Here is a 72,089-nt window from a genome sequence, read left to right on the forward strand (position 1 = left end):
GCTCGCAGTCTTAATTCCCATTTTTTGCAATGAGGTAACTGAGGCACAGAGAAATGAAGTGACTTGCCCAAGGTCACACAGCAGATAAGTGGTGGAGCTGGGATTAGAACCCATACCCTTCTGATTTCCAGGCCCAGCCTCCATCCACTAGGCAATACTGCTTCTCCACTTCTCTGGGCTTCAGTTTCCTCCCCTGTAAAATACGTATTTTCTCTCTCCACCACCTTAGACTGTGAGCCCCATGTTGGACAGGGACTGGTTCTGACCTAATTATCTTGTATCTACCCCAGTGCTAGCAAGCACCTAACAAATACAATTACCACTGCTATCATTATTATGGAAGGCATGTAATAAAGACCATCGTTGAGGTTGGGGTTGAAGCAGTTGTGAGTCCTCCCGAGGCAGCATATCTTTATGTTGGGTAGTGAGGTGATTAAGAGGAAAAAGAGAAAGTTGGGAGGCCTGGAGGAGAGGAATCTGGATTTTAGTAGTCTCACATTTAAAATAATAATAACGATGGCATTTATTAAGCACTTATTATGTGATGAGCACTGAGGTAGAGATAAGGGTATCAGATCAGAGTTCCAGACTCAAACATTTCTTATCATTTCTTATCCCCATTTTACAATCAATCCACAGTATTTATTGAGTGCTTACTCTGTGCAGAGCAGTGTAATAATAATCATAATGTTGGTATTTGTTAAGCACCTACTATGTGCAAAGCACTGTTCTAAGTGCTGGGGGGACACCGGGTGATCAGGTTGTCCCACGTGGGGCTCACAGTCTTAATCCCCATTTTACAGATGAGGGAACTGAGGCGCAGAGAAGTGAAGTGACTTGCCCAAAGTCACACAGCTGACAATTGGCGGAGCTGGGATTTGAACCCACGAAAAGCCCAGGCTCTTTCAACTTGTACTTCCCAAGCGCTTAGTACAGTGCTCTGCACACAGTAAGCGCTCAATAAATACGATTGATTGATTGATTGATTTCCACTGAGCCACGCTGCTTCGCATTCAATCGTATTCATTGAGCGTTTACTGTGTGCAGAGCACTGTACTAAGCGCTTAGCAGGGTTATAGAGTTGCTGGACCTGTTCCCTGCCTAAAAGGAGTCTACAGGTGAGAAATCTGAGGCCCAGGGTGGATGGAGTGATTTGTCTAAGGCAACAGAGCAGGCCAGTGACAAAGCCGGGACCAGAACTCAGGTCGCCCGATTTCTGGTCCTGTGTTCTTTCCACCAGGCCCTCCCGCCTCCAGTGAATAGTACAGTGCTCTGCACACAGTAAGCGCTCCATAAATACGATTGATGATGATGATGATGATGATGATGATGAAGAGAGAGGGAGGAAAGAATTGCAGTCACCTGAATGGAAGTGCGTCAGCACGGTTCAATATGGGCTGAAATGGTGAGTATCTGAGGAATCCTGAAGGATTGACTCCAGGCCGAATGGAAGGGGAAGTCACTGGCTACCTCACTCCGCTGGGTAGCTGCCGGGTTGGTCCCGTCCAAATGGACGGGGAAGTCATTGGCTTACTATGAGAAGCAGCGTGGCTCGGCGGAAAGAGCCCGGGCTTTGGAGTCAGAGGTCATGGGTTCAAATCCCGGCTCTGCCAATTGTCAGCTGTGTGACTTTGGGCAAGTCACTTAACTTCTCTGGGCCTCAGCCACCTCATCTGTAAAATGGGGATTAAGACTGTGAGCCCTCTGTGGGACAACCTAATCACCTTGTAACCTCCCCAGCTCTTAGAACAGTGCTTTGCACATAGTAAGAGCTTAATAAATGCCATCATCATTATTATTATTACTAGATAGAATGTGGGTCTTGGAGTCTGAAGGTCATGGATTCTAATCCAGACTCCTCCACTCGTCTGCTGTGAGACCTTGGGCAAGTCCCTTCACTTCTCTGGGCCTCAGTTACCTCATCTGTACAATGGGGATTAATAATAACGATAATAATGGTATTTGTTAAGCGCTTACGATGTGCCAAGCACTGTTCTAAGCGCTGGGGTAGATGCAAGGTAATCAGATTGTCCCACGTGGGACTCACAGTCTTCATCCCCATTTTACAGATGAGGGAACTGAGTCTAAGACAAGTTAAGAGGCTTGCCCAAGGTGACACAGCAGACAAGTGGCAGAGCCGGGATTAGAACCCATGCCCTCCCCCTTTTAGACTGTGAGCCCACTGTTGGGTAGGGACTGTCTCTATATGTTGCCAATTTGTACTTCCCAAGCGCTTAGTACAGTGCTCTGCACATAGTAAGCACTCAATAAATACGATTGATGATGATGATGATGATGCCCTCTGACTCCAAACCCCTGCTCTTTCCACTAAACCATGCTGCTTGTCTTGAGACCCTGAGCCCTAAATGGGACATGGATTATGTCCAACCCGATTTGCTTTGTATCCACCCCAGCGCCTAGCACAGTGCCTGGCACATAGTTAAGCACTTAACATACCACAGTTATAATAATAACAATTATTATAATTAATAATAATCCTCCAGGAGGCCTTCTCAGACTGAGCCCCCTCCTTCCTCTCCCCCTCCTCTCCCTCTCCATCCCCCCGCCTTACCTCCTTCCCTTTCCCACAGCACCTGCGTATATGTATACATGTTTGTATGTATTTATTACTCTATTTATTTATTTTACTTGTACATATCTATTCTATTAATTTTATCTTGTTAATATGTTTTGTTTTGTTCTCTATCTCCTCCCTGTAGACTGTGAGCCCACTGTTGGGTAGGGACCAAGGCCCTACTGAGAGCTCACCTCCTCCAGGAGGCCTTCCCAGCCTGAGCCCCTTCCTTCCTCTCCCCCTCGCCCCCCTCTCCATCCCCCCCATCTTACCTCCTTCCCTACCCCACGGCACCTGTATATATGTATATATGCTTGTACATATTTATCACTCTATTTATTTTACTTGTACATATCTATTCTATTTATTTTATTTCGTTAGCATGTTTGGTTTTGTTCTCCGCCTCCCCCTTTTAGACTGTGAGCCCACTGTTGGGTAGGGACTGTCTCTATATGGTGCCAACTTGTACTTCCCAAGCGCTTAGTACAGTGCTCTGCACACAGTAAGCGCTCAATAAATACGATTGATTGATTGATTGATTGACCATCTCTATATGTTGCCAACTTGTACTTCCCAAGTGCTTACTTAGTACAGTGCTCTGCACACAGTAAGCGCTCAATAAATACGATTGATGATGATGATGATGATGATTTCTCCTCATCATCCCCCTGGAGTACTCCGGTTTGGTCTGATCCAAATGGATGGGAAAACCATTGGCTACACCCCTCTCCCCGCCCCCTGGCAGCGATCGGGTCAGTGGGATCTGAAAGGATGGGGAAACCATTGCTGCCTCTGATGTCCCGGTCCAGGCAGCTGCCGGATTGGTGCGGACCCAAACGCTTCCCTGGACAGACGGAGGAGCGGGACTCGCCGCGGTGTGTCAGGCCTGCCAGCTCACACACTGACTCATTAGCTGACACGGCCAAGAGACTCCGACCGGCAGCACTTGGAACACATGTTGTTTCCTTTTAAACACTCTTGAGGGGGATTGGGTTAAGTTGCTTTTTCTGTTTGAGGGCCGGGGAAAGGGGAGGCTCCTGGTTAAAAACAGACAAAAAACACAGATTGGGAAACGAGGGAGGAGGAGAAGGAGGAGAGTAATAATAATGACATTTGTTAAGTGCTTACTATGTGCAAAGCGCTGTTCTAAGTGCTGGGGAGCATACCAGGTGATCAGGCTGTCCCACGTGGGGCTCACAGTTTTCATCTCCTTTTTACAGGTGAGGTAACTGAGGCACGGAGAAGTTAAGTGACTTGCCCAAAGTCACACAGCTGACAGTCGGCAGAGCCGGGATTTGAACCCATGACCTCTGACTCCCAAGCCCGGGCTCTTTCCATTGAGCCAAGCTGCTTCTCAAGAAGGAGCTTGAGAATCAATCCATCAATCAGTCGTATTTATTGAGCGCTTACTGTGTGCAGAGCACTGTACTAAGCGCTTGGGAAGTACAAGCTGGCAACATATAGAGACAGTCCCTACCCAACAGTGGGCTCACAGTTAGAAGGGGAAGACAGAGAACAAAACCAAACTTACTAACAAAATAAAATAAATGGAATAGATAGGTACAAGTAAAATAAATAAATAGAGTAATAAATATGTACAGACATATATACATATATACAGGTGCTGTGGGGAAGGGAAGGAGGTAAGATGCGGGGGATGGAGAGGGGGACGAGAGGGAGAGGAAGGAAGGGGCTCAGTGTGGGAAGGCCTCCTGGAGGAGGTGAGCTCTCAGTAGGGCCTTGAAGGGAGGAAGAGAGCTAGCTTTTCGGATGGGCAGAGGGAGGGCATTCCGGTTTTCACATTGCATTATTCTCCAAGCCTGCGCCAGGCAGTGATGGTGGCCAGACAGCCTCCCCCTTTCCCACAGGAGCCTCTTCCACACCAAACTTGGTGAAACGACCAGACCGTCCCCGTGGCCCTCTGCCCCGCAGCCTGGTCCCCAGGCTCCGGACATCACGACCTTCTCAGGGACCGGCTGTCTCTTTGGACTCACAGGAGAAGCCCCTTTCAGGATGGAAGTAAGCACGTTTCCCTTAGTTTATCCCCGGAAGTCTCTGTCTCTGTCTCATGGATCTTTCCTTTTTTTCCAGGCAGAGCTTGGATGCTTTTAGCAGTGTAAAAGCAGCGTGCTTTTAGAGAAGGAGCGTGGCTTAGTGGAAAGAGCCCGGGCTTGGGAGTCAGAGGTTGTGGGTTATAATCCCACACAATTCTCATCCCATTCTAATTCTAATTAATTAATTCTAAATAATTCTAATCCCACAATTCTAATCAGCTGTGTGACTTTGGGCAAGTCCCTTCACTTCTCTGAGCCTCAGTTGCCTCATCTGTAAAATGGGGATTAAGACTGTGAGCCCCATGTGGGACAACCTAATTGCCTTGTATGTACCCCAGCATTTGGAACAGTGCTTGGCACATAGTAAGCACTTAACAAATACCAGCATTATTATTTAGCAGAGCCTCATGTTTGTGAGCATGCATGCACGCGCACAAACAGACACACACATGGCCCCTCGCCCCCCAACCTCCCTCCACCAGATGAATGGGAAGTGCAGCCAGGGGTTCTGGGACCATTTTCCATTTCTCAGTATTGCTGTTCCTCTCCCTTATCAATCAGTGGTATTTACTAAGCACTTACTACGTTCAGAGCAGTGTACTAAATGTTTGAGAGAGCACAATGCAACAGAATTAATAGATACATTCCCTTCCCTCCCTTTCTTCCTCTTACCTTCTTTCTCTCCCTCTTTATCTCTGCTTTCATCTTGGTTAATATTATTGTTATATTGTACTCTCCCAAGTGCTCAGTACAGTGTTCTGCGCACAGTAAGTGATCAATATAATTATTGATAATAGTAATAATAATTGTGGTATTTAAGTGATTATGATGTGCCTAGCCATGTAGTAGATGGAAGATAATCAGGTTGGACCTGGTCCCTATCCCACATGGGGTCTGTGGTATTATTTAGCTATTTGCTAGACCGACAACCTCTTGGACTTTAGCTTCTCCATCTTAGAAAGGAAATGGCAGCAGCTGCTACTTCCCAACCTTTCTGGATGCTGGAAAGCATAATGGGCTAAAGTTTATAAGATGTTTTCCATGTCTCAGAGAATCAGGTGCAAATTTCACAGATCCTCCTTTTTTATTTTTTTTACTGGTATTAGGTAAGTGCTTCCTAGGGGCCAAGCACTGTACTAAGCACTGGAATGGACACAAGCCAATCAGGTTGGACACAGTCCATGTCCCACAAGGGGCTCACAATCTTAATCTCCATTTTACAGATGAGATAACCGAGAGACAGAGAAGTGATGTGAGTTGCCCAGGGTCACACAGCAGACAAGCGGCCGTTGTTGGGTAGGGACCGTCTCTATATGTTGCCGACTTGTACTTCCCAAGCGCTTAGTACGGTGCTCTGCACACAGTAAGCGCTCAATAAATACGATTGAATGAAAGTGGCACAGCCAAATTAGAACCTAGGTCCTTCCGACCTCCTGGCTCATGCTTTATGCTGCTTCTGTTTTTCTCCCTCTTTTTCTCCTTCTCCCCACTTCTCCCTTCCTTTCTCTTTCTCCGTCCCTATCTCCTTTCCACTTTTTCTCTCTCCATTCCATGCTCTTTTTTGCCGTCTCGTTAATTTTGAATCCCTAAAGTCCTCCATTCAGATCTCCAAGGAGCCCTAGCTGCTGAGGTTGTCTGACACCCTTGTGGGTGGCCAGACCTAAAACCTCAGCAGCGACTAAACCTAAAAATGGGAGATTTGGCATCTGGAGGCCATCTGGGTCTCAGGTTTGGGCTTTAGCGAGGCCATTTCAGATCCTGTATAATAGGTTTTCCGGGTTGCCCGGCTTGTACCTGAACCAATGGACAATGGACCCGTTGCAGCTGCTAGGGTTTCGAAGGGTGGGGCTCTGCACACAGTAAGCGCTCAATAAATACGACTGAATGAATGGTGACAGTCCAGCATCTCCTGAGCATCTGTGGAGGCCCATGGGTTGACAGCAACAAGAAGAACATGGTGCAGCTTTCTAGAGGAGAGATTCTGTATCCCTCCTTGGGCTTCGTCGCGCAAGCATTGAAGAGAGAATTGAGAGTGAAGAGCCAGTGGAAAAGGATTGAGTCAGTGCGGGAGCCAAAGGAGGGGGACTGAGAGAGTGCGGCCAATGGAAGAGGACTCAGGGAGTGAGACTGAAGAGATGGTGGCCAGTGGAGGGGGGCTGAAAGAGAGTGCAGCCAGCGGAAGGGAACTGTGAGAGAGAGTGCCATCAGTGGAGGGGGACTAGAAGCCCCCCGCCCCCCTGTCTTTTCCCACTCTCTCTCTCTCTGATCCTGACTCAAGGCTAATAAGCCTCTAAAATGCTAGTGGCAAACAAGTGGAGGTGTTCCTGCATAAATTAGCAGCTCTAAATAAAGACAAGGCACCCTCCAAGGAGGAGGCAGTTTGCAGCCTGAAGAAGCCAAACTGAACATGTGCTTCTGATGGAGGGCCCCTGGGTGCCAGAGGAATTAGCCTGAAAGTGAATAATTCTCTGTAGCGTGTGTAACAGGCTATTTTCTCCTCTGCACATGTGTTTTGTTGGGTTGGCAGCCCTCCGCCCCAAGTCATAAAAATGTTAAAGAAAATCTCTGGCCTGGAATTTTTGAGACAGCGCTTGCAGAAAAGCGCCTTCGTCCTTCCTTTCCGTCCCCGCGTTTTTGTGGAGTTAGGGAAGGGAATTGCGAGTGGAGAGGAGATGCCACAGCAGAGGATACACAGGAGGCAATTTTTCATCTAGATCGTGGTGGGCCAAGGAGGGGGCAGGGAATCTTAGGGGTATGAGGAGGGAGAAGGGATGGGAATCCTTTGGGAGGGGTGGATCAGGAGGGGATTGGGTGACCTTTGTGAAGTTACTTAACTTCTCCGAGACTGTTTTCTCTCATGGGTTCTTGTGTGTCTCATTAGCGGGCAGTATCCCAGTCTCCATGTGAATCTCCATGTGTTCAGAGCTCATGAATGAATCTCCTGGCAAGTTTTGCTGCTCATGTGCGTCGGTATGGTTGAGAAGATTGTAGCAAGCTCCTAGGAGGCAGGTAACGGCATCTTAATAATAATAATGATAATAATAATGTTGATGGTATTTGTTAAATGCCTACTTTGTGCCAAGCACTTTTTTAAACGCTAGGGTAGATACAAGGTAATCAGGTTGTCCCATGTGGGACTCTCAGTCTTCACCCCCATTTTGCAGATGAGGCTGAGGCACAGAAAGGTTAAGTGGCTTGCCCGAGGTCACACAGCAGACAAGTGGCAGAGCCGGAATTAGAACCCACGTCCTCCGACTCTAAGCCTGTGCTCTTTCCACTAAGTCACACTGCACCAGATGCTTAATGCAGTGCTCTACTCTGTCTGGGCTCAGAAGCAGTGTGCTTAGTGGAAAGAACATGGTTTTAGGAGTCAGAGGTCATGGATTTGAATCCTGGTTCTGCCACCTGTCAGCTTTGTGACTATGGGCAAGTCAACTTAACTTCTCTGTGCCTCAGTTACCTCATCTGTAAAATGGGGATTAAGACTGTGAGCCCCACGTGGGACAACCTGATAACCTTGTATCTACTCTACTGCTTAGAACAGTGCTTGGCACATAGTAAGCGCTTAAGAAATATCATCATCATCATTATACCACTGACCAATTGGCTGGGTGGATTATTTATATTAATGTCTGTCTCCCCCGCTAGACTGTAGCTTGTTGTGGGCAGGGACTGTGTCTGTTGATTGTTGTATTATATTCTCCCAAGTGTTTAGTACAGTGCTCCTCACACAGTTAAGTGCTCAGTAAATACGATTGAATGAATTAATGAAACTCCAGCCATCCCTCTCCACCCAGGGCAGACAGTCCTACGATTTGGGGGTCGAAGCCTATGCCCTGCGGGGCTCATTGCCAGGGGCAATCCTTCCCCTGGTCCTCACAGGCTGCCCCGGGTGTCTTCCACTTCTGACTATGGCCCATCTGGGAGGTCCACCTGCCATTTCCCTGAATCCCTGGGTCCCGAAGCCCATTCCGACGCAGTGGCTGCAGGGGCTGGCGTCAGGGAGGTGAATTTTCCACGATGAAAATCGCATCATTAAAAATTACCCCCAGGGAGGTCAGTTGGTATCTCAGAAAACTAAGTGAAATTCAGCCATTGTAGGTGAAACTCTGACTGAGAGTAGGGTGGATGTGGGCAAGGGTGTGTTCGTTGCGTACATTCATTCATTCATTCGTATTTATTGAGTGATTACTGTGTGCAGAGCACTGTACTAAGTGCTTGGGAAGTACAAGTTGGCAACGTATAGAGACGGTCCCTACCCAACAGCGGGCTCACAGTCTAGAAGGGGGAGACAGACAACAAAACAAAACATATCAACAAAATAAAATAAATAGAATAGTAAATATGTACAAGTAAAATAAGTAGAGTAATAAATATGTACAAACATATATACAGGTACTGTGGGGAGGGGAAGGAGGTAAGGCGGAGGGATGGGAAGGGGGAGGAGGGACATAGAACCTGTCTACCAGCTGTGTTATATTGTACTATCTCAAGTGCTTAGTGCAGTGCTCTGCCCACAGTAAGCATTCAATAAATACGATTAATTGATTGGATTTTGCCTTTTGATGTTGGCTGTGGAGGGAGGGAGGAGGGGGTCATCGACACCGCACACTCCTCCAAGGACTCTGAGTCTTAGCTCTAAACTTGGGAGGGATCCACACACAGAGCAGGGGTTCCCTTGGCCTCTCTTTGCAGGCCTCCTCTCCCCTGACCCCCGTCCACTCCCTCACTTAGAAGGAATGATGATTCCCCAGTTGTCGTCTCCCTCCCCACCAACACCCACTACTTCCTCTCATCACCACTCGCTTTCTGTCCCGGTTTCTCCCACCTTGATACTGCTCCTTGAAGCCTCAGCTCTTCACCCTCCACCTGACCCCACTTGACTCACCCCCTCTGCCTGTCCTCTTCTTGCCTTTATTCAGCAGTGACCACCATCCTGGTCTCTTCCATCCACCTCCTCCAACTGCTGCTGTTGCTCCTGTTCTCTTCCTCTTCCTGCAGCTCCTCCTCCTTCTCCATTCTTCCTCTTCCTCCTGCTGCTTTTCCTCCTCCTCTTTCCGTCCTCCTGATGCTTCTCCTTCTCCTCCCTCCCTCCTTCTCCTCTCTCCCTCCTCTCCCTGCTGCTGCTCCTGAGACTCTGCCCTTCCGAGCTGGTTTCATGGCCAGTGACAATAGGGAGCTCTGAGTCGGCTGGAGGAGAACTGTCCTTCCCTTCGTCCCTTTTCGGCGACCGAGGGCCGCCGTCAGCTGCGATCCAGGGAGGCAGGAGCACTGATGTTTCTGAATAGCTGGACAGCTCCAGCTGCGGCCACTGGGATCGTGGGGAAAAGCCAGGGCTCTTTGGCCAAGGGGACGGTTCTTCAGCCCCTCAGTTAGTCCTCCATTGAGTTCTAGCCCCAACTGGGACAGTCCTTCAGTCTGCCATTGAGTCCCCTGAGACGGGGCATGCAAGACCAACCTCCAGCTTTGGAGCCAGCTCAGAAGTGTCCGAGGAGAAGAGAGAGGGAAAGGGGAAATGGCCCAGGGGTCTCTAAGGTGAGTTACAGCAGGAGGAAGGGAGGGGTAGAGGTGGGCAGTGAGAGGTGAGGACTCAAGGGAGAGGTAGGGACTTAGTTTGTGAGCCCCTGATGGGAAAAGGACCTACCACAGGGCTATCAAGCAGCATGGCCTAGGCCTGGGACTCAGAGCCCCTGGGTTCTAATCCCAGCTCTGTCACTTGACTGCTGTGTGACCTTGGGCAAAACACGTAACTTCTCTGTGCTTCAGTTTCCTTATCTGTAAAAAAGAGACGAGACCTGTACTCCTTCCAACTCAGATTGTGAGCCCGATAATGGACGAGGTCTGATTACTTTGTTTCTTCTTCAGCCCTTAGAACAGTGCCTGACCCACAGTGTGGCTCGGTGGAAAGAGCCAGGGCTTTGGAGTCAGAGGTCATGGGTTCAAATCCCGGCTCTACCACTTGTCAGCTGTGTGACTTTGGGCAAGTCACTTCACTTCTCTGGGCCTCAGTTCCCTCGTCTGTAAAATGGGGATTAAGACTGTGAGCCCCCTGTGGGATAACCTGATCACCTTGTAACCTCCCCAGCGCTTAGAACAGTGCTTTGCACATAGTAAGCACTTAATAAATGCCATTATTATTATTATTATTATTAACAGATACCTTAAGTATTATTGACACTAGTGTTTTCCACAGAGCAAGCCCACAGCAAATACTACAATTATTATTATTAGGGAAACCCACAGGGGATTGGAGCTAGCAACATTACAAACGTTCAAACATCTGCCAGTGACTGAACATGAGCGAGGTTCTAGCATTATTGTTAGGATTATTATTATTACCATGACCATCATTCCAAGTAAATGATTATGCAGATGTATTATAAAATCATATAAATAGATCATAATAAGCTCTTACTACATAGCAAGCACTCTGCAAAGTATTGGCCCCACTCCTACCACCAGCGCCACAGGCATGAAGATGGCCCCCATCCTTCTGCCTGCAGTGGTGGCAGGGGCCACTGTTAGCCCAGGGCTCCTTGCCGGTGGCCCCGCAGCCCCTAAGGACCGTCGCCTCCCAAGGACTCCCCTAGGTTGGTCAGTCATATTTATTGAGCACTTACTTTGTATATTGAGCACTGTACTAAGTGCATGGGAGAGTACAATTTAACAGTAGACATATTATCTGCCCACAATGAGCTAACAGCCTATAGGGGATTGCTTTCTTTTTTTGGATTGTTTAATCTTTCCTTCGTTCTTACCAGGAAGTCTTCCCTGACTAAGCCCTCCTCTCTTTCCTCTCCCTTCTGTGTGGCCCTTGCACTTGGATTTCCACTCTTCATTCACCCCGCAGCACGTACATACAAATCCATGATATATTTATATTATTATCTTTCTTCCCATCTAGACTGCATACTCTCTGTGGGTGGGGAACGTGTCTACCAACTCCGTTATATTGTACTTTCCCAAGTGCTTAGGATAGTGCTCGCACATAGTAAACACTCATAAATACCATTGATTGTGCTCTCCCAAGTACTTAGTACAGTGTTCTATATGTAGTAGCGATTAATTGATTAATTCATTGGGTTTCACCAAGTAGTCCCATTTTCTATGTGTTTGTCTTCCGGCACCTAGGTTGTGAGCCCACCTCCGCTGAGTCCTAAAAATCTGTGTTGTGCACCCAGGCCACAGGGCAGAGCCTGCAACAAAGTGAGTACCTAATGATTCCAATGGAATCTTTTCCCTGCCAGGTGGACACAGTCCATCTCCCTGCCGGTCTGTTTCGTCTCCTAAATGGGTTGGTGTGCCAGCATTTTTGATAGGGGATTTCCGGATTCAAGATCCATTTCCAGTATCCCATCTTAATCCATCGATCAGTACAGAAACTGTACCCTTGAGAAGTCTGGGCCAAGGGAACAAGGTGAGATTGGCTTCTTAAGGCAGATGTGCATTCCGTGTTGTTCAGATTTTCCAGGTGGTAAGAAGCCATCCTTCAATCGGGCGCTCGTTGGAGTCACCAGCCGGTTTGGACCGTTGAATGATCCAATCAACTGCTCGGTACCCCTTCTAGACTGACAGCTCGCTGGGGGCTCCTTAGTACAGTGCTTACTGTGTGCGGAGCACCATACTAAGCAGTAGGTGCCCAGTACATAACATTGTTACTACTACTATTGGCTTTATAGAGTTGGCCTTTGTATTCAGAAAAGGTGCCACTAACGGTGATGTTCTACTCTGGTGGCTGAAGGGGACAACGTGGACCTGCAGTCCCAGCCGTTGTTTTGCTTGTTATTTGTAGCACCTGGCGTTGTTTTCTCTTCTGCCTCCTTGTCTCTCTTTCCATTTGAAACTTTCAGCTGGGATCCAGCAATGTCCGAAGCTCTTGTTTTACCATGCCCTCAAACTGCTTCCTCTGCCTTCCTTGCTTTCGGTTTCCCAGTTTCAGTTCTTCCTACCAAAGTGACAACTGGTTCATATGTAAGTGAATGGGGAGATGGGTAGAAGGTACCCCACTTGAGGAGTAGCCCTATTTAATGCAGAGTGATTTGAACGGGCTCATAAATAGGCCACTTTCTGGCTTTCCGGATTTGTCTCTCTTTGTGCTGATTCCTGTCCCGGCATGAACCCAGATGGAATTTCTATTTCCAGGGAGCATTGTGGATGGGGCTCTTTCCCTGTTTTCTGGTTTTGAAGAAAGGGAGATTCTGCTCCTGTTTTGGCCTATTGGAGGGGGAGAAAGGGTGGGGAGGGATGGCTGCTTTATCTCCTCCAGTGAGTCAGCCCGCTGCCCTGACATGGAGCTGAGGAATAACTCAAGCCTCTATGTCAGAAATGAGGTTAATTTGGCTTGGGCAATTTCATTGAAGCCCCTTTTCCTGGCTGCTCAGGGCTCTTACTCAGAGCAAGTGAATTATCCTGCACATGGGGCCTTGAGTTGTGCAGCCTCCCGTAAGTTGGTGCCTGATAGAGATTCTTATCTGGTGGGGTAAAATTATCCAGAGAGGGATGACATTTCTTATCACAGGCCCCGCTGAATCAGAGATAGCCTTGGCCCGAAGCAGCTCCAGGCTCTCGTCCACGAGATGGGGGCGGCCTCTCTAGCCGGGGCTTGTGGCCGACGCCACCCCCCCGCCACCTCCCGGGCCGGCCGCTCCCGCTGGCAGATCTGGTGTTCGGAAGTTCACCATTTTGAGATTTTGAGTCTTTTGGAGCAGCTGGGAAAGGTGGGGCATTTGCGGAGGGCGTTGCGAAGGGAAGTGAAAATGAGGAAGGACAGTGGGAAGCGGCTAAGCGATACTGGCTCAGCACTTGCTGAAGGAGATTAGCCAAGCCGCCGTGGGTGTCAGCGGATCCAGGAGCAGAGGGGCTTGGGGGAAAGTGCATGGGGCAGACCTCCCTTCAACTCGCCGTTCCAGTTCTGGGAGTCGGTTCCCCCTACCCCCATCTTTGAGGACTCTTTCTCTCCCGATAAGTCCCGGTATTGAGCCTTGGGGTTCTAGCATATATGGTACCCTCCTGGGTAGTGGGAGGAGCCCAGCACTGGGGGAAGTGGCTGAGTTGGAGGACAGCACAGGATGTGGACTCTCCTCCCCAGGATGTGGATTCTGCTCTCTCCTCCCCAGGTCGAGCACCCTGTGGTTAGGGGAGAGCCAGCTCACTGGGCTCAGCAGATAGGTAGCCGGCCCTCCCTGCCCTCCTCCATCCTGCTCCCTGGGGCCCCACCCTGTCCGACCACCAGCTTGCCTAGAGGGCCAGTGGTTATGGCAAGCGGAAGAAGGCCCCAGCTCCACCCCAGCACTTAGAACAGTATTCGACACAGAGTAAGCAGCGTGGCCTAGTGGATAGAGTAGGGGCCCAGGAGTCAGAAGGACAATGGGTCCTAATCTCGGCTCAGCCACTTGACTGCTGTGTGACCTTGGGTAAGTCACTTCACTTCTCTGGGCCTCAGTTACCTCATCTGTGAAATGGGGACTAAGACTGTGAGCCCCGTGTGGGACACATCTGGGTCCAAACCCCTACCCCAATGCTTAGTACAGTGCTTGGCACATAGTGCTTCACAAATATCACAATGCCATAACTAGTACCGTAATAATAACAACTACAGCCTCACCTTCATCCCCCGTCCCATAAAATGGTGTTAAGGCTTTATGCTTTTTTGCAGCGTTCCCATAAACTGGTGTCGAGGCTTTTTGCTTTTTGCAGCGTCTTGGGCCTCAGTGTGGGACCGTGGGCCAAGGGCAGGGGAGTCTGGGCCATTTGTCGACCGAATCAGTCACGTTGGCTACCTGCTGTCAGATGGGGCGTCGATGGCAGCACCCTGCCTGGCTGCAGGGAAAAGCAGAAAGGCTTTCCCCTCCGCCCCCGCAATGACCTCATCATTTAATGGACTTGTAATTGTCCTTAGAAAAGTCGTGATAATAACGCTCGCACCTGTCCATGTTCCCCGGCAGCAGATAAGAGTTCCCTCCGCACAGGAGATGCTCGGGGGGTTATCGGCTGTTTAGTGCCAGAGCTGGGGTGTCCGGGGGGCTCTTCGCTGGTCTTCAGTGATTTTTCTATCGTCTTGTTTCCCAAGAGTTTAAAGCGGGCAGGGGAAGGCAGGAGGACATGCCGCATCGTGGCAGACTGACAGAGACTCAGAGGAGGTGCCTCATCTGTCCTGGAGGGAGGGAAGGGCTTCGAGAGAAATCAAGGCACTCCTGTAAATCCCGGCCAGCTGCTGGGGAGAGAGTGCGGGTCAGAGGCAGAGCTTGGAGGACATCCAAATGAGGCAATGGGAAGTGGCGAGGTCAGATTACTACTGTCCCCAGTGTGGGTCTGGACACAGCCAAGCCTGCTGAATTGCCTTGTGACACTGGAGGAGGGCCCCACCCTCTCTGGGCCGAGCTTCTCTCTCCCCCACTCTGCTCTTCTTCTCTCATTCTCCTCTTCCTCGGCCCGCCCCAGGAAAAAACGGAACTGCCGAACGAGGCCTGGGTTTGTCCGTGGTTCCTCTGTGAAGGAGATCCAAGTCCCCGAGATGAATCCCAGGGGGTGGGGCTTGGCGCCCTGGGCCTGGGCACGTGAAGCTGGGACAGGGCAGGCCTCCCCTCCCAGGGTAATGAACAATGTTGGCACTGCCTGGACTCCCATCTCCTTTCGCCAGTCTTCTCGAAGCCCAGTCGTCTCTCCGGCAGTCGGACCGTAGACTGTAAGCTAGTGGGCGGGGAATGTGTCCGTTATATTGTTATACCATACACTCCCAACCAGTTGCAGCATGACTCAGTGGAAAGAGCACGAACTTTGAAGTCAGAGGCCATGGGTTCAAATTCCAGCTCTGCCAATTGTCAGCTGTGTGAGTTTGGGCAAGTCAGTTCACTTCTCTGGGCCTCAGTTCCCTCATCTGTAAAATGGGGATTGACTGTAAGCCCTCTGTGGGACAACCTGATCACATTGTAACCTCCCCATCGCTTAGAACAGTGCTTTGCACAGAGTAAGTGCTTAATATATGCCATTATTAATTAGTACAGTGCTCTGCACACAGTAAACGCTCAATAAATACGATTGACTGACTGACTGACACACCTCCTGGGGCCCAGCCTGGCCCTTACTGCTGTTGACTGTGTTGCCTGATGCTTCGAAGGTGCTCGGTCCATGGGGATGAGGAGCACTGTGGCCTAATGGAAAGAGCTCAGCCTGGGAATCAGGGAACATGGGTTCTCATCCCACCTCGGCTGCTGGTTGGTCTTGGGCAAGTCAGCTGTTCTGTGCATCAGTTTCCTCATCCATAAAATGGGGATTCAATTTCTGTTCTCCCTTTGACTTGGAACCCTATGTGGGACAGGCACCATGTCTGATGTAATAGTATAATAAAAATAACTGTGGTATTGGTAAGCGCTTACTAGGTGCCAGGCTCTGTGCAAAGTGCTGAGATGGATTCAAGCAAATTGGTTTGGACATAGTCCCTGTCCCAAACGGGGCTCACAGACTTAATTCCCATTTTACAGATGAGATAACTAAGACACAGAGAAGTGAAGGGACTTGGCCAAGGTCACACATAAGTGGCCAAACTGGGATTAGAAGCCAGGGCCTTCTTACTTCCAGGCCCATTCTCTGCCCACTAGGACACACTGCAGCAGTTAGTACAGTGCTTGGCATTTAATAAGCACTTAATAAGTACCATAATTATTATTAGTATTAGGTGGGGTGTATGTCTGTCTGCCCCAGCCACTCCGAGGACTGAACATCAGCAGTGTCTTGGATGAAGACGGTTTTTTCCAGCCGACCCAAGTGAGAATGCTCTAAACTTAAATTGGGAATGACTCCTGACCTAGAGAGTGGAAGGATGTGTACAGTCTAACTTCTCACTCCTTATCCATTCAGCAAATGCCTAGTAAGCACCCGCTGCATGCGCAGCTTGAGAAAGCAGTGAACTCGGTTATTCAGAATAATAAAAATAATTCTGGTAGGTGTTAAGCGCTGACCATTTGCCAAACAGTGTGCTAAACACTGATACAAATGCCATCATTATCATACAAGATAATCAGGTGAGACATACAGTCCCTGTCCCACATGGGGCTCATAGACTAATAGGGGAGGGGGAACAGGTTTTGAATCCCCATTGGATGAGGAAACAAGCTCAGAGAAATGAAGGGACTTACCCAAGGTCAAACGTCAGGCAAGTGGCGGTACTGGGATAGGAATCCAGGTCCTCTGATTCCCAGGCCTGTGCTCTTTCCACTGGGCCATGCTGCTTCCCTGAAAGGAACTGGAAAGACATGATGCCTGCCCCCAAGATAAGACACGTAGAAAAATGTACTTCAAAAATGTAACTGTCTCTTACATTTCCTTTTCCCTAGTTACACTGATCACCATCACTCTAGCCTTTCCAGCAGTTAAGCACTTATCTATTATGTACGTTTCCTGTTACTCTCAACTCTCTCCTCCGCACTTTCCCGACACACTTCTGCACTGTAAACTCTCTACCCTTTAAACTCATTGCACTACAACCCTATTTAGACTTCCACTTAGACTTGGGGGCCTCAGTGGGCGACCTCATTACCTTGTGTCTACTCCAGTGCTTCGCGCACAGTAAGCACTTAACAGATACCATAATTATTACTACAACCCCTCAGATGTCCCCTTGGAACAGTATCTATCTAGCCCAGAGCAGACCAAAAAGAAATTCTACTGCTGTTGCTTCTGCTGCTTCCTGAGTGTTGGGTAGCTGGACCTAGTGGCATCTGGGGACTGGTTTATTAGGGTGCAGGTCAGGCTGCTCTATTCTGACTCCTTCTGAGGCCTAATCGTTCCTCATCTCGTCGTGATCTGAACTTCAGCCTGTTCAGGAGGAGATTGTAGCCTTGGCTTTTGTCCTGGAAAATGGAAATTTGGTTACTACTTTCTTAAAATAGCACTTTTTATTTTTCCGAAGGGCTTTCACATCAATGATCTCGTTTTTCTCTTCACAGCATCCCTGCAAGTGGAAAAGAGGCAACGATCTTATCCCACCTCTGCCCCTTGTCTGCTGTGTGACCTTGGGCTAGTCACTTCACTTCTCTGTGCGTCAGTTACCTCATCTGCAAAACGGGGATTGAGACTGTGAGCCCCACGTGGGAGAGGGACTGTGTCCAACCTGATTTGCTTGTAACCGCCCCCCCCCCCCACCCCAGTGCTTAGTACAGTGGCTGGCACACAGTAAGAACTTAACAAATGGCCACAATTTTTATTATTACCATTATTAACAAGGACCACAATTATTATTATCATTATTATCCCCATTTTGTAAATGAGGAAGCAATGGACCAAGGAAGGTAAGTGACTTGTCCAAGGTCACACAGCAGCCCAGTGAGAGAGCTGGGACTAGAAGCCAGCCCTGATTCCTAGCCTTGTGCTCATTTCATTAGGCTATACTGCCTCGCTCTTTTTTCTTTTGTGCTCTCCCCCCAACACACACACACACACACACACACACACACACACACACACACACACACACTCACTCTCTTTTTCTCTCTTTCTCTGTCTCTCTCTCCCTCCTTCCCTCTTTCCCCATTCCCAGGATATGCAGTACTTAAAGTGGAGGGTACAGTTGGAAGTAAAAGGCTGGAAATCCAATCTCTTTGGGGACCAGCTTTTTAGGGACAAATTTTCACCTGTCACCTCCTAATTGCTTCTGGTCAGGTCCCTGTCCATCCTGTGTAGCCACTGCCAATCTTTTCCCATTCCCTCTCCACCTCCCTCAGGTCTCCCTGGAAACGATGCTTGACAGGCTGAAAGAAAGAGTTGAGAGCAATTATGTTGCAAAGTAGCATTTACCGGCTTATCTCTTCTTGTGTATTCCCCAGGAGGCTGCTGCTGTTTGTTCTGAGCTCATTTAAATAGACAATTAGTTTTCCTTGTATGTGTGCTTTTCTTCTTCCTTTTTTTTTTTTAAGCTTTCATTGATGAGCCTGAGCTGGGGAAGGGACAGGAAGTTCCAATATTCAAGGTTTCGGTCTCCTTTTCAGGCGTTGAGAGAGTCCTACCTGCCTGGGAACGAGGGTAATTTGGGAAGTGGAGTCGGCCTGGTCAAAAACTCATGTTTGGTTGCCCGTCCACCTCTGCATCAAATAGAAACTCCTTGTCTTACGCTGTCGAGTCGTATCCGATCCGTAGCGATGCCACAGACACATCCCAGAATGCCCCACCTCCATCTGCCATCATTTTGGTACTGTATCCATAGAGTTTTCTTGGTAAAAATACATAAATGTTTTACAATTGCCTCCTTCCAAGCAGTAAACCTGAATCTCCGCCTTCAACTCTCTCCCATGCTGCTGCCCAGCCCAAGTGTGTTTTGACTCATAGCAATCAATCAATCAACCAATCAATCGTATTTATTGAGCACTTACTGTGTGCAGAGCACTGTACTAAGCGCTTGGGAAGTGCAAGCAGATTTGCTTCCATTCGTTGTGTGACTTTGGGCAAGTCACTTAACTTCTCTGTGCCTCAGTTACCTCATCTGGAAAATAGGGATTAAGACTGTGAGCCCCATGTGGGACAACCTGATTACCTTGTATCTCCCCCAGCGCTTAGAACAGTGCTTGGCACCTAGTAAGTGCTTAACAAATACCAAAATTGTTATTATTATTTGTTAGCCACTGCCGAAGGTAGTAATGGAATGGATATGCCTCTGCTTGACTATCCCTCCCATAGTGGAGGCTGGTGGAGGACTGGAAACTCTCCAGGTGCAACCCTGAGAGGGGTAGAAATCCCTTACCATTCACTTTAAAGTACACAGTCATCTTTCCCCTTCCTTCCTTTCCTTGCTGCTCTCCTACTTCAACTCAATCTGCACACCTCACTCCTCTAATGCCAACCTACTCACTGTACCTCGATCTCTTCCATCTTGCCACTGACCACTCGCCCAGGTTCCGCCTCCAACCTGAAGTGCCCTCCATCAGCATGTCCGACAGACAATCACTGTCCCCACCTTCTAAACCTTAATGCAGGCACATCTTCCAGAGGCCTTCCCTGACTGAGCCCTCATTTCCTCTCTCCCACTCCCTTCTGCATCATCCTTGCACTTGGATTTGCTTCCTTTACTCACCCCTCCCTCAGCTCCACAGCACTTGTTCACATATCTGTAATTTATTTACTTATATTTATAACTATCTTCCCTCTCTAGCCTGTAAACTCACTGTGGGCAGGGAACATGTCTACCGACTCTGTTATATTGTACTCTCCCAAGCGCTTCATACAGTGTTCAGCACACAGTAAGCGCTCAATTAATACGATTGATTGATTGATTGATTGAGGTTAAGCAACAGCCTCACCCTCTCTCACCACCATTTCCTCAGAGCTGGTGCTGAAGAGCAGAATGGACAACCTTGGGTTTGTCTCTTCTCAGAGACTTGCATTTTCCCCCAGATGGCGGGCGCTGAAGCGTTGGAAGTTGGCATCAATTCAAGCCACTAAAAGAGCAGATTATGAGCAGGGAGTTTCATTCACATGGTGGGGAAAGGGAAAGAGTTCCTTTTTACTATCCCCAACCACAGTCTTCCTGAAAGGTGACCCACAGAAGGTCTTTTTTGACATGCGTTCTCCCCAGGTGGGGTGACACTCTCCATTCAGAAGGCTTTGTGGGGTGACTTACTCTTCCCCTTTGACATTTAGAAAAATCCCTTTCTCTGCTGATCCTTTTGAGGGGCATCTATTTTGTGTTAAATCTGCCTGTCACTTCTATCTTTCCCCAGCAATTTCTCGAATATACTCCATGGAACACCAGAGGCGTAACTCCAAAGCTTAGCTTGATGGCTGTTTGGGGGCACCTCAGCATGGAAGGTATATGGAAAAATGTGAAGTGTTTTTTGTTTTTTCATTTGGTTTACTTAACACTAAGGACATAATTGTTTCCTTGTCCAATACATTTTTTAAAATAGTACTTTTAAAAGTGAGGACTCTTTAAAAGCAATAGAGGAAAAAAAGTTTTATATTCTTCTGGTGGGTAAAAAAGAAATTTCCCATGAACTCTTTTATACTAAAGAAATACTAGCTCTCCTTGTGGGTAGAGAATGTGTCTACCAAATCTGTTGTATTGCACTTTCCCAAGCACTTAGTACAATGCTTTGCATTGTTATCAATGGTATTTACTGAGTGCTTACTGTGTGCAGAGCACTGTCTTAAGCACTAAGGAGAGTACAACAGAGATAATAATAATAATTGTGGTGTTTGTTAAGCGCATACTCTGTGCCAAGCACTGGGGTAGATAGAAGATAATCAGGTCCATAAAGGGGTCCCAGTCTTAATCCTCATTTTACAGATGGGATAACTGAGGTACGGAGTAGTGACTTGCCCAAGGTCACACAGCAGATAAGTGGTAGAGCCTAGATTAGAACTGAGGTCTTCTGACTCTCAGGTCTGTGATGATGATGATGATGATGGCATTTATTAAGCGCTTACTATGTGCAAAGCAGTGTTCTAAGCGCTTGGGGAGGTACAAGATGATCAGGTTGTCCCAGGGGGGCTCATAGTCTTAATCCTCAATTTACAGATGAGGGAACTGAGGCACAGAGAAGTGAAGTGACTTGCCCAAAGTCACACAGCTGACAACTGGCAGAACCGGGATTTAAACCCATGACCTCTGACTCCAAAGCCCGAGATCTTTCCACTGTGCCACCCTGTGCTCTTTCAACTATGCTCTTTCCACTAGGCAACACGGCTTCCTCAGGCCATGCTGTTTCCCCCCATTTCTTTCTCACAAGGAGCTCATAGCCTAGAGGAGATGACAGACTTTAAAGTAAGTGCTTAGTACAGTGCTCTACACACAGTATGTGCTCAAAAAATACCACTGGTTGATTTCTACTTATGCACGCCATTACTTGAGCAATTACTCATGGACATGTCCAATTTTCTTTCTTCCTCATATCTTCAGATTATTTCAGTATCTGTCTCCCCACTAGGTTGTATGCTCCATGAAGGCAGGAACTGGTTCTACTAACTCTTATTGCATTGTACTGCCCCAAATGCTTAGTGTACAGTAAGTGCTCTATAAACCCCGATGCCAGTTTTCTGAAACTTGCGGTTAGGTGTGAATGAGGTGACTCCATTTATTTAGCGGGCTGACACCTCGGTAACTAAGATTAGAATTTATAGAGTAGATCCGTTCTGATTACTAATCTTTAGAAAAAAATGTAACAGATCTGTATATACATAGATAGAAATATGATCTCTCATCTGTGACGACTCAGGACCGGGCTCTGATATAGATAGCATCTCTCGTTAACTGAAGTCGGAATTAATTGCTGAAAACTTGGGGGCAAAGACTATTTTTTACACTCTCCGGGGAAGGGCCTCGAGGTCCACTTCTCCTGGAGCCTCCCCAAGTCACTGTAGGAGTCGAGATTTTTCTGCGTAACGATTGCAGTACTGAAGAGGAAGGAGGCCCTTGGGTTTTAAAAGTAAAATGATCGAGCTGGGAAGGCTGGTTTCGCCTATTAATGTTTCCACCTTTGTTGAACTCTTGTGCCACTTTCCTATTCTTGTGATCTAATTATGTAACTGTCCTTCCTCTGAGGTGATGCTTCTGGGGGTGTGTGTGTGCGTTTGCGTGCCTGCGTGCAGAGATTAAGGCACATGGGTCCCGGCTAGTCACCCACGGGTCTGATCTGGCCTGCGGGCATGATCCGCCTCCCCCAGCCCCTCTCACCGGGGGACGGGACCTAAGGGCTTATACCCAGGCTCAGTCTCAGCCATTCAGCTGAGATTCACCGCCCCATCCTGTCCTGTGTCACGCTACCACATCCAACATCATGCGTGTCATCACAACATTTGTTTGGGTACAGCAGCATGGCTCGGTGGAAAGAGCACGGGCTTTGGAGTCAGGGTCATGGGTTCAAATCCCGGCTTCGCCAACTGTCTGCTGTGTGACTTTGGGGAAGTCACTTCACTTCTCTGTGCCCCAGTTACCTCATCTGTAAAATGGGGATTAAAACTGTGAGCCCCCTGTGGGACAAGCTGATCACCTTGTAACCTGCCCAGCGCTTAGAACAGTGCTTTGCACATAGTAAGTGCTTAACAAATACCATTATTATTATTATTATTATTATTATTATTATTATTATTATTATTACAGTGCTGTGGCCTAATGGAGAGAGCCTGGGGTTGTTTGGGAGTCAGGAGAGCCAGGCTCTAGTCCCCATCCCGTTGCCACAGGGTCTGCTCTATGACCTTCCGCAAGTCACTTAACTAATCAATCAACCAGTCAATCAAGAGAAGAAGCAGTGTGGCCTAGTGGAAAGAGCACAAACTTGGGAGACATAAGACCTGGGTTCTAATTCTGGCTGTGCCACTTATCTGCTGGGTGACCTTGGGCAAGACACATCACTTCTCTTTGCCTCAGTCTCCTGTTCTCCTTCCTACTTAGACTGTGAGTCTCGTTTGGGACAGGGACCGTGTCCGACCTAATTCACTTGTATCTACCCCAGCGTTTAGGACAGTACTTGACACAAGTAAGTGCTTAACAAATACCATTAAAAAAAAAAAAATCAGTCAATCTTCTGCCCTCTGCCTTCGTTTCCTCATCTGTAAAATAGGGATAAGGATTGTATTCTCCCTTCTAATTCAAGAAACAGAGACCACAGTGGATCTGAGTCTCTTGTACCTACCCTGGCACTTCGTACAGTGCTTGGCACATAGTAAAAGCGTAATAAATACATAATATAGCTGCTGAAGAATTAGTCTGTATTTCTAGACTTGCCTGGATCTACAGTAATGTAGCACCCTTTAACTTTGGCACTTCTTGGCATTTTTCTCTCTTCATGCCTGCCTATCCCCCCGCTTTCTTTCCTTTTTAGTAGTAATCAAGGCATTTATTGAGCACCCGCTGTGTGCAAAGCTGAGGAGAAGCAGTGTGGTCTAGTGGCTTAACAAATGCCACAGTTCATTATTATTAAACACTGGATTAAGCGGTGTGACCTAGTGGAAAGAGCCCGGAACTGGCTAATCCTGGCTCCATATTTCCCTGCTATTTAATCCTGTGCCTCAGTTTCCTCATCCATAAAATGGGGGATAATAATAACAATAATAATTGTGTTTCTTGTTAAGCACTTACTATGTGCCAGACACTGTACTAAGCCCTGTCGGGGGGGTGGGGGGGGGCAATACAAGCAAGTCAGGTTGGACACACTCCTTGTCCCACATGGGGTTCACCGTCGTAATCCCCATTTTACAGATGAGGTAACTGAGGCATGGAGAAGTGAAATGACTTGCCCAAGGTCACACAGCAAACAAGTGGCAGAGCTGGGATTAGAACCCCAGGCCTGTGCTCTATCCGCTGTCAGCTCATCTCCCTGACCACCTCTGTAAGGGCCCTCTTACCCCTTCACCCGCCCCGGTCCTGGCAATCCCGGCTCTCACAGCTCCTGGGATGCTCTCTGCCTAGGCACCATTTTCCTTTCCCTGTTGTTGGCATTGATGGAGAGTTCACACTCTGTGCTAAGAACTGTGCAGAGAGCCGAGGTGGGTCCAGCAACCTTGTATTGGGCCCAATCGCTGATCCCACACGGTCTCAGGATTGTGACCCACGATGACGGGATTAAACGGTAGTCATCAGCATCCTCCTCCTCTTTCTCCTCCTCCTTCCTCCCCACTTCTCCCACTTCTCTCTCCCCTTTTCACTTCACCCCGCTGGCACCCTAGTTCTGAGTATCTTTGGCACTCGGGTACCGGGTAAGGTCGCAACCCCGTACCCAGATGTCATTCTCATCTTTTCCCCCCCAGATTTAGAAATCTATGTGAGAATCGAAAGAAGAGAGTAGAAAAAGCACTACCACTTTGCCCCCTCCTTCCCCACTCCTCTTATAGGTTGCTCTCATTTGATGTGGTTTTAAAATAATTCTTGATCTGAGTGTTTCATTTTCAATTTACCCAACTCGTGGAGTTGATTCAGTTCGCAAGGATTCCATTATGGGGGCTAATTATATAGTATTTGCAGCAGGGAGATATTTGCTCTAGATTACAGCCCTGGCTAATTCAGATCAAATTCTCTGTATTTTCCCCCACAGCGTCTTATGAGACTGTCTTCATCTAGCATGCTTGGCTTGTCAAGGTTATTTTTAGAATCAAAATCAAAACAGTAATTTTGACTGTGGTTGTTTCCTCATTGGCACCATGAAACTCCCCCAGTCTCCCCTCAGCTCCCCCCCAAAAAGAAAAGTAGCCAAGCATGCCGGGATTTGGCATGTCAATGGTAGAATCGTCTAGTGGAAAGAGCACAAGACTGGGAGTTCAGATACCAGGGTTCAAATTTTAGCTCTGCCACAGGCCTTTTGGCAAGTCACTTATCTTCTTTGGGCCTCAGATTATTCATCTCCAAAATGGGGATGATATACCCATCCTCCCTACCTCTTCGATGGTGAGCGTAGTGTAGGACGGGGGCTGTATTTGATCTGATCATCTTGTATCGCCCCTCAGGTTTGAGCACGTAGCAAGTGCTTAATACATACCCTAATTATAACAGAAACAGCACCGTATTTGTGCAAAGGACATGATCCCTCATGTCATGACAGGAACAACCTGGACATTTAAACAGAACCCAGATCATGAGGGCCCAGGACCACTTTTTTCTCAGTTGAACGATTTGCCATGGAAAATGGGACTTACTTCCTAATCATACCACCCTGTCCAAACTGCTTTCATGTTGCTAGAAGGGAAGGAGAAGCAGGGATGATTATCTCCATCTTACAGATGAGAAAGCTGAGGCCCAGAGAGGTTCAATCAGTCAATCAATCATATTTACTGAGCATATACTATGTGCAGAGCACTGTACTATGCACTTGGGAGAGTACAAGTTAAATGACTTGCCCAAAATCACCCAGCAGGCCAATTTCAAAACTGGAGCTGGAACCCAAATCTCCTGGCTCCCAGTGCCGTGCTATTTCCTTTGGACCTTGCTGACCTCTGACGTTAAAGGGCCTCTTCTCCATCTGGCTTGTCAGGGGTGAAGGTGGAATCTTTCCAAGGAGAGGCTTAAGAGCTAAGTTGCCCTTGAATTGTATCCAGTTTTCCATTCTGTCTAACTTTGTGCTTATTTTGCCCTCTGAGAGGAGAATTCCACGAGTGTTTGGGTTGAATCTCCTTGAGTTAACTCATCAGGAAGTAGGGGAAGTTTAGTTATGGGCCTACTGGTTTGCCTTGGTTTATTGCATTATAACAGCAGTGGTAATATTCACTTATGGCTACCTCAGTGCTCAGTGCAGTCTTTGGCACGTAGTAGGCACTTAACAAATACCATACTTATTAAAATAGCCACATTTACGGAGCACCTGTGTGGTGAAAAGTTCTGTAGTTGAAGCTTGGGAAGTTCAAAATAAAAAAAGTGACACACTCCCTGCTCACAGAGAGCTTTCACTCCAGTGGAGAACAGTGCTTAGTATAGTTCTGGGCATACATTAAACCCTCAATAATTACCATCGATTTTCATTCATTCATTCGATCGTATTTATTGAGCGCTTACTGTATGCAGAGCACTGTACTAAGCTCTTGGGAAGTACAAGTTGGCAACATATAGAGACGGTCCCTACCCAACAACAGACTCACAGTCTAGAAGGGGGAGAAAGACAACAAAACAAAACATGTGTATAGGTGTCAAGTCATCAGAATAGATAGAAGTAAAGCTAGGTGCACATCATTAACAAAATAAATAGAATAGTAAATATGTACAAGTAAAATAAATAGAGTAATAAATCTGTACAAACGTATATACAGGTGCTATGGGGAGGGGAAGGATGCAGGGCGGGGCGATGGGGAGGAAGAGAGGAAAAAGGGGGCTCAGTCTGGGAAGGCCTCCTGGAGGAGGTGAGCTCTCAGTAGGCGATTTGTTGAGAGACATAAAAATATCTATATCTAGAGAATTCAAAGTACTAATAGCTATTCATAGTTACTCAAGAAATCAAGGCAAATAATTGAATGGGCAGTGAAGAAGTTTATAAGTGTTAGAAATAGTTTGTCCACACAGTTCTGCCAGAACACATAATAATAGTGGTATTTGCTAAGCATTTATTATATGCCAACCACCGATCTAAGCTCTGGGGTAGATACAAGATGATAAGGCAAGAGTCACAAAGTAGGAGGAGAAGCAGGTATCGAATCCCCATTTCAAGGATGGAGAAAATGAGGCACAGAGAGACTTGTCCAAGGTCCCACGGCAGGGAAGTGGCGGAGCCGAGATTTGGACCCAGGTCCTCTGACTCTCAAGCCCGTGCTCTTTCTAAGAGGCCACACTGCTTCTCCATCAGACATTTTCCCTGTTGGTTTTGGTTAGAACACGACTGCAGAATCGGGAAGCATCCTTTTAACATTCCTCGTGGATCGGGATATGACCGAGGCCCATCTTCTCCTCAGCCATGCTTCACATTTTGGATTCCTGGGGAAGTTTTATTCTTTGTTGTTTGGAGAGTTCCCCCCCCACCCCCGCCACCACCTTATTATGTTAGAACTTTGTCTTCCGGCATCAGAGTCACCAAAAGACCCCCATGTTCCAACTCATCCATGGCCCCTCCTCCTGGAAGGACCCCCAGTTTTTTGCCAGTAACACCTTAGCCTCCAGCCAGCGTCTGCCTTCCCCAGAGACCATTGCACCATGAGAGTTTCCATCCTTTCATGGGTAAAGTGTGTGGACACCCCTCCTGTCACAGGTTTGAAAAACATTTGAATTTCTATGTTTGATTTTTTTGGTCCGCTGCAAGGGGAAATAGCAGAGATGACTCATTCCTGGGGTTTTCTCTCCCGGGTTTACCATTTGTGGAGGTGTGCACGGGGGTTTCTTCCTTTCTCTCTAATGGTCGGGGTGCCCTGAGAGGTGGAGGGCTGAGGTGCTGTGGTTCAGACTTCTGTCAGGTTCCTGGGGTTCAGTTTTGATTTCCTCACCTAGTGAAAGCATCATCCCACGAGCTCGTGCTCGTCTCTCTTCCCAGCCTGTGAATCTAGCATGGGCCGAATGGTTCCTCTGGATCAGCATGATTGGCAGGCAGTGTGGCTTTGTAGTTAGAACAGGGGACTGATCTGCTGTGTGACATTGAGCAAATCACTTAGCCTCTCTGAGCCACACATTTCCCATCTGTAAAATGGGGATGGGCTGTCACAGACCGGGAACTGGAGGGCCTGGGACTGTGTGATTTGATTCTCTTATAGCTCTCTGAATAAGCTTGGGATCTACTTTCTTGGTTACCGGTGGTTAGTAAGGAGCCACGTCTTGGAGAAGCAGTGGTAGACTAGTGGAAAGAATGCAGGCTGGGAGTCCGAGGACCTGGGTTTGAATACCAACTCCACTCCTTACCTATAGTGTGACTTTGGGCAGTCACTTCCCTGTGCTTCAGTTTCCTCATCTATTCAGTGGGGATTCAGTACCAGTTTTCCCTTCTAATTAGACCATGAGTCCCATATGAGATGGGAACTGTGTCCGCCCTCATTGTCTTGTATCTACCCCAGTGCTTAATACTGGGTTTGACACATAGTAGTTGCTTAGCTACTACCACAATTATTGTTACGATGATGCTGCGTATGCTGGAGAATAGTGGGCATAATCATATAAGCCCAAGCCCTTGTCTCTTTGGTTGTTAGCAACTTTCAAATCTGTTGTCTTTCTGTTTTTCATATCCCAATTCAGGCCCAGGCAAAATGCAGGGGTTCTTTTTGTTTTTTAGTGGTATTTCAGTGTTCACTATGTGTCCGGCACTGTTCTAAGCACCAGGTTAGATACAAGATAATCAGGGCGGGCACAGTCCATGTCCCAAATGAGACTCACAGACTTAATCCCCATTTTACAGTTGAGATAACTGGAGCGCAGAGGAGTGAAACGATTTGCCCAAGACCACCCAGTAGACAGGTGGCAGAACCAGGACTAGAACCCAGGTCCTCTGACTCTCGGACCTGGCTCCTTCCTCTAGGCCACACTGCTTCTCAGTTACTGGAATCCCAACACAAGAAAATTTGAATGAAATGTTTTCAGTTGATCACTTTTACCACAGTTTCAAAACAGGACCAAGTTGACCTATCAAGTATTATGAGTGTGGTGTCAGAAGATGTACTTTGTTGTTGGCAAACAGATACACTCTGCGGAAAAAGTGGAATAATCCCCTAATAACCAGTGATAAACTTGTTCTGAGGATCACCCACAGAAATAGTTCTTTACTTCCTCGAAGAAACTTCACTGACCCTTTCTTTGTGGTCTTGTGAGGCGGTAGCATTCTGGCATTCGAGCAGAATCCCCCCCCCCGCCCCTCACCATTTGTGGTGGTTTGGAAAACGACATAGTGATTCACTTTTCCGGACGTTTGGATCTCTTCATTATTCTCACCACTATTTTTAGCATCTTGTGATTGTATTTGGTACTTTAGGGTAAGTTTGTTCTATGGAAAAACTAAATCATCTTGAAAACAGAAACGGGAGCAAAGTTGGGCATATAGTCTACATGGCGGAGGGCAGGTCCGTTTTAAAACTAAAAAGAAATAATTGTCGTATTTGATAACTGCTTACTGTGTGTCAAGTGCAGTTCTAAGTGCTGGGAGAGATGCACAATAATCAGGTCAGACACAGTCTAAATAGGAGGGAAAACAAGTATTGAGAAGCAGGATGGTCTAGCAGGTAGAGCACGGGCCTGGGTGTCAGAAGGACCTGGGTTCTAATCCCTGCTCCTCCATCTGACTGCTGTGTGACCTTGGACAAGTCACTTTACTTCTCTGGGCCTCAGTTACCCCATCTGCAAAATGGGAATTAAGACTGTGAGCCCCATGTGGGACATGGATTATTTTCAACCTGATTAATTTGTAGTTTTGCTTTGTTTTTGTTAATTTGTTTTATTGTCTGTCTCCCCCTTCTAGACTGTGAGCCCGTTGTTGGGTAGGGACCATCTATATATGTTGCCAACTTGGACTTCCCAAGCGCTTAGTACAGTGCTCTGCGCACAGTAAGCGCTCAATAAATACGATTGAATGAATGAGTTAGTACAGTGCCTGGCACACAGTAAGCACTTAGAAAAAACCATGAAAAAAAAAATTGAATCCCCATTTGATACTGGAGGAAACTGAGGCCCAGAGAAGTTAAGTGACTTGCCCGAGGTCACACAGCAGGCGATGTGAGCTGGTTGTGGGCAGGGATTGTCTCTCTTTATTGCTATATTGTATTTTCCCAAGCATTTGGTAGAGTGCTCTGCACACAGTAAACACTCAGTAAATACGTTTGAATGAATGAATGGTGGTGATGGAGTCTCCGGTGGGGAACAGCGGGTGAGCCTCCATCCTGGGGCATCGGGGTGACACCTGTGCAGAGGCCCCACCTGTCCTGTTCCCTCTGGGCACCAAATGCCACCCGCAGAAGCTGGCTCCAGACTAGAACCCAGGCCCACCCGATCCCCGGGGTAGTGCTCCGTTCACTGGGCCCATACCTGAATCTGCCTCTTTGTTTTATTTTGTTTTGTTATTAATGGTATTTGTTAAGCTCTTACTCCGTGCCAGGCACTGTACTAAGCGCTGGGGTGGATACAAGCTAATCAGGTTGGACACAGCCCCTGTTCTTCACGGGGATCACAATCACTTCCCATTTTACATATGAGGTAACTGGGGCACAGAGAAGTGAAGTGACTTGCCCAAGATCACACAGTAGGCAAGTGGCAGAGCCGGGATTAGAACCCAGGTGATGATGATGATGATAATGGTATTTATTAAGTGCTTACTATGTGCCAAGTACCGTTCTAAGCGCTGAGGTAGATACAAGGTGATCAGTTTGTACCACCTGGGGCTCACAGTCTTAATCCCCATTTTACAGATGAGGCAACGGAGGCACAGAGAGGTTAAGTGACTTGCCCAGAGTCACACAGCTGATAAGTGGCGGAGTCGGGATTAGAACCCATGACCTCTGACTCCCAAACCCGTGCTCTTTCTACTAAGCCACGCTGAACCCACAAACTCTGACTCACAAACCCATGCTCTATCCACTAGGCAACACCACTTCCCATCAGAGAGGCAGATCTGGGGCCTAGTGGCAACGCACTAGCCCTCTGCCACCTTCTATCTGCCACCCAACTCCACTGGGTCATCTTTCAAGCCCGTTTTCTCTTTACTGTGGTTTGCTGTTCAGAGATGCCAGGGATTTCCGGGGGAATTGGAGAGACTGTTTTTGCGGGGCCTCTTTTCTCTCCTCTCTCTAGGCCAGACAGTGCTTCCGTTGGCTGGTCTTCAAAACGTAAACCCGGCTCTCACTCCAAGCAATCCTGCTCTCCTGGGGTTTTGGCTTAAGCCTGCCGCGGTAATGTGATTTTGTGTTGTCGTGCAGTTGCTTTGTGTAATTTAATTAGGGCCTGAACCCGCTGGGCCTGGGCCCTGAGGTGGCTTCTGCAGAGTATAAGGCATTGCGACGTATACTCTCAGTCTTTTAGACTGTGAGCCCACTGTTGGGTAGGGACTGTCTCTATATGTTGCCAATTTGTACTTCCCAAGCGCTTAGTACAGTGCTCTGCACATAGCGCTCAATAAATACAATTGATGATGATGATGACGTGAAATGTCCTAAATCCATAACTTTTCCTCAGGAAGATGCATTTTTCCCTTCCATACACCGCACGTGCTGGCTTGTTGGAGAGGTATCCCTTCAATTTTAAAAATCCCGCGAGTCGCCCAGTTGGTGTGGAGGGAGGAGGGGAAGAATTTTCTCAGCTTATTTTGATGAGCAACCCTAAAGTGGAGATCAAATTTTATGCCTCCGTGATTTGGCAGTCCCCTGGAGCCAATTGAAATTTATGCCGTCTCCCAGAATTAGAGAAAGCGAGGGAGATAGTCCATCCTTAAGTGAAACCACTTTGCCTACTAGAGTTTTTTTTTTTTTTTTGCTGCTGCAGTTTAGGTTTCGCTACACTACCTTAAAGGAAACCCACAGAATGAAGAGGGAGCCTTGAAGCTGATTGGTTGTACTAAGAGAGATGCAGTCAGAAATGTTTCTGTGGGAGGAAGCAAAATGAGTATGGCCCTTTTTGGGCATTGTCTTCTGCCAGAGATGGATCGATCAATCAATCAGTCAGTGGTATTGAGTGCTCATAGCACTGGCCTAAACACTTTTTAAATGGTATTTAAGTGCTTTCTATGTGCCAGGCCCTGTACTAAGCACTGGGATAAATACAAGTTAATCTGGGAGGCGGTGGAAAAGCCCAGGAAGAAGACCGAGAATGAGAGGTCAAAGAGGAGGAGAAGCAGGAGAGGACACTGTCGTGAAGCCAAGGTAGATAGTGTTTTCAGGAAAAGGGGGTGGTCCACAGTGCCTAAGGCAGCTGAAAGGTCAAGGAAAATTAGGATAGAATAGAGGCCATTGGATTTTGCTAGAAAGAGATCGTTGGAAAGAGCAAAGGAAAGAGCAAGGCCTCAACCACTGGCCTGCTTGGATAAGTCACTTAACTTGTCTGTGCCTCAGTTTCATCATCTGTAAAATGGGAAAAAAAATACCTGTTCTCCCTCCTCTTTAGACTGGGAGCCCCATGTGGCACAGCAACTGTGTTTGGTCTGATAACTGGGCCATAATTCAGTCAGGGTCATGATGGTTGGCCTCCTTAATGTAGTTTCCCCAAATCGACCCAAGACCTGCTTTTCTTTCCGGTGGTTGGTGTGGCGTTATCTAATGGCCTGGGAGTATGATAGTGTTCTGCTGTTTGTGAGGGGCCCATCTTGCAACTGGTTTGGGATGAGCTCTGACATGGGGTGCGGTCCTCGCTGGTAGCCCCCAATTCTACGAACCTGAAGTTCTGCCAGAAGAGAGCCATTCATTGGTTCGAGCCCTAATTATTCTCTTCTTCCCCACCAGACAGAGCTGGGACTTTATCAATTTTCCCAAGAAGCTCCTTGAGCCACAGAACTCACAGAATTGCAGAGTTAAGGATGGGGCCATGAGTATGTGAGTCCAGTCAAAATCCCTGTGCTTCCCGGCCAGCGATCAGCAGAAGAGAGAGAGTCGGTTTCTCTTGGCCTCTCTCCTCTGTCTCCGACCCCCAAGGCTCCCATACTTTCTGGTTTTGCAGGATTGTGTGCCCGCTTCCAAGGGACTCAGTGAAGGTTGGCAAAGTGACACTTGCAGTGAGGTAAATGCCTGGTTAGAAATCAGGGCAGCCACTGGCGGCAACAGGAAACTGGAAATTGCAAATAACCTGTGTTTGACCAGGCATGCAGCCTCATGTGACAGCATCATCCATACTTTTTTACAAGAGGTTGCCGAGTTTGCGTGGATGTAGGCTGCTTCTCAGTAGGACTCCTGACTCCCCTACTTGTTCCATAGTCACCTCATTCCCCGATTTGGGTCCGTACAAACCCGGGCGCCACTTCCGAGCCGGGGAACTCGACGGCAGGAGACGAAACGGAGTGGTGTTGGGCATCCATGAGGAAACCACCAGTCATAAAGTCATCCGGTGCCGTTCATGTACCGGAGAGTGGCCGGGCTGGCTGAAAATTAGATTGTCCCATTTAAAACTGGAAGACTGACCCCTCTATTAGCAATTTCTATGGCTGTTCTTTGCTCCTGCTGGATTATGCGGTGGCCATGACAAGGCAGAAGTGGATATTGGCAATAACTCCTCTTCAAGGGCCAAGCTTGCAGCAGTGGAGAAGGTATACAAAGCCCTTGTTGGGTTTGCTTTGTATTCTTCAGGGGCATTTAGTTGCTACCATTTGATTTACCTTCCAGTAGTCTGGGCAGAGAGCACTAGTCTCTACTGTATTTTCCATTGGTATGTGTTACCAGTCCAGTGTCAAAATGCCCAAAATGAGCAACAGAGCAGGAACAGACTCTTCTGTGATGTTTTGTGACCTGCTGCCTTTCTGAGGCCCCATTCTGTCTCCTAACATCTCTCTCCTTTTTTTCTCTTCACAGGACACCCCCGAAAGCCTGGTGCTAAGAGAAGAGGCCAGTTTTTAGATAAGTGTCATGGATTTCATATGTTGTTGTTTTTTAAAAGAACGTTATGTTAAGCACTCACTATGTACCAGACACTGTTCTAAGCCAGGTAATAGTAATAATAATAATGGTATTTGTTAAGCGCTTACTATGTGCAAAGCACTGTTCTAAGCGCTGGGGAGGTTACAAGGTGATCAGGGTGTCCCACAGGGAGCTCACAGTTTTAATCTCTATTTTACAGATGAGGTAACTGAGGCACAGAGAAGTGAAGCGACTTGCCCAAAGTCACACAGCTGACAGTTGGCAGAGCTGGGATTTGAACCCATGACCTCTGACTCCAAAGCCCGTGCTCTTTCCACTGAGCCATGCTGCTTCTCAAGGTAATACAAGGTACAAGATATAAGGTAGTCAGGTTGGACACAGAAAATGTCCCACTTGGGGCAGTCTTAATCCCCGTTTTCCAGATGAGGAAACTGAGGCACAGAGAAGTGAGGTGAATTGCTCTAGGTCACCCTGCAGACAAGTGGTGAAGCTAGGATTAGAATCAAGGTCCTCTGATTCCCAGGCCCGTGTTCTAACAGCTAGACCACGCTGAGTTGCCATTTTGGCACTTGACGGCCATAGGGCTTTGCTTCTGCACCCTCCCCTGGTGTCAGAGCCTCATTGCCCTCGGCAGAAGAGCCTCGGTTGGTTGGTTTGAAGGGATCTATAAGATAGAGTCTGGGCCCAGATGTCAGAAGGACCTGGGTTCAAATCCCAGCTCCACCATTTAGGCAAGTTACTTCTCTTCTCTGTGCCACAGTTACCTCATCTGGAAAATGGGGATAAAGACTACGAATCCCACGTGGGGCAGGGACTCATGTCCAACATGAGTAGCTTGTACATAGCTCAGCACTTAGTACAGTTCCTGGCACATAGTAAGCGCTTAACAAATAACAAAAATAGTGATGGCATGCTGGGCCAATGAAGGACTACCGTCCCAAAAACCCGGCCACTCCCAGGTCCTGGGGAGTGCTGTGGGGTGGTCTGTGGTCTGTGATTCCCTGCCCCTACCAGGGGCAGCGTGGCTCAGTGGAAAGAGCCCGGGCTTTGGAGTCAGAGGACATGGGTTCAAATCCCGGCTCCGCCAACTGTCAGCTGTGCGACTTTGGGCAAGTCACTTAACATCTCTGTGCCTCAGTTACCTCATCTGTAAAATGGGGATTAAGACTTTGAGCCCCACCTTGGGACAACCTGATCACCTTGTAACCTCCCCAGCACTTAGAACAGTCCTTTGCACATAGTAAGTGCTTAATAAAGGCCATCATTAAATGCCATCATTAGTAGCCACCCCAGGTCAGCACAGGAGAGGACAAAGATTTAGAATGGTGGGGATTCCAAGGCGGAATTAATTCTTCTACAAGGAGAAATCTAAGTCTTTTGTAGCTTCCATTTTGCTGTGTGCAAAATGAGGAAATTCTACCAGAAAGAGTTGAGGTGCTTGGCAATCTTCCAGTTAATCAGTGGTAGTTATTGAGTGGTTACTATGTGCAGAGCACTGTGCCAAACACTTGGGAGAGTACAATAGAGTTAGGAGACCTGCTCCTTGCCCTCAAGGATATTCCAATATGAAAAGCAGAATCCAGAGGTATGTCGCTACAGACAAGCGTGTGAATGTTTTTATCAAGTTGCAGTTAGTGGCTTTCTTGTTTGTTGTTTCTTTTTCTTTCAGAGTAGCGTATCCTTCCGGACAGCCGGCTCAGGAATCCTGAATTAGACAGCAGCTCCCCTTGCTCAACGATGGAAACCAAGTACCGTCTCATGTCTCTGGCAAAGCCTCATACATCGAGCAGATGCAGCCAGATTGGGCCACGGTGGCTTTGTAGGTCGGTCTTCGACTCCAGATTGATCTCTTGAGCTGTCAGTTGTTTTTCGATCAGTGAGAGGTGGCGACCTTAGCTTCTGCCTGGAATACCTTGTCACATCTCGGGACTGAACTTGCTAAATCTGGCTTCTGGAGAATGGAAGATGGCAACAGGGAACCTGAAAGCGCCGAGGTTTATGGATGAGTGGGGTATGTCGTAGGCTGGTGATGCCTCCTCTGAAGTAACTTGTCTTCTTTTGCCAAGAAGGCTGAGTTCCGAAAGAGGGTAACACTACCGATCACTCGATCAATCGGTGGGATTTATTGAGTAATTATTGTGTGCAGAGCCCTATCTCCCAAGTAATCTGTGGAGGGTTTCATCTCAGATGGACCCAGAACCTGGCCTAGAATCAGATTTTGGGGGTCAAACCTGGTATAGAACTTGAGCTAGAACTGAGGCTTGGATAGAGACCCTGGTCTAGAACTGAACCTTGGTTCTAGATACTGCTCTAGACTCTGGCTAGAATCTAGAATCCCTAGCCTGTGGGCAGGGAGTGTATCTGTACTCTCCCAAGCACTTAGTACAGTGCTCCGCACACAGTAAGCTCTCAATAAATATGACTGGCTGACTGACTGGCTTTGAGAGAGAACTTGGTCAGAAAGCTGACTTGGAGCTCAGTACCTGGTATAAAATCTGGTCTTATGTGCAGAATCTGATCTGCAATGGAGACTCGGGCAGAAAGGACCTGGTCCAGAAGCTGGCCTTCAGTGCAAAACCTGACCCAAAATCTGGCCTTGGGTTCCGATCCAGCGTGAGAAGCGGCATGGTTCAGTGGAAAGAGCACGAGATTGGGAGTCAGAGGTCATGGGTTCCAATCCCTGCTCCACCACTTGTCAGCTGTGTGACTTGGGGCAAGTCACTTCACTTCTCTGAGCCTCAGTTACCTCATCTGTAAAATGGGGATTAAGACTGTGAGGCCCACGTGGGACAACCTGATCACCTTATATCCCCCCCAGCGCTTAGAACAGTGCTTCACACATAGTAAGCTCTTAACAAATGCCGTCATTATTATTATTATTAGATCCAGTCTAGAATCTGGCCTTACACAAGGGATCTGGTTTAGAATCTGGCCTCAAACATTTCCTCACTCCACAGTGTGGTCTCAAGTCCCAGTTATTGAACTCAGCCTAATGATGATGATGATAATGGTATTTATTAAGCACTTACTATGTCTCAAGCACTGTTCTAAGCACTGGGATAGATACAAGGCAATCAAGGTTGGACACGATCCCTGTCCCACATGGGGCTCACAGTCTTAAAGCCCTTTTACAGATGAGGAAACTGAGCCACAGAGAAGTGACTTGCCCAAGGTCACACAGCAGACAAGTGGCAGAGCAAGGATTAGAACCCAGGTACTTCTTCTGACAACCAGGCCTGCGCTGTATCCACTAGGCTTTGCTGCTTCCCCATCTAGGACTGAGTCTCCAGTCCCACCTGAGTTTGTGGGGATTGCAGCGAGTAGAGTTCCAAGAGGAGGAGAAACAAGTAGGCCTGGGTTTAGGGGAGTACCAGGAGGATTTTCTGGAGAGACCGCAGAGCAAAGACTTAGTAGGAGCATTTATTGAATGTCCATCCCAGTACAATGTAGTGTCCTGAGCACTTGGGAAGGATGGGATACCGAAGGGAGTTTGAGGTGGAAGAGAGAACACCCAGCGGCTTTGGAAATTTGGTTCTTATTGGCAGCCCCCTTCAGATGGCCCTGCTACCGTTATGCCCCTCAGAGACCCAGATGTGGAGGAGGGTGTCAGGAGTGGAAATGCACCTGGGGAGGGAAACAAACCGCTTTCACGTACTGCTAGGGCCTGGCCTGGCCTCTCCATTTCAGTCAAACAAATCAGTCAATCAGCCAGGTCTCTTTACTGAGCTCCTACTATGTGCAGGGTACTGTACTGAATGCATAGGAGAGTAGAAAAGAGTTCATTAGATTGTAAGCTCCCTGAGGGCAGGGATCATATCTACTAACCGTGCATACTCTTCTAAGTGCTTGCTACAGTGCTCTGCACAGAGTAAGTGCTCAATAAATGCCACTGATTCACTGATTGTTGTAATAGATCAGGCATGGTGCCTGACCTCAAGGAGTTTGCAATTTAGTGGGGGATAAATGTCTGAGCCATCTTTTGGGAGAGTTCAGTAGGATCAGAGTGAACGAACCCTGCCTTTCAGGAGTGTATCATCCGGTGGGGAGGGGAGGAGACCAGCACGAAAATAATTTACAGATAGGAGGTTAGGTACCTAGTGCTTAGCTAATAGCATGTGTGAAACGTGTCCGTTAAGTGCCGATCCATGCAGCTGTGTTGTTAATGATATTCCCCTCACGGAGGCTTAGGTAATGAGGTTTCGAGGCTTGCTCTCAGCCGATCCCGCTGTGGGGGGTTTTCCCGCCGGAGCGACAGACGAGGACTGCTGCCTCCAAGAGCAGGCCTGTCCGCGGTTGGTCACTCTTAGCCGTGGACAGTGGCAGGAGGCCTGATCCTGACTGCCGTCGTCTGACTGCCAAGCCATTCCCGGCCCCACTAACGAGGGAAAACGACCCCGAGGAGGGCACGATTGCTGCCCGTCTCCGAGACCCAGTCTTCGCTCGCCTGCACCGTTTCACCCTGGGCTGTGGAATTGATCCTGGCCGCCACCCAGCCCAAGGGCGACCAGGCCACGGACTTTGAGTCCCATCCTCCTCCCCAGGTGATGACCACGTCCTCCAAATTCAGCCAGAAAGGGCCTGACCTGGACGTGATCGGTGCAGGCAGTGAGGCCTAGCAGAAAGAGCATGGGATGGGAGTGAGGAGACATGGGTTCTAATCCTGCTTCTGCCGCTGGCCCGCTGGGTGACCTTAGAGAAGTCACTCAGTCACTTTGGGCCTCAGTTTCTTCACTTTTAAGAGTGGGAATAAAATAAATTGTGATCCCTAGTGGACAGGAACTTATGTCTGAACCTCCCCCTTCTAGACTGTGAGCCCGCTGTTGGGTAGGGACCGTCTCTATATGTTGCCAGCTTGTACTTCCCAAGCGCTTAGTACAGTGCTCTGCACACAGTAAGCTCTCAATAAATACGATTGAATGAATGTCTGATCTGATAACCTCTGTAGTTTGCACACAGCAAGTGCTTAATAAATGCTAGAATGATCTTATTATCCTCAGTGACTGTTGTAGATTGGAAAAAAATAGGATAGAAAAAGTTATACATTACAGAGTGCACTTTTAGGCTAATAACCGTACGAAGGAGCAGCAAGGCCTAATGGCTAGAGCACAGGCCTGAGAGTCAGCGGCGAACCTGGGTTCTAATCCTGCCTCTGCCAATTGTCTTTTCTGTGACCTTGGGCAAGTCACTTAACTTCTGTTGGCCTCAATTACCTCATCTGTAAAATGGGGATAAGGCTTGTGAGCCCCATATGGGACGTGAACTGTGCCCAACCTGATTAGCTTGTATCTACCCCAGCCTGGCACATTGTAAGTGCTTAACAAATACCATTAAAAAACAAAACAAAACAAATAAAAAATCTGCTCTGTGCTTCAGTTTCTTCATCCGTCAAATGGGATTTCATTAAGCTGTTCTCCCTTCTGCTTAGACGGTGAGCCCCATGTGTGACAGGGGCTCTCTGACCTGACTAACTTGTATCTATCCTAGTGATTAGAACAGTCCTTGGCACATAGTAAATGCTTAACAAATACCATAACATTTTTTTAAAAAAGGAATGGAGTATATGAGCAGAATATACAATGCAATTCAGTTTTCAATGAACATTTTGACCCCATGATTTTTTGACTATACCCTCTAAGCTCATTTGGACAGAGAACATGTCTACCAACTTTGTTATGTTGTACTTTCCCAAGCACTTACTGCAGTGCTGTGCACACAGTAAGCGCACAGTAAATATTCATTGACCCACCCTTTATATTATGAAGAGGCTCTGAATGCTGATTACCCCTGCGCTGTGTGTGTAAGTGAGTGAGTGAGTGTATTTGTCTCTCTTTCAGGATACTCTAGGTTCATTCTGGTGTTTCCCCTGGAAACTCTCCACTGCGCAGTTATTCAAATGTTCTCAGTTGTAGCAGCAACCCACGGCCCCAGTGCTCTGGAGTATTTAACCAAAGAGGGGGCTTTCCAGTCCCATGACCAATATTAGTAAGTTGTACCTGATATATTTCTGACTGCTCAGACTGTAAACCAGAAATGAGTTTTAGCCCCTGTTTTTGAGCTCTTTAAAGAACCAAAAAAAAAAAAAAAACCCAACCCTTAAGTAGATTGGTGACACATACCATCCCTGTGACTGGTATGGAACTCCATTTACTCTAAGTGGGGTCCCTAAACCTACTCCCCATTCCCCGTTCCCACACCATTCTGTGACCAGATTTTGAACTTGGGAGAAACTGGTATTTGTTTTTCCTCCCAATATCAGCCCTTTACTGGGCAGACTGAGGTGTAATAATAATACTTATTGATGTACTTCTTAAGCATGAACTGTGTGCCAAGCATTCTGCTAAGCTGTGGCTGGTTTCCATCTCTCTTGTTTACTTTAACTTTTATTAAGTAGCTACAACTGGAACTTAGAGAAGCGGCATAGCCAAGTAACAACAGCACAGGCCTAAGAGTCAAAGGATCTAGGTTCTAATCCTAACGCGACCACTTGCATTCTGTGTGACCTTGGACAAGCCTCTTAATTCACTGTGCCTCAGTTCCTTCATCTGCAAAATGGGGAGTAAATATCTGTTCTCCCTCCTTCTTATACTGGGAGACCCAGGTTGGAGACAGGCAGAGATTGTTGTGATTATCTGGGATTTATCCCAGCGATTCGTACGGTGCTTGGCTCATAGCCGATATTATTATTAATACAATCATTATTATTATTTTTATCATAGTTATCATTATTATAATCACTGTAGGTGGCTGTACTAAGAGCTGGAAAAAGTCATTGATTCAGACACAGATCTCGAAGCATCAGTGGCCCCCATGGAGTCCCCAGTGAGTCATGGATAAAACATCACTGAGGCAGTTCAGCATATACCAAAGATACAACGTAATCCCAAAATATGAAGCCCCTATATGTGCAGTTATTATACCTACCTATAAGTGAAAAAGCCTTTCTTTTTGTTCTGACATGACTGCAGGGTAGTAGGGTTTTAATATCCAGAGAACTCTTTGGCAGGTGATAAACTTTGAATGTCATAATGAAGTCTTCTGGGGCTTTTTGAAGGAAAAAAGTGAAATCATTTCTCTTTATTGTTTTTATTTCTGCAATTTTTCAGCATTCACAGAATTGAAAGGAATAGATGATCTCCAACTGTTATTTTCAGCCTGATATTCGTTTGCTGGGGCCTGAGTTTTTTTTGTGTGTATGTGTGTGTTTTGTAATGTTTTTGCCTAGAGAGATGGCAGAGGAGAAGTATGGAGGTAGTGGATATTTTCCTTTAAAATCTTTACAAATTGCAGGTTGATTCTCCTGGTTTTGAAGAGTTTCCATACTTTCTTCATCTATCGCTTGGCTTCATCTTCAGTAGCATTTACTGAGTGCCTTCTGTGAGATCACCTCGTTCTGCTAGAGAAGCAACATGACTTAGTGGAAAGAGCACGACTGTGGGAGTCAGAGGACGTCGGTTCTAATCCCAGCTCTGCCACTGTCTTCTGTGTGACCCTAGGCAAGTTGCTTCACTTTTCTGGGCCACAGTTCCTTCATTTGCCCGTCCTCCTTCCTACATAGAATATGAGCCCCTTGTGGGAACTAATGATCTTGTACTATCCCAGTGCTTAGTACAGTGCTTGGCACATAGTAAGCACTTTATTATTATTATTATTATTTAGTCTTTAAGCCCTTGACATTCACCCATCCTAAAAACTCCAGGGATTTCTGGAAGAATTCCTGGTAGGTTTATTATCAACTCTAGTTAGACTAGAATGAGAGCTGGGTCTGTGTCTCACTCAATTGTAGTCGCCCAAGCATCTAACACCATGCTCTGAACTCAGTAGACATCCAGTAAATACCATTAACAGTGGTAATTTCAGCACTTCCTCAATTCCTATCCCACCAGATACTCTCAAGGTAAGAGGAGAGGAGGGCCAAATTTTTTATGCCAATTTTACAGATGAGGAAACTGACGCCCAGGTTAGTGACTTGCCCAGAGTCACACAGAAGGCCGGTGGCCAATCTAGGATTAGAATCAGGGTCTCCTAGTTCCCAGGTTTTTCTACAGGCCACAACAGCCCTTTATAGGCTAGTAAATCGGTTAATGGACTGACAGGTTTTTTTCTGAAACTCTTCACAAGTGTCTTTTTTCAGTATGAAGCCACTTGCTCATCCCAACTTGCAAAATAAAAGCTGACCGGTTTGCTAGATGCTTTCCACTGAAGCTTTATAACTTCCAAAATTGGAGGAAGAAAGCCTGACAAGAGACAAACCTTGTGCACATGGGCCTGAAAATCATGTAAATTGAGTGTCTTTTCCTCTTCAAACTGCCCGAGGTGGTACAAAGATGTTTGAATAATTCTTCCTCCATGCCATTGTGAGATTTACATCCCAAACCCTGCCTTAGTCGCCAACAGCCCTGTTTGCTTGCGGATGATAGGGAAGTCTTAATACTTTTTTCTTGTCGCCTTAATCCTTAAACCTACCGGGGCCCTTCAGCAGAAGCAGAGGGCAATTACTTTATGCAAATGCAGGCATTTGATGCTTCGTCCAGTCGGGGAAGTCGAGTCGCTGTCGCTGCAGAGAAGAGGTTTGGGTTTTCCAGGAGTGCTCGCCACTGTAGGAACCTAGGCAGTAAGTTCTGCCCTGTGACACAGTCGTTTTCTCCTTTTGCCAATGTCGCATCCCCCCGACTTCCCTGGTGAATTAGAGGCGGAAAAGGCCAGGGGAGATCAAAGCATGTAGGAGAGGAGATGGATTCCCAGGGAGCGAAGTGGACATGAACAGCCTCCACTGATCTAGCTACCATGCCCAAGCGGCCAGCCCGTTGTTCATTCATTCTTTCATTCATTCAATCGTATTTATTGAGCGCTTACTGTGTGCAGAGCACTGTACTAAGCGCTTGGGAAGTACAAGTTGGCAACATATAGAGGCGGTCCCTACCCAACAACGGGCTCACAGTCTAGAAGGGGGAGACGGACAACAAAACAGAACATGTGGACAGGTGTCAAGTCATCAGGATAAATAGGAGTAAAGCTAGATGCACATCATTAACAAAATAAATAGAGTAGTAAATATGTACAAGTAAAAGGAGTAATAAATCTGTACAAACATATATACAGGTGCTGTGGGGAGCGGGAGGAGGTAGGCACATCATTAACAAAATAGAGTAGTAAATATGTACAAGTAAAATAAAAAGAGTAATAATTCTGTACAAACATATAGGTGCTGTGAGGAGGGGAAGGAGGTGGGGGGGGGGGTGGAGAGGGGGAGAGGAAAGAGGGGGCTCAGTCTAGGAAGGCCTCCGATGTGAGCTGTTCCACTTGCAGACACACCATGGGTATTTTTCCCCTGCCTAATGCTACTTCCCCAGCCCGCATGCCCTGCTCCGCTAATGCCCATCTGCTCACTGAACCTCGATTTTATCCCTATCTCACTGCCGACCTCTTGCCCACATTCTGCATCTGGCCTGGGACGCCCTCCCTCTTCATAGCCGACAGACAATTACTCTCCACATCTTCAAAGCCTTACTGAAGGCCCATTTCCTCCAAGAGGTCTTCCCTGACTAAGTCCTCCTTTCCTCTTCTCCCACTCCCCTCTGCGTCGCCCGGATTTGCTCCCTTTATTCACCCTTCCCCCAGCTCCACGGCACTTAACGTACATATCCATATTTTATTTCTTTATATTAATGTCTGTGTCCCCCTCTAGACCGCAAGCAAGCTATGTGCAGGGAATGTTTCCACCAGCTCTATTATATTTTTATATCGTACTCTCTCAAGCACTTGGTACAGTGCTCCGCACACAGTAAGTACTCCATAAATGCGACTGATTGATTTATTGAGAAAGACGAGTGAGGGACTATAGGATGATCAGGTGGGAGGGAATGGGGTGGGAGGAGTGGAAGATCTCTTCTGGCAGGCTCATGAGATGACAGTGTCTAGCAAGGCACATGTGTTGAGGTCATGGGTTCAAATCCCAGCTCTGCCAATTGTCAGCTGTGTGACTTTGGGCAAGTCACTTAATTTCTTTGTGCCTCAGTTACCTCATCTGTAAAATGGGCATTAAAACTGTGAGCCCCCCGTGGGACAACCTGATCACCTTGTAACCTCCCCAGCACTTAGAACAGTGCTTTGCACATAGTAAGCACTTAATAAATGCCATTATTATTATTACTTCTGCTCCCACTGCTTTCATTGGCTCCGTTCCCCTCCTCGAGGCATGTATGTTTCTCTCCATGGGATGAGGATGTGTGGTACTTTCCAAGCACTTAGTACAGTGCTCTGCACACAGAAAGCGCTCAATAAATATGATTGAATGAATGAATGAGTGAATGGCAGTAGAAGTGGAAAGTGAATGGGTGTGTTGGCTCTCCACAGGTCCTGAAGTGTGGACGATCACACATGCTGGGGAAAGATGCAGTGAGGTAGGTGGTGAAGGGGAGGCTTGGACTCTTGATTCTGCCCATCACTTGCCTAGGGACTTGTGTGTCCCAGGACAAGTCCCTTCACTTCTCCAGGCCTCAGTTTCCACCTCTGTAAAATGAAGGTTCAATAACTTCTCCTTCCAAGCTAGACCGTGAGCCCCATGTAGAATAGGGATTGACTCTGACCAGATTATTTTATGATCGGTAGATACCCCTGTGCTTACAAGCAGCGTGGCCTCATGGATAGAGCAAGCGCCTGGGAGTCAGAAGGACCTGAGTTCTAATCCCAGCTCTGCCATTTGCCAGCTGTGTGACCTTAGGCAAGTCACTTCACTTCTCTGTGCTTTGGTTCCCTCATCTGGAAAATGGGGATTAAGTAGTGAACCCCATGTGGAGCATGAACTGTGTCCAACCTTGATTTGCTCTTATCTACACTAGCACTTGGGACAATGCCGCTTAACAGATACCATTAAAAAAGTCCTTGACACAGAGTAAGCACTTAGCAAATATCATAATGAGGATTATTATGTAAGATTGTATAACTGCAAAATTCCATTGTATTGCGGTAAAGGTTTAGGGAGGTTTGGAGAAGACTCAGAGTATGCAGAAAGGGAGGGTGTCTTCACTCCAACAGACATCCTTTCTCTTCTACCATCTGGGTCTGTGGAGGAGTAGGTGGGAACCCCAAAGGGAAGGGAAGGGGATTTCCCCTTTCCTCCCCTCTGCCTCCTCCAGATTCCTTTATCTTTTTTTAATGGTATTTGTTTAGCACTTACTATGCGTCAGTCATGGAGTAGATACATGATAATCAGGTTGGACATAGTCCATGTCCCACAGTGGGCTCAAAATTTTAATCCCCATTTTGCAGATGAGGTAACTGTGGCCCAGAGAAGGGAAATGACTCGCCCAGGGTCACGCAGCAGACAAGTAGGGGAGCTGGGATTAGAATCCAGGTCATTCTGCTTCCCAGGCCTGTGCCCTGCTTCTTCTCATCTGAACCGGCCTCAGCCTGAGTTGGGGCAGAGGGTGTGGAGGCTGGGGTCAAGGCTGAGGAGAGGAAGCTTGGTGGGGAGTTGGGTAACATCAAAGTTAACAGTTGTGTAACCTCTCTCAGACCCCCATGGGACAGAAGATGGGCCATGTCTTTGTTGGCCATCAAGTCAGAGGGTGGTCACAGGGGGAATCCTCCTGAGGCAATCATATTTACTGAGCATTTTCTGTGTGCAAACCACTGCGCTAAACATTTGGGAGAGTACAATAAAACAATATAACAGACACATTCCCTGCCCACATTCATTCAATCTTATTTATTGAGTACTTACTGTGTGCAGAGCACTGTACTAAGCGCTTGGAAGTACAAATTGGCAACATATAGAGATGGTCTCTACCCAACAACGGGCTTACAGTCTAGAAGGGGGAAACGGACAACAAAACAAAACATGTGGACAGGTGTCAAGTCGTCAGAAAAAATAGAGTTAAAGCTAGATGCACATCATTAACAAAATAGAATAGTAAATATGTACAAATAAAATAAATCAAGTAATAAATCTGTACAAACATATATACAGGGGCTGTGGAGAGGGGAAGGAGGTAGGGTGGGGGGATGGGGAGGAGGAGAGGAAAAAGGGGGCTCAGTCTGGGAAGGCCTCTTGGAGGAGGTGAGCAAGCTTACAGTCTAGAGGGAGTCATTCTAGAGGGACTTGAGTCTTCACTTTCACATTTCCAAGAATCATGGGATCCGACTCTGCACACTTTATATCAATCAACCAATGAATGGTATTTGTTTATTGAGCACTTACTGTGTGCAGAGCACTGTACTAAGTGCTTGGGAGAGTACAACACAACAGAATTGGTAGGCACGTCCCCGGTCAACAGGGAGCTTAGGTCTAGATGTGGAAGACGCTAATGTAAATAAGTGAATTATGGATGTGTTATAGAGTTGAGTTCTAGACTGTAAGCTCATTGTAGACAGATAATGTATCTGTTTATTGTCATATTGTACTCTCCCAAGCATTTAGTACAGTGCCCTGCACACAGTAATGCTCAATAAATACGATTGGATGAATAATAAATGCTATGTGGCTGAGGGAGGGGTGAATAAAGTGAAAAAATTCAAGTGCAAGGGTGACCCGGAAGGGAGTAGGAGAAGAGGAAATGAGTCAGTCAGTGGTATTGAGCATTTATTGTGTTTAAAGAGCACTGTACTAAGTGTTTGGAAAGTACAATAGAGGTAATAGAGCAGTAGACTATCCCTGCCGCAGGGGCTTTACAGCCTAAAGGGGAAGTCAGGTATAAAAATTAATTACAGATCAGGGAAATAGTAGAGTATGAGCATAGGTACATAAGTGCTGTGGGCCTGGGGTGAGTTTATACATGCCCTGCAGCGAGCCAGCTGGCCGTGCTTAGTGAGGGCTTTCTGTTTGCAGAGGACTTACACTGGGCTCTGGGGGAAATCATAGAAGAGCATGCCTGTACATCATCATGGGCAAAACGGCCAAGTTCTTATTCATCTTCAATTCCCCTTAGATAGTCAGCTCCTGGAGGGCAAGAACTCTGCTCCGGTCCTCTTCTATACATTTGGTCCAATTCTCCCTTCACAGTCACAGCTCAGGAAATGGTTTTGATTAATTGATGTATATGAGGAAACAGCATGGCTCAGTGGAAAGAGCCTGGGTTTGGGAGTCAGAGTTCATGGGTTCTAATCCCAGCTCTGCTGCTTGTCAGCTGTGTGACTTTGGGCAAGTCACTTAACCTCTCTGTGCTTCAGTTACCTCATCTGTAAAATGGGGATTTAGACCGTGAGCCCCCCGTGGGACAACCTGATCACTTGTATCCTCCCCAGCGCTTAGAACAGTGCCTTGCACATAGTAAGTGCTTAACGAATGCCATTATTATCCCTTAGTACCGATTTTATGATAGGGTCTAAAACTCTAGTGGTCCACTACATCTTTATGGGCTCTTAGGCTCGATATCTGGCCGAAAGTGTTGGATAGCATTCTGGGACTCGTTCTGGAACCTTTTAGAACCTGGATTTAAGGGCCAGTTCAAATGTGCACGTCATGGCATTTTCTAGGAAAGAATCCACTGGAGCGTTCAAATCTGAGGGTCTGGGCTGGTCTGTCCTGGGCAGACTCATGTTAGGAAGAGCATTTTAATTTGCAAAAGTCGTTTCAGTTCCAAATCTGCCTGAGGCAAATAGAAACCGAGGTGCCAACTCGGTATTTGGGAGTTGACACTACAGACCAAAAATGATCGTTTCCTTAAGTGTTAGCACCTCCGCTCCTAGAACCCACACCGGACAACTGAACGTTAGCTCCTCCATCTGTCAGTCGATCGAGCAGTCAATCTGTCAGTCTGTCAGTCAGAATAGGGGTAAAAGATGCAATCCCTCCCTCAAGGAGCTTCCACCCTGTCAGCAGCGCGGCCTAGTCGGTAGAGCATGGCCCTAGGAGTCAGAAGGACCTGGGTTCTAATCCTGACTAAACCATTTGTCTGCTGTGGGACCTTGGGCAGGTCACCTCACTTCTGTATGCCTCAGGTTGCTCATCTGTAAAATGGGGATTAAGGATGTGAGCCCCATGTGGGACGGGGACTGTTTCCGACCCAATCACCTTGTGTCGATCCCAGAGGTTAATACAGTGCCTGACACATAGTGAGCACTTAACAAATACCGCAATTATTATTATTATTATTGGCAGAGGCCCCCATGCAGTAAAACTATGAGTAACAGCCCCCACTCAGGGTGTGACAAGCAAGGCTGCCCCGGCTTGTCCCATCCAGAAATACATGTCATGTCCCATCACGTCATGTTGCCCAGGGGCAGAGTTGGGCACCCTCTCCACCATTCTCAGCGTTTTCTTTCTTTGGGCCTCTGACTTCTTTTGATTATAAGTGTCCGAAGGCTTAGCGTCTGTCGGAGGGCTGTGTGAATGCTACGGTTTGTGCTCCTGGGCACTCGTTTCTATGCGGTTATTGTTTTTTAAAAAAAACCATGTCCATTTATGTTGCTTTTATCCAGCAGGCTCCCCGGGGCTATTTCAGAGCAGACGAAACCAAGAAATCAGTATAGTCATTAGATTAATCCATGGCCACTGTAATGGCAGAGCAGTTCCTGCCATGAAATGTAGTCTTAGATGGAAGTTATGAATAGGGGGAGGGAAAAATACCGTAAAGGAGAACACGATACACTAAATTGAAGAGGAGAATTAAACCCCGAAGACCCTCACTTAGATGATGCGAAATTGCAGGTTTCAGCGAATGGCACAATCACCACCCCTTTTGGAAGAGGGAGGGAAGTTGGTTTCAAGCATGAAGGGAGAGAGAGGAAACGCTGAGTGTACATGTTTATCCATGAACTCATGAGTATGTGAGGACACGTGTGTGTATGATGTTGGCGTCTCTACGTGTAAATAGAAGCAGCATGGTCTGGTGGAAAGAGCATGGGCTTAGGCGTCGAGGAGCTTGGGTTTTAATCCAGACTCCGTCATTTGCCTGTTGTGTGACCTGAGGAAGTCAACTTACGTCTCTTGGCCCCAGTTTCCTCCTCTGCAAAATGGGGATTCAGTACCCTCCATCTTATCTCGTATTTACCCAGGCAATGAGTGTGGTGTGTGGCACATGCTATCAAACAGTTGTATTTACTGAGTGATTACTGTGTGCAGAGGACTGTACTAAGCATGTGGGAGTGTTCAATACAAGAGAGTTGGTACACACGTTCCCTGCCAACAAAGAGCTTACAGTTTAGAGAGGGAGACAGGCATTGATATAAATAAATTGTGGTTAAGGACATAAGTGTGGTGGGGCGGAGGGAGGGGTGAATAGAGAGTGCAAATCCAAGGTCAAGGGAGACACAGAAGGGAGTGGGTGAAGAGGAAATGAGGGCTTAGTCGGGGAAGACCTCTTGGAGGTGTGCATTTAATCATGCCTTGGAGGTGGAGAGAGTGATCGTCTGTCAGATATGAAGAGGGAAGGAGTTCCAGGCCAGGAGCAGGAGCGATGCAGAAGCAGGATGTGGGTGAAGGGTCCGTGGCTAGGTAGATGAGATCGAGGTGCAATGAGAAGGTTGGAATTAGAGGAGCAAAGTGTGTGGGCTGAGTTGTAGGAAGAAATCAGAGATAATGCCACAGTTATTATTATTATTAAGATGATGATGATGATGCTGCTGGGAGCGTTCATCTCTCCTCTTAGGGTGTGAGATCCCTGTGGGCAGAAAGCGTGTCCCTTCTTTATTCTGAACATCCCAAGTGCCTAGTTCAGGCCACCTCACCAAATGGGTGCTCTGACTAGAAGCAGCAGCCTGGCCTTGGGGCTTTGAGGGATCCTCACCGTACCTCGCTCTCGCCTGTCCCGCCATCGACCCCCAGCCCACGTCCTCCCCCTGGCCTGGAATGCCCTCCCTCCGCACCTCCGCCAAGCTAGCTCTCTTCCTCCCTTCAAAGGCCTACTGAGAGCTCACCTCCTCCAGGAGGCCTTCCCAGACTGAGCCCCCTTTTTCTTCTCCCCCTCCCCATCCCCCCCACCCTACCTCCTTCCCCTCCCCACAGCACCTGTATACATGTTTGTACAGATTTTTTACTCTATTTTACTTGTACATATTTCCTATTCCATTTATTTTGTCAATGATGTGCATCTAGCTTTACTTCTATTTATTCTGATGACTTGACACCTGACCACATGTTTTGTTTTGTTGTCTGTCTCCCCCTTCTAGACTGTGAGCCCGTTGTTGGGCAGGGACCATCCCTATATGTTGCCAAGTTGTACTTCCCAAGTGCTTAGTACAGTGCTCTGCACACAGTAAGCACTCAATAAATACAATTTAATGAATGAATGAATCTAATCCCACCTCTGTCAGTTCCCTGCTGTCTGACCCTGAACAAGTTATTGAACTTCTCAGTGCCCCACTTTCCCCATTTGTGAACCCCACGTAGGGCTGATCCGAGCTGATTATAGCGTGCTTACCCCAGCACTTAACAAATATCACAATTATTATTAGTAGTACAATTATAGTAATTGGATGCCTACTGGATACTTTGCACTGTATTATCCTCTTGAGAATCAGAGGGTAATTATATTATCCGATTATTAGGTTTGTGCCATTCCCAGGCATGGAGAGAGACCTAGAGAACATGAAGGTAACTGAATTAAGGCAGAGATTGATATAGACAAGGTCACTGGAGAAGAAATCTCCAGAAGCAACATGGCCTAGTGGATAGAGCGTGGGTCTTGGAGTTAGAAGGACCTGGGCTCTAATCCTGGCTCTGCCGCTCGTCTGCTGTGTGACCTTGGGCAAGTCACTTCATTTCTGTATGCCTCAGTTACCTCTTCTGGAAAATGGGGATTAAAACCGTTAGCCCCATGTGGAACAGGAACTGCGTCCAACTTGTATCTACCCCAGCACTTAACAAATACCATTTTTTAAAAATAAAACCTTGAAACGAAGGTTAGCTAAATTAGCGTTCTGAAGCATTTGAAAGCCCTTTGAATGACAAGAGCCTCCTGGGGAAGGCCCAGCCTGCTGGAATATCATGACAGAAATCTTCAATCCAGTACTGGGCTGATGTGGCTTTAGCAGGGTTGATTAAGGTGGCCAAATGATAGGAGCTCTAATAATAATAATAGTTATGGTACTTGTTAAGTGCATAGTATGTACCAAGCACTGTTCTAAGCGCTGGGGTAGGTACAAATTAAGCAGGTTAGACACAGCCCCTGTCCCACATTCATTCATTCAATTGTATTTATGTATGTTGCCAACTTGTACTTCCCAAGTGCTTAGTACAGTGCTCTGCACACAGTAAGTGCTCAATAAATATGATTGAATGAATGAATGAATTTATTGAGCGCTTTCTGTGTGCAGAGCACTATACTAAGCACCTGAGAAGTACAAGGTGGCAACATATAGAGATGATCCCTACCCAACAAAGGGCTCACAGTCTAAAAGGACTGGAGCTCGTGGACCTCATAATCTTAATCCCCATTTTCCAGTTGAGGTAACTGTGGCCCAGAGAAGTTAAGTGACTTGCCCAAGGTCACACAGCAGACATGTGATGGAGCCAGGATTAGAATCCAGGTCCTTATGACTCTTAGGACCATGCTCTATCCACGAAACCTCTCTGCTCTCTGACCCCATGACCCCAATGCTTCCTTCTCCAGCCCGGTGTTCGCCCTTGTCCCTTGGATCTCTCAGGTGAACCCAGAGACCACCTTTCCTGCTCTTCTGTAGTCCCCCTTCTGCCCAGCTCTTCCCACTGTTTACATTCCAAAGGCAGTTGGGGCAGAGGGGGGCAGCGGGGAAGAGGGGAAACCTGGCCTGGAAAGAAATCGGAGACGCTTGGGGGCGGGGAAGGTGGAGTGGACCAGCTGCTTACAAATAAAGCGCTGATCAAAATGGAAAATGTCAGCAGAGAATTCAGGGGAACACTGTCTTACCTTGAGGCCGACAAAGCTTGAGAGGGACCCCAAAGGTCAACTGGAGTCGGGCAGGAGAGAGGGAGATGTAAAATCAAGACCCAGTCAGGAGAGGAGTGGGCAGGGAGTGGGGGGAAATACTTCACTATTTGATGAAAACCTTACAGGGAAATGGAACCTGAGAAGATGCCCTCAGCAATATCAGTCAGGGAGCACCTCTCACTGTCACCCCACAACACACAAACACACATACACACACACACCCATTCACCCCCTACCCAACCCCCCACAGTGTCCAAGAATATAGAAGGCTTTCGACTGGATGCCATGGTTGGCTTAATTCAATGGGCCAAATTCATTACACTGCAGACGGCGTGTCAGTGAAGAAGAACAGGCGATCATTTGTGAATGGGATCCTCAGCCGAACGAACGCCGGATTTAGCTGAATGAGATCCAAAGAGCCCGTGGTTCAACCCCATTCTCGGGCAGTGGGAAGTCTGGGTTTTCTGTCTCATTCTGTGGAACGCTCCTGGAGGTTTGGTGGTTTCCCCCAATCCCATGTCCACCCACCACCATTAACGGAGAGTCCCTGCCCTAGTCTGTGGGCACATTTCATGTCCTGCCTCTCTGCTGGAACACCCTCCTCATTTCCGACAATTACTTTCCCTCCAGGCTTCAAAGCCTTATTGAAGGCACATCTCCTCCAAGAAGCCTTCCCTGACTTAAGCCCCCGTTTCATCTTCTCCCACTCCTTTCTGAGTCACCCTGACTTTCTCTCTTTCTTCACCCCTCCCCAGCCCCACAGCACTGATGTCCATATCTGTAATTAATTTATTTATATTAATGTCTTTCTCCCCCTCTAGACTGAAAGCTCATCATGGGCAGGGAATGTGTCTACCAACTCTAGTATATTGTTGTAGCGTATTCTCCCAAGCTCTTAGTATAGTGCTTTGCACCTAGTAAGTGCTCAGTAAGTACGATTGAATGAATGAATTTGGCAGGACATGCCAGTGACATACACCTGCTTCCCTGCATGTATGTGTGTGCAAACACACACACAGACACACGTCATACACCTTCCTGATAGAATCGACTCCTTGTCCGTTTTGGTAAGAACACCTTGGGGATGTGGAGGAATGTCTTGCAATTAATTTTCTTCCTCTTTCCTTCTGGTTCTAACTTCAGAGTGTTTGAGCTCCCTAAATGCAGTTTGGTCACACAAGAGTCAAGCCAGACCTGCAGCCTAATACAACCTGATTTGCACTTGGAACGGATCAGTGTCCTATACCTTGCTCGACTATTTGTTGTGCACCCCAGGAATAATAGTGATGTCTTCATCCTAAATGTATTTAAAATGACACTCTGGGCCAGTGCTGCCCGTGTAACAGGTTAAGCCTCAGAGCTTTATTTTCTGCACTAACTGCCCAATGTGAAATCAGAGGGATTGTGGTGTTGGGTGGGGGGTGACTTTCAGGGGGCTGATGGAACTCCTCACTCCCACCTTCCCCCGCCTTGTGGCTGAGGAATTTGTAATTTTTTAACTTCCCCCATTTCAGGCTGGTTTTATCAGTGGCTAATATTAATGATAATATTTATCAAGCACTTACTATGTTCCAAGCCCTGTGCTGAATGCCAGGGTAGTTACATGAGGGGATTGAGCTCATAAACAGGGTTCAAATCCTGCTTGGTCACTGACTCTCTGGGCTTAGTTTCCCTTTCAGAAAATGAGGACACAATTCCCCTTTCAACTGGACCTGGGGGTGTTTGGGAATCAATCGATGGTATTTAGTGAATGCCTACAGGGAGCAAGTTGGAAAGCTGAAATCTTCCAACTGAGCAGTTAAAGGCTGCCGTCATCTCACCCCTCTGGTGGGGAATGTGTAGGCGGGGAGTTTTCCACAAATGAGAAATGTTTTAAATTGGGTTTTCATTTTTAATGGTACACCAGGCAAATTGAGACTCTTGCCTCTTAACTCTTTGCCTGTGCTTTTTTTAGATATTTCAAGCTAGCAGAGGGTAATAGAGAAACTGACCCATGTTTATTTTAAAGCACGTAGAAATGCCCACATTACACTCAAGTTATTTAGATTATCCATTTATTGATCTAACTTTACATGTCTTTAGATTGTGTGCATATTTAAAAACTGCATATTGTAAATGATTTATATTATTGTCTGCCTCCCCATCTATATAATTTTAATAATAATTTTGGTATTTGTTAAGCGCTTGCTATGTGCAAAGCACTGTTCTAAGCGCTGGAGAGGATACAAGGTGATCAGGTTGTCCCATGCGGGGTTCACAATCTTAATCCCCATTTTACAGATGAGGCAACTGTAGAAGTGAAGTGACTTGCCCAAAGTCACACAGCTGACAAGCGGCAGAGCCGGGATTTGAACCCATGACCTCTGCCTCACAAGCCCATGCTCTTTCCACCAAGCCACGCTGCTTCTCATCTAGACTGTAAGCTCGTTGTGGGCAGGGAACGTGTCTGCCAACTCTGTTGTACTGTACTCTCCCAAAAGCTTGCACATAGTAAGTGATCAATATATACCATTGATGATCTATAACAATAATAATAATAATTATAATAATTATGGTATTTGTTAAGCGCTTACTAGATGCCGAGCACTGTTCTAAGCGCTAGGGTAGATACAAGTTAATCAGGTTGTCCCACATGGGGCTCGCAGTCTTTATCCCATAATTATTATTTATCCCCATTTTACACATGAGGTAACTGAGGCACTGTAGTTGGCGCTTGGGAGTGTACAATGGAGATAATGGACATATTCTGTACCTTTGAGCTCACACTCTGAGGGAGGCAAGCAGGCATAAACAAAGAGCAAAGGGAATTTTGATCAATCAGAAATGTAAACCCATAGTCATTCCATTAACGGAATTTATTGAGTGCTTAATATGTGCAGAGCACTGTTCTAAGTGCTTGCAAAACTACAGTACAGGGAGATGGTGGACATGATCCCTTCCCAAAAGATTTGTTTTAGAATTCCTTTCTCAGGGCACTTTTTTTTTCTTTAGGTTTACATCTTTGACTCATGGGTTCTAACAATTTGTTTTTAATATCCATCAATTGTATTTATTGAGTGCTTACTGTTTCAGAGCCCTGTACTATGTGCTTGGGAGAGTACAATATAACAGACACAAATATAACAGATGCATTCCCTGATTACAGTGAGTTTACAATCTAGATAGGGGACCGACCTTAATATAAATAAATAAATTACGGCTATGCACATACATTATGTGGGGTTGGTGGGGAAGGAGGGATCAATTAAGGGAGTAAATCAGTGTGACGCAGAAGGGACTGGGAGAAAAGGAAATGAGGATCAATTAGGGAAGGCCTCCTGGAGGAGGTGTGATTTCAATAAGGCTTTGAAGGTGGGGAGAGTCATTGTCGGCTATGAAGGGGGAGGGCATTCCAGTCCATAGGAAGAATGTGGACAAGAGGTCGGCGCCGAGATGGATGAGATTGAGGTGCACTGAGTAGGTTGGCATTAGAGGAGCCAAGTGTGTGGCTACGTTGTAATATTAGAGATTTTATTATTTTATTATTATTATTAGAGAAACAGCATGGCTCAGTGGAAAGAGCACAGGCTGGGGAGCCAGAGGTTGCGGATTCTAATCCCGGCTCTGCCACTTATCAGTTGTGTGACCTTGGGCAAGTCACTTAACTCCTCTGGGCCTCAGTTCCCTCATCTGTAAAATGGGGACGAAGACTGTGAGCCCCATGTGGGGTAACCTGATTACCTTGTATCTACCCCAGTGCTTAGAACAGTGCTTGGCACCTAGTAAGTGCTTAACAAATACCAATATTCTTATTATTATCATTTTAATAATAATGGTAGTCTTTGTGGAGTGTTACTATGTGCCAAGCACTCTACCGAGCACTGGGATAGAGTCCAGAAAATTAGCTTTCATCCCTAGGTGTTCCCTGGAATTAAGAAAACTGGTCTGTGCCTTCTGGAATTGTGAAAGGCTCAGCCCATCGAAGGAAGGTTGTCTGGTAGGGTGAGGAAGTGACGGAAGGGTTCTGGGGGACAGATATTACAGTGCTCTGCACATAGTAAGCGCTCAATAAATACGATTGATGATGATATTGGGGGCCTGCCTGGTGGGAGAGCTTCCCCCTTCCCCCCCATTCACTGATTTATCCCCAACTCTAGCATGAACCTGGGATGCAGAGTCAGGTGGGTGTCCTAAAGGTAGAGATGGTTCATAGACAAGCTGGTGATAGGTTTTGCCCCTTTAAAAAAAAAAAAAGAAGACCATTCTGGATCACAGAATAAACGTTTGTTTTACCTAAACAGCAGCCTAGGTGGATTCTGCCTGTCTCCCCAGAGGATTAAGGAACTTCACTCTTTCCTGGGACAATTAGAAAAGACGCCTCCATTGCTTGTCGCTGAGATCAGTCCGAAACATCTCCTAAAAGCACTTTTATAACTCCAGAAGGAGACAGACGGATTCCTTGTAAAACCCACCGTGGACATTTCTGAGAAAGGTAGCATCCGTGTTCGCTTTAGGTCACCACAAATGCTGCGATTCGCCATCGTAACAGTGTATTGATCTTGTCTTGCCTTCTGTCAACAGAGCTGCTCTTGATCTTCATTCCAGGACTCACCCATCTGGAAAATCCTCTAGGTGTTCTCACCCAACAAAACGTGTCCTGAAGTTGAAAGCTTAAATATAAATAGAAGGTGTTTCACCTGAAAGACTTTAGCTTTATTTCTATTAATGTCTTAATAGAAGGCCGGCTGCTCCTTGTGGACGGTGAGGTGTGTGGTCTAATGCTCTTGGACCTGTGACCTTTGGACATTTGATATTTTCCCCACCCCTATCCCACAGGATTTATGTGCATGCCTTTAAATTACATACATAAATGGCTTATTCATATTAATGTCTGTCTCTCCTCGACCCAGACTGTAAGCTCACTGTGGGCAGGGAATGTGTCTGCTATTTCTGAAGAACTCTCCCAAGCGCTTGGTACAGTGCTCTGCACACAGTAGGTGCTCAGTAAATACCATTGATCGATTTTGCGGGGTTTTCTCAGTGTTCAGGCATTTGGCGTGCTGTTCGGATGTTTATTCCTCCCTAGCACAATGCCAGAAAGTTCAGTTGGGTTTGTGATATTTTCCATTCTCTTCCTTCTGTGAATGTTTCTGTCGGTCTCTTTCTCGCTAGACTGGAAGCTTCTTGAGAACAGGGATTATGTCTATCAAGCAATCAGTGGTATTTACTGAGCATTTACTGTGTGTGGAGCACTATATTGAGTGCTTGTGTGAGTATGATCCAATTGAGTTGGCACCATCCCTTCCTTCAAGGAGCTAACAATCTAATGTCTACTAACTTCATGGTACTCTCCCAAGCTCCGTGCGCGGAAGACACTCAATAAATATGATTGATTAATTGACAATGGAGTTAGATTATTATTATTATTATGGTGTTTGTTAAGCCCTTACTATGTGACAAACACTGTTCTAAGCCCTGGAGAAGATACAGATTAATCAGGTTGGACTCAGTCCATGTCCCACTTGGGGCTCACAGTCTAAGGGGAGGAAGAGTAGGTATGGAGTCCCCATTCTTCTGATGAGGCATAGAGAAGGTAAGTGACTCACCCAAGGTCACACAGACAAGTGGCCGAGTCAGGATTAGAACCCAGGCCCGAGCTCTTCCTCTAGTCCACACTGCTCAGACACAGTTTATCAATCAATCATATTTATTGGGCATCCACTGTGTGCAGAGTACTGTACTAAATGCTCATCATGGGCTTGGGGAAGCAGAATGCTACCATGATGATGAAGGAGTCTCCCGACAGGAGCAATAATCATAATTGTGTTATTTGTTAAGCTCTTACTATGTGCCAGACACTGTACTAAGTGCTTGGGTGGATATAAGCAAATTGTGTTGGTCACGGTCCCTTTTTTACAGGGAGCTCCCAGTCTTAATGCCCATTTTAAAGGTGAGGAAACTGAGGCACAGAGAAGTGAAACAACTTTCTCAAGATCACACAGCAGATAAATGGTGGAACTTGGATTAGAACCCAGGTCCTTCTGATTCCCAGGCCGGTGCTCTGTCCACTAGGCCACGCTGCTTCCAATAACGAACCTCGGGCGATGCTCTATGTAAGGGGATTTATTAGCAAAGTGCTTTGCCCGACCTCTTGCGCGCAGATTGAGGCTTGCTTTACCCTCCCCGCCACCGCCACCCCCACCCCCGCCACTAGCCACCCGCTAGCCACCCCGTGGCACCAAGAGGGGGACTCAGCGGCTAAGAAACGAGCATCCCGGCGGTGACTCCCAGGGCGGCATCCCGCGGGCGTCTCCTTCCTTCACGCCCATTGAGCCGCTGGTCCTTAAACTGAAAGCGTTCATCACCACCGGCCGTTCGGGAGCTCTTACGACCCGGGGGTTCCCCAGGTCTACCTACGGTGCCCGACCTACAGCAGCCCAGTTTGGTGCCAGGTGGAATGCCTCAGTGGTCCCCAGTGCCCATCATATCCATGCCAATGGGCTTCTCTAGTCGCCAAAGGCATCGGTTGGCCCGGAACCCGGCGCTTAGACGTATCGAAACTGGTGTCGATTCAGAATTCGCCCCCAGCTGCTGCTGCTGCGGCTACTACTATTGCTGCTGCTGCCACGGCTGCTCCCCGGGCCCTGGGCTGTGCTTCCTGTTGTCCGGCCGCCCTGGTCCCCCCGTGATCTTGCCAGAGTCGCGGGTGTGAGTCCCGGCGTCAGGGCCGGGCGGGGTTGGGCCTGGCTGGTGGTCCATCTCATTGTCGGAGGTGGAGATAGATGCATCACCTGGAGGCCCCGCTCCTTTGCCCATCGATCGCTTCTCTCAAGAGCTGTGACTCACGGGGCCCGGGATGACTCGTGCTGGAATTCGGCCAGGACGGGTCTCTGCGGCCCGCCGGGAGCGGGAGGGAGGACTTCTGTCATGCCGTTTTCATTTTCGCTTCTACCATGTGTTAAAACCACTCCAGCTAACCACTGAGAGCTGGCTCGGATTATATAACTACAGAGTAGAGGCCTTGTTCTTTTCTCCTCCTCCTCCCTGCCCATTGGTGAGTGATCTTGAGAGAGAGAATTAACCCTCTGTTTTTCTCTCTCTCAGGTCACAATTGGTCAATGTGGCCTTTATTATTACTATTACTATTATTAATAATAATAGTAATAATAAGTGTTACTATTACTATACTATTATTACTATATTATTATTACTATTAATAGTAATAGTAATAATAATAGTTAAGCAGGCCACAACTGGTCAGTGTGGCCTTTAATAACAACAACAACAATAATAATAACTGGTATCTGTTAAGTGTCTGCTATGTGCCAGGCACTGTACTAAGCGCTGGGATAGATACAAGCTAATCAGGCTGAACACAGTGCCTGTACTGCACAGGGCTCACAGTCTGAATCCCCATTTTACAGATGAGGTAACTGAGACCCAGAGAAGTAAAGTGATTTTCCCAAGATCATACAGCAGGCAAGTGGCAGAGCAGGGATTAGAACCCAGGTCCTTCGGACTCCTAGAGTCTAAAGGGGAGGAAGAGCTGGTCTATAATATTTATTTTACAGCTGAGGAAACTAGGGCACAGAGAAGTAAAACGATTTGTCCAAGGTAGTGGTGGAGCCGGGATTGGAAACTAGGTCTCCTGATTTACAGTGCTTCTGTCACTTGACTAGCATGCTGTTTCTCCCGCCTTTATGTTGCTCACTGCCTCCCCTCCCGAGGCTGGTCCTTGTTGGCGCGGTTGTCTTTCCAGTAACACTGGTAGCCTCAGTTACCTTATCTGTAAAATGGGGCTTAAGACAGCCCCGTGGGACATAGACCTCTAGACTGTGAGCCCACTGTTGGGTAGGGACCGTCTCTATATGTTGCCAACTTGTACTTCCCAAGCTGTTAGTACAGTGCTCTGCACACAGTAAGCACTCAATAAATACGATTGATTGATTGATCGACATAGAGAAACAGCGTGGCTCAGTGGAAAGAGCCCGGGCTTTGGAGTCAGAGGTCGGGTTCAAATCCCGGCTCCGCCGATTGTCAGCTGCGTGACTTTGGGCAACTCACCTCACTTCTCTGTGCCTCAGTTCCCGCAGCTGCAAAATGGGGATTAAGACTGTGAGCCCCACCGTGGGACAATCTGATCACCTTGTATCCCCCCAGCACTTAGAACAGTGCTTTGCACATAGTAAGCACTTAACAAATACCATTGTTATTATTGTCATCATCAATCGCATTTATTGAGCGCTTACTGTGTGCAGAGCACTGTACTAAGCGCTTGGGAAGTACAAGTTGGCAACATACTATTATGCGTGAACTACATCCAACTCGATTAGCTTGTCCAGCCCAGTGTCTGGCACATACTAAGCGCCTAACAAATACCATAAAAAAACACTGGATGGGTGAGGTACAGAGAAGCGAAGGGACTAGCTTAAACTCACACAGAAGGGAGTGGCGGAGCCGAGGCTAGAACCCGTCTCTCCCGACTCCGAGTCCCGTGCGCTCGGTGCCAGCTCGCGAGGCTGGGTGATGCCTGGTTGGAAAGTTTCCAGGCGCCTGACCAAAGGGCTGGCCGGAGCAGGGGAGGTGGAACAAAAACCGTTGAGACTGCACAGCTGCTACTTATCGGTGTGAGTCCGTCAAGTGTAACCCCTCCAATCCCTGCTTTTCCGTGCCGTTGGTCGCTTTCTCCCCTTCAAAGCGGGAGCAAACCACCTAGAAGCACTGACCTTTGGCACAGTTCTCCTCCTCCTCCTCTCCCCTACTTCCTCCGTCCCTCTCCCCACCTCTACTCGCTGTCCTCATGCCCTTGGTGAAAGAGAGAGAGAAAAAACTGCAGCCAAGTCCTCTGGAGCGGCTGGTCCAGGAGCTCTGAGACGTCCGCGGGTCGATGACAACCGTCTCGAGCAGGTGGGAGCAGATGAGGGTGATAACAATATCCGCTAAGGTTGGTGGATAGTAATAATTATGATTCCGGTATTGTCAAGCACTGTTCTAAAGCAACGTAGAGAAGCAGCGTGGCTCAGCGGAAAGATCACGGGCTTTGGAGTCAGAGGTCATGGGTTCAAATCCCTGCTCCGCCACTTCATTCATTCATTCCATCGTATTTATTGAGTGCTTACTGTGTGCAGAGCGCTGGACTAAGCGCTTGGGAAGTACAAGTTGGCAACATCTAGAGACGGTCCCTACCCAAGAGTGGGCTCACAGTCTAGAAGGGGGAGACAGACAACGAAACAAAACATATTAACAAAATAAAATAAATAGAAGAAATATGTACAAATAAAATAAATAAATAGAGTAATAAATATATACAAACGTACATAGATATATACAGGTGCTGTGGGGAGGGGAAGGAGGTAAGGCGGGGGGATGGGGAGAGGAAGGAGGGGGCTCAGTCTGGGAAGACGCTCCCAGGCTCATAGTACAGTGCCCTGCACACAGTAAATTCTCAATAAATGCGATCAAATGAATGATTGAATGAATCCCGGCTAAGTCACTTACTTGCTGTGTGACCCTGGGCAAACGACTTCACTTCTCAATGCCTCAATTCCCTCATCAGTAAAATGGGGATTCAATACCTGTTCTCCCTCCTGTTTTAGACTACTTAGCCCCATGTATGACCGGAGCTGTGTCTGACTTGATTGTCTTGTATCCACCCCAACGGTAAGTACAGCGCTTGGAACATAGTCGGCACTTAACAAATACCACAGCTATGATTACTTACTATGGGGTTTAGGGGGATGGGGGCAGAGCTGAGTTGAGTAGCACCTTAGCCACTGGCCTGAGCAGGTGGGCAGGGGTGGGAGGTAATGCCAATGGCCTCGCTACCCTCTCTTGCTCAGGACATGCTACCCAGTGTCTCTCAGTCAGCTGCCTGGTTGCCCCGTGGCACACAAATGCTCCATTTGTCTCAGTCCCTATGCCCCCAGAGACCCTTCCACATGCTTTGGGTGGGAGCCCAGGAGCAGCTGAACCCTCCCTGAGGAGAGGTCGGGCCCAGCCCCCGCTCCCAAAGAGCTTCACCATCCAGCAAGGGGAAAGCAACCAACCAGAAATGCAAGCAATGATGCCTGACATGAGTCTGGTGTTTCTGTTTTTCCCAAGCTCTTCCACATCAGTGATCACTTTCTCTCCTCCCGACATCCTTGGGACATCAGGAGAGCAAGTACCTCTGCTCCATGAGGAAACTGAGGCTCAGAGAAGTCAAGCATCTTGCCCAAGATCACGCAGCAGTGCCTCCTAGCCCCTCCCCTTCCATAAAGGAAGACACATTCACAATAATGCCGAAATCACCCAAGTGATTTCTATCTGGGTGCAGTGTTCTGAGCACTTCCTGAATATAATAATAATAATGATGGCATTTGTTAAGCGCTTGCTATGTACAAAGCACTGTTCTAAACGCTGGGGGGATACAAGGTGATCAAGTCGTCTCACTGTCTTAATCCCCATTTTACAGATGAGGTAACAGAAGCTCAGAGAAGTAACATAATAATAATAATAATGATAGCATTTATTAAGTGCTTACTATGTGCAAAGCACTGTTCTAAGCTCTGGGGCTGTTAAAAGGTGATCAGGTTGTCCCATGGGGAGCTCACAGTCTTCATCCCCATTTTACAGATGAGGTCACTGAGGCCCAGAGAAGTTAAGAGACTTGCCCAAGGTCACACAGCAGACATGTGGCGGAGCTGGAATTTGAACCCATGACCTCTGACTCCAAAGCCTGTGCTCTTTCCACTTGAGCCACGATGCTTCTCTAATGTGGGCCTGGACTGGCCACTCACTCGCAGTCTGGAGCATTGAGGACAACCAGTGGAATTAACCAAGTGCTCACTGTGTGCAGAGCACTGTACTAAGCGTTTGGGAGAGTACACTATAATAGAATTGGTAGACACACTCCCTGCTCTCAATCCCACAAGGAAACGTCTATTCTCCAGCCCCTTCCTGCCTTCTCACACCCTTTCCTTGTGGATTGATTCACTCTGAGGACCACCGTAAATAACACGTCCCATCGACATCCTCCTCCCAGCCGGCTCTCTCCCACCTGGATCGATCACCTCCCTGGGTCACAAGAGGAAGTTTTTTTCTGTTTCTTTACCCTTCTTCCCCTCCCAACTTCCCACATTAATAACGCCCATGGCGGGAGTGTGTGTCCGTGTGTGTTAGTGTGTGGGGGTTGTGGCAGGGGGAGGCCAACTCGAGCCAGCGGAGGTGAGCCGACCCGATGCACAACCATCGTGCGATTGATCTTTCCCGAGTCTCTGTGTATTTTAACTCCTGGTGGAATTTTGAAAGATCACATTTTCTACAGGCCGAGGAGAAAAGTGAGAACCGCTGGGTAATGAGATTTTCCTCGCGGAATTTGATGGATGTCGCGGCTGGAGAGGTCGGGCCATTTGGGCGGGCGGAGTCCATTGGAAACACTTTATCATCGTTCCCCTCAAAACTGCCCTCCGTCTGGCGGGGCCGGAGCCTGGCAACTGGGGAGATGAAAGACTCCGTTCACACTTCTGGCGACTCCGATGATCTCTAAATAAACTCGGGGATGTGGAGGCTAATTCATGAGCCCTTGAAGGGCCGTGATAAATGCTCAGCTTCCTTTCCAACGATGCCGCCGCGGGGCTGCAGCTGGGGCGGCCTGTGGGGAGGCTAGAATGAGCTGAGGGGAGAGAATTTTTCACCACTCATTTATTCGAGGCGTGGGGGGTGGGGGTGGTCACCTCCAGTGTGTGTGGATTATCATCAATCGTATTTATTGAGCGCTTACTATGTGCAGAGCACTGTACTGATTATCTGGGGCACTCCCTGCTGCCCACAATTCTGTCCCGGCCCAGGAGCCTTGCAAACCGGTTTGGTGAGCAGCATGGCCTAATGGATAGAGCACAGACCTGGGGATGAGAAGGACCTAGATTCTAATTCCGACTCTGCCTCTTGTCTGCTGGGTGACCTTGGGCAAATCGCTTCACTTCCCCATGCCTCAGTTCCCTCATGTGTCAAATGGGGATTAAGACCGTGAGCCCCATGTGGGTCAGGGACGGTTTCCAATCTGATTAGCTTGTATCTACCCCAGGGCTTAGAACAGTGCTTGACCCATAGTAAGCGCTTAAGCGTTTAGCAAATGCCATCATCATCAATGCCCCTAACAGATTTTGAGGGCTAGGAGCGGGAAGCAGTGTGGCCTAGTAGATAAAGCACGCACCTGGGAGTCAGAAGGACCTGGGTTCAAATCCCATCTCTGCCACTTGTCTGCTGTGGAACTTCAGTCAAGTCACTTAATTTCTCTGGGCCTCAGTTACCTCCTCTGTAAAATGAGGATTAAAGATTGTGAGCCCAACGTGGGACAACCTGATCACCTTGTATCCCCCCCAGTGCTTTGAACAGTGCTTTGCACATAGTAAGTGCTTAACAAATACCGTCATTATTATTATTCATTCATTCATTCAATCATATTGAGCGCTTGCTGTGTGCAGAGCACTGTACTAAGCACTTGGGAAGTACAAGTTGGCAGCATATAGAGACGGTCCCTACCCAACAATGGGCTAACAGTCTAGAAGGGGGAGACAGACAACAAAACAAAACATGTGGACCGGTGTCAAGTCATCAGAATAAATAGAGGTAAAGCTAGATGCACAACATTAACAAAATTAATAGAATAGTAAATATGTACGAGTCAAATAGAGTAATAAATCTGTGCAAACATATATACAGGTGCTGTGGTATTCTCTGTGCCTCAGTTACCTCATCTGTAAAATGGGGCTTAAGACCGTGAGCCCCACATGGGACAACATGATCACCTTGCATCCTCCCCAGGACTTAGAACAGTGCTTTGCGCGTAGTAAGTGCTTAACAAATGCCATCATTATTATTATGGGAAAGACTTTAGGGTGGATATAAGCAACCATAATTTTAGCAGATGTGCCCTCCAGTGATGACCGCCAGTCTCTGCCTCTGGGACATGGCCTAATCCCAAAGGGAAGTATGCCAGTGCTTGCTGTCGGTGCCCCCGGAACTCAAGCTCAGCGGGAATGGGAAACACTGAAACAGATTTTTCCAAGAAGAGTCTTGCAGCTTTGGCCACATTTTTTTAAAATGGTACTTGTTAAGCACTTACTATGTGCCAGGCACTTTTCTAAGCCCTGGGGTACATAGAAGTTAATCAGGTTGGACGCAGTCCCAGTCCCTGAAGGAGCTCACAGTCTTAATCCCCATTTGACAGATGAGGGAACTGAGGCACAGAGATGTGAAGTGACTTGCCCAGCAGACGAGTGGCAGAGCGGGGATTAGAACCCAGGTCCTTCTGACTCTCAGGCCTGTGCTATATCCATTAGGCCCGACTGCTTCTCATTTGTAAGATAAACCAATGCCTAAGGGATTCCAAACATGAAACACACCCCTCAGGTGAATGAACCTTAGATTGCACTTAATCCTGAAGGCTAAAAACCTGACACTTGTGGATGGCAACCCAGCCTTGAAAATAGCCTCAAAAACGGAGCTGCTCTAAAACTAGTTCCACAGCCCAGGAGACCTGCCGGCAGTGAAATGAACAGAATCAGCAGTCTTGGCTTCTGCCATCTTGGGTGAGTGAGTACCTGACTATTTCTATGTTGTTGGACAAGTCCTTAATCTGTAATTTGTTATCTGTCTCCCCCTCTAGACTGTAAATTCATTGTGAGCAGGGAATGTGTCTGTTTATTGTTATATGGCACTCTCCCAATAATAATAATGACATTTGGTTATGCTTACTATGTGCAAAGCACTGTTCTAAGCACTGGGGAGGTTACAAGGTGATCAGGTTGTCCCACGGGGGGCTCACAGTCCTAATCCCCATTTTATAGATGAGGTAACTGAGGCACAGAGAAGTTAAGTGACTTGCCCAAAGTCACACAGCTGACAAGTGGCGGAGCTGGGATTTGAACCCATGACCTCTGACTCCAAAGCCCATGCTCTTTCCACTGAGCCGCGCTGCTTCTGGGAAGCACTTGCTTCCCAAGTGCTTAGTAGCACTGCTCTGCACATACTAAGTGCTCAATAAAATACAATTGAATGAATTCTAAGGTGATTATCTTGGGTCTACTCCAGTGCTTAGGTCCTAGCATGTGCAGAATAAAAGTCATTATTATTATCATCTTTACATTATTAGTAATAATATGCCTCAGTTTTCTCATCTCTAAAATAGAGATGGACTATCTGCTCTCACCCCCTCTTAGCCTGTGGGACCCATATGGGACAGGAACTGTGTCCAATTCAATTAATTGTATCTACACCAGAGCTTGGCACCAAATAAGCACTGAATAAATACCAGCATCATTATCATCATGGTTGTCTCCCCTTTAGAGTGGAAGCTCCTTCTAAGTTGGGAATATGTCACCTGTTCGTCTCTCCTTTTTTTTTTAATGGCATTTGTTAAGTGCTAACTATGTGTCAGGCACCGTACTAAACACTGGGGTAGATACAAGCTAATCAGGTTGGACAGAGTCCTTGTCCCAGGTGGGGCTCACAGTCTTAATCCCCACTTTATAGATGAGGCACAGAGAAGTGAAGCGACTTGCCCGAAGTGACACAGCAGACAAGGGTCGGAGCCGGAATTAGAACCCAAGTCCTCGAATTCCCAAGCCTGTGCTCTGTCCGCTAGATCGTACTGCTCTTCACTTCCCAAACACCTCCTACGGAGCACCACACTAAATGGGAAGTCAAGAAATGTGGCTACTATTGCTACTACTATTGCTCCTCCCATCAGGCCTTGGGGACCTTCTTTAGTTCACAGCTTTGGCCTGATAGCCGCAAGAAGGTGGATGAGAATATGCAGAGGAAATGGGCAGCTGGGAGGTGCTGTGAGTATTAGCTTGAATATGCCTGTGAGATCAAAGAAACAGAAAATAACATCCATTCTAGTGAGCAACCTCTATCACACAGACAGAGTCTTGGTTCTAAACTGTTAGGACTCACAGGATGCCTATGGTAGACCTATAGAGCAGTGTTAAGTGTCTCTGTCATCTCCATGATGAATTAGTAGTAGTAATAAGTAGTCATTCAATCATATTTATTGAGCACTTACTATGTGCAGAGCACTACTCTAAGCTCTTGGGATATTAAAGTGTAACAATAAACAGACACATTCCTTGCCCGCAATGAGCTTACAGAGAGTGAGTGCCCCCATATCATCTATGCAGGTCCCAGACCACAGTGACACTTGATGACGGCAGCTTTTGCCCTCCCCTGTGGAAGCGAGGACTTCTTTTCCCCATCAAACTTGTCTGGGGTGCGGCGGGGCTTCCTCACAGAGGCCTTCCCTGATGATTCCTGCTTGGCTCACTTGCAGGCAGTGTTCCCCCTGACCCCGCTCGTCCCCTGGCTGCCCTATCTTGGAAAAGAATGGCCAGAGAACCATCTGTCCTCTCCATTCTGCTCCTTGGTCTGGGAGGGCAACACGGGAGGGTGATTTGGGGCCCACATTTTCCTCTTCCTTCCCTGTGCCTCGTCCTCTCCCTTATCTCCCTCACCCCTCAACCTTCCCTCCTCCCTGGCCCTCTTCCCATCTCTCCTTCCCATCCCTCCTCCCCATCTCTTGTCCCCTCCCTCAGCTGTGTCCCTCCTCCCCTTCCCTTTTTCCTGTCCTTCACCCCTCCTCCCTCTTCCCTGTTCCCTATGCCTATTCCTCTTCCCCGGCACCTCCTCCCCATCTCTCGTCCCTTCATCTCCATTCCTCCTCCTGCTCCTTTTTTCTGTTCCTCTCCCCTGACTCCGCCACCCTCATCCCTGGTACCCTTCCCTCCACTCTATCCCTCTTTTGCCCCCTCCTCATTCTTTCTCCCCTTCCTCATTATTCCTCCCGTCCCTCTTCCTCATCCCTCCTTCTTCTCATTCCCCACTCCCCTCCTTCCCATCTCTCCTCCCTGTTTCCTGTCCCCTCCAGCATTTCCATTTCTCCTCCCCATTGCGTTTTCCATTCCTCTCCTCCATTTTCCCACCCCATCCCTGATACCCATCCCTGCTCCCTTCTTCTCCTTCCCATTCTTCCCTCCCTTCCCTCTTCTCCATCCCTCCTCCCATCTCTCCCTGCCCATCTCTCCTCCCCAACCCTCATCTCCATCCTTTTTCCTAATTTACATGCAGGACATCCCGATCGTGCAGTGGACACAGATTGGAGCATCGTATCATGTCTGGCGGTATGTTGATGGCTGATGGCCCCAGCTATTTGTCTGTATTAATGAAGTCATCCCACAGTCACCCCCTTTCCAATGAAATTTCCAAATGTCGAGGCTATCAGATATCTTCCCTCTGGATGAACATTCCAGAGTCTGGTTCCAGAAGTGAACAATCTGTTCAAGAAATGGCAAATTAGACCATTAAACCGTTAACCCCTTCGCTTCCCTCTCCCCACCCCCTACCAACACATACCATGTAGAGGGACTTGTTTCATTAGTAATGTTGAGTGTTGCAGGGGTAAACTTTGTAGCAAAAATATTTTTAGAGGAGTCTGGCTCAATATGGACAGCACTACACAGGCATTAGGGGGTTTTCTTGAGAAACGTTAAATGACTTGATTTTCAGAGAGCCGGAGTTTTTTTTTTTGCTAAAGGTCACACGTAGCACGTCAGTAAGGGAGTCAGGCGTGGAACCCAGGTATCCTGTGCCTGACCCCACTCAGACTACCCCAACTACACAGTACTCCCTCTCAAAGAAGATAAGCCCCTCGTATTTCTAGAGTGCTGATATGTATACATTAGTGAGGAGCCCGAAGGTCTAGCCTTGTAAAGAAGCACAATAAATTTAACATCCCACACACATTTTCCACCTCACACCACCCCTTCTGAAGTTTTCCTTGATACTAACTAGTAATAGTTTGGGTTCTAATTCCAAGGTCTCGTGATCTTGGGCACGTCACTTAACTTCTCTAGACCTCAGTTTCCTTGGTCTCTAAAATAGGAATTCAGTACCTGTTCTCCCTCCTACTTAGACTGGGAGGTGGTCCGACCTGATTATACTGTATCTGTCCCAGCACTTAGTACAGTGTTTGGCAGAGAGTTATCATTTAGTAAATACCATTTCTTCTACTACTAACGGTGGTATCCTTGTGGGCAGGGAATGTGTCTGTTTATTGTTGTATTATACTCTGCCAAGCGCCTAATACAGTGCTCTGCACACGGTAAGTGCTCAGTAAATATGATTGAGTCACTACTAAAGGTACACTGGATGTAAAGCACTGTACTAAGCATTGGGAAACTGGCGGGATGACCATTCTTTGCCACTGGCCTGGTACAAATTGCTAGTCACCTTGGGTAAAGATGAACTCTCTGTCTCCCCAGTATATAGTAAGCCCCCTGAGGACAAGTCTGTGCCTTTTGCTTCTGTTGGGCCATCAAGTACGGACGGGGGTCTTAAAATTCCTATGAAAAGACGTAGCTTTTTCAGAAAAAAAAGAAAACTTAGGAAAGATCCCATGATTTGTCTATCTGTTACTCTTGAGAGAATGGATTGGTGAAATCATAAATTCTACTAGGCAGGCTGTCTGATTAAACATAAGAATAATAATAATTGTGATATTTGTTAAGCGCTTACTTTGTGCCAGGCACTGTACTAAGCGCTGGGGTGGATTCAAGCAAACCAGGTTGGACATAATCCCTGTCCCACCTGGGGCTCACAGTCTTATCACCCGTTTTACAGATGAGGGAACTGAGACACAGAGAAGTGAAGCTACTAGGCCCATGGTCACAGAGCAGACAAGTAGCAGAGCCGTCATTAGAACCCAGGCCCGTGCTCTTTCCACTAGGTCCCACTGCTTCTCTAATATATAATAAATAATTAAAGATGTATATAAAGCAAAGACCCACTGTGAGCCCACTGTTAGACTGTGAGCCCACTGTTGGGTAGGGACTGTCTCTATATGTTGCCAATTTGTACTTCCCAAACGCTTAGTACAGTGCTCTGCACATAGTAAGCGCTCAATAAATACGATTGATGATGATGATGATGAAAGACCCAAGTACTGCAGATATCATGAAGACACAAACATTTTGTTTTGTACTAGACTTTAATCCTGATATAAGAGCTGAAGTGGATAGAGAGTTTGACTCTGGGGAGACAGATATTAATATAAATAAATAAATTATGGTTATGTATATAAGTGCTGTGATGCTGCTACTACTTCTACTACTACTACTTCAGGCTGGGAAGCCATCGATAAGGCACTGCTAGCTCCTCTGCCTCTTTTCCTCGTAGCTTTCAAATCTCCCGTCAGTGAAGACTGCTCTTTGAGATGAAATCCTACTGCTTTTCCTATCCTCCGTCCATCACCAGACAGGCAGTCCACACAGTTGGGTTAATTCTCCCCTGGGGTGTGTGTTAATCTTTTATGAGCCTCTCAAGACCCCTAGGGCCAGAGTGTCTGCAGTTCTCTGATACACAGGGGCTCCTATCTGACCAAAACCCCGCTATCTCGACTTGAATTTTGGCGGTGGTAATCGGTTCCTCTTAGGGTCTGAGTGTCCCAGCTCTTATGGAATAGCAATCAATCAATCAATCAATCAATCGTATTTATTGAGCTCTTACTGTGTGCAGAGCACTGTACTAAGCACTTGGGAAGTACAAGTTGGCAACATATAGAGACAGTTCCTAGCACTGTACGTATAAGCAGCGAGGCCTAGTGGAAAGAGTCTGAGCCTCGGAGTCACAGGACCTGGGTTCTAATTCCCGTTCTGCCACCTCCTGCCAGCTGTCTGACTTTGGACAAGTTACTTCACTTTTCTGTGCCCCAGCTATCTCCTCTGTAAAATAGGGATTAAATCCTCCTCCCTCCAATTAAGATTGTGAGACTTAGGTGGGATAGGGACTGCATCCAACCTGATTCGCTTATATCTAGCTCGGCACTTAGTACAGAGAAGCAGCCTTAACTTCTCTGGGCCTCAGTTACCTCATCTGTAAAATGGGGATTAAGACTGTGTGCCCCATACGGGACATGGTGTGGCTCAGTGGAAAGAGCCCGGGCTTTGGAGTCAGAGGTCATGGGTTCAAATCCCGGCTCCACCAATTGTCAGCTGTGTGACTTTGGGCAAGTCACTTCTCTGTGCCTCAGTTACCTCATCTGTAAAATGGGGATTAAGAGTGTAAGCCCCCCATGGGACAACTTGATTACCTTGTAACCTCCCCAGTGCTTAGTTAGAACTGTGCTTTGCACATAGTAAGTGCTTAATAAATGCCATCATTATTATTATTAGCTTGTATCTACCCCAGCACTTAAAACTGTGCCTGGCACATAGCAAGCACTTTTTTTGAAAAAAAATTGTATTTTTTCAGCACTTACTATATACCAGGCACTGTACTAACAGCAGGGGTAGATACAAGTTAATCATGTCCCACTTGGGGATCACAGTCTTAATCCCCATTTTGCAGTTGAGGAAACTGAGGCACAGAGAAGTGAAGTGATTTTCCCAGAGTCACACAGCAGACAAACAGCGGAGTCAAGATTAGAACCCAGGCCTTTCTGACTTCCAGGCCTGTGCACTATCCACTAAGCCACACTGCTTCTCTACACTTAACAAATACCATTGAAAAGAAAATGGTTACATTCTGAGCATTAGAGAAGAAGTTCTCCTTTAGGGTTGGGCAGACTTGTCCTCCTACAAAAGGGAAACGGGACCCACTTGGAGGAACCCAGAACCTTGGCCAATTGAGTGTGAGTCAGTCGGGTTGAGAAAAAAAAATGATGAGACATTTTCCATCAAGCCTCACCCTTGTCAAGGGGAGTTTGTAGTTGGTGAGTTCTGCCTTCTCCAAATTGGAGTCTACCCTCATTTGAGCCTGCATTCTGCACAAGCAATTGATCACCACCTCCAGGAGACCTTCCCAGACTGAGCCCCTTCCTTCCTCTCCCGCTCGTCCCCCTCTCCATCCCCCACATCTTACCTCCTTCCCTTCCCCACCGCACCTGTATATATGTATATATGTTTGTACATATTTATTACTCTATTTATTTATTTATTTTGCTTGTACCTATCTATTCTATTTATTTTATTTTGCTAGTATGTTTGGTTTTGTTCTCTGTCTCCCCCTTCTAGACTGTGAGCCCACTGTTGGGTAGGGACTGTCTCTATATGTTGCCAGCTTGTACTTCCCAAGTGCTTAGTACAGTGCTCTGCACACAGTAAGCGCTCAATAAATATGATTGATTGATTGATTGATCACCTGGAAGTTCCTGTTAAGGGCCAGGCCCGATGGTCCCCCTAGCAGGTTGTTGGCACTCAGTAAGTGATCTGACTTGCCAAAGGCCACTGACCTTTTCAGCCTCCAAAAGCCTGTTTGCTTCAGGAGCTTGGGTTTGGGGTGCATCTGGGTGGGAAGGCTCCAAGAAGCCCCCTGTACTGATCTATCTCTGTCTCCTGCCTCATTTGCCCACTTCTTTCCTGGCTACTACTGGCCAGACCCTCCCTACTCTGTGGGGACCCCCACATAAGTCTCCTCTCAGTTTTGCCCTGCCCTCCCGTACCCATTTTGGCAGGCTAATAGGTCTCCCTAATTTTCCTTTATTCTGTTCACTCAATACCTGGAGTAATAATGGTATTTTTTCAACACTATGAGCCAAGCGCCGGAGTGGATCTAGTACCTTCAGATCAGACACAGTCCTTATCCCACATGGGGCTCCCAGTCGAAGAGCTCCCTTTTAATCTCCATTTTTAGAGGAGGTAACAGAAAGTGACTTGGCCAAGATCACAAAGCAGCCAAGTG

General features: G+C 47.3%; 1 pseudogene; it reads left to right on the top strand.

Annotated features, from left to right (window-relative positions):
• Positions 1–17,890: 17,890 nt before the first annotated feature.
• On the top strand, positions 17,891–56,094 carry LOC119939996 (annotated as a pseudogene).
• Positions 56,095–72,089: the final 15,995 nt, after the last annotated feature.

The sequence above is a fragment of the Tachyglossus aculeatus genome, chromosome 18, assembly GCF_015852505.1.
Source record: "Tachyglossus aculeatus isolate mTacAcu1 chromosome 18, mTacAcu1.pri, whole genome shotgun sequence".
Lineage (NCBI taxonomy): Eukaryota > Metazoa > Chordata > Mammalia > Monotremata > Tachyglossidae > Tachyglossus > Tachyglossus aculeatus.